We start from the raw sequence: 72,089 nt of genomic DNA on the forward strand, positions 1-72,089 counted from the left end.
ATTAAGTGATTGTGTGACTCTGAGGCGGTGTCTTACAGACACTGTTTCTAAAATATTACTATTATTATTACATGGCAGCTAAGACTCTCTAAAATTACTTTCGACAACTTTTAATACCAGGACTTAGAATCTGGCCAGTGATTGATGTTGACCATGATTAGAAAGAAATAGCCACACTGTGCTTAGAGCAGCATTGAAACAAGCTGTGTGTGCTGAAGAATCTACCAGCACTGCAATCAACACTATAGGCTCATTTTTCTCCAGAATGGCACTTGCTCTTGGAAATTATCAAATTCCTTTCACCTGTGTCCATAAATAATAATTTAACCCAGTGGGCATTTTTATAAAAGGGATATCTAAAATTCAGGGACCTGAATTAATATAAAACTTAGTGGCTCTGGAGGCTGAGGCAAGAGAATCGAGAGTTCAAAGCCAGCCTCAGGTCCTAAGCAACTTAGCAAGACCCTGTCTCTAAATTTAAAATATAGATATATGAAGGGCTGGGATGGGCTGGGATGTGGCTCAGTGGTTAAGTACCCCTGAATTTAATCCTCTGTACCTAATAGTAATCATCATAATAATATAAAGCCATAAAATAAGAAAGAGACAGAATATAAGCAATAGATGTGAACTTAGAAAAAAAATAGTTTTGATGTGGAACAGAGATTAGCAGTTTGCCTCAATTCCTTAAAATCACCCGTTTCCCCAAGCCATAGTGGCCAGGTGACAAAAGTCGGAGACCTTTAAAACTGCTTTAGTTCATTTCATTTGGCTACTGTAACAAACCACCACAAAATTGGTGGATTAAAAGAAAGGAAATTAATTTTGTCACAGTTTTGAAGGCCAAGACTTAATCAAGTGTCCCTTAACTAAAATCCAGGTATCAGCAACACCATTGCTAGTAGCATTTTTTTTTTCTCAGTTCTTCTTCCTTGGGTTAACCAGTGGATTTTTGAGTATTATTTTTCATTGAAATTGTTCCATATTTGAGGCATTATCAAATTTTATCAAACACCAAAGCTCTAGGGAGAATGCATTTCTTGTTTTCCAGTTTCAGGTAGCTGCTGGAATTCCATGACTTACTCCAAATCACTCCAATTTCTGCCGCCATTTCAACCTTTTTCTCTTCTGCTTGCATGAACCCTCCTTTGGCCTCTGTCTTATAAAGATGTGGGATAGCATGTAGTCTCCAAGCTGACCAAGCAGTATACAAACCAAACACTACATATTATATGATTAAATGCAATTCTGATATGACAAACTTATTTTCAAAGCAAACTACTGGGAAAGCCGACATAGAGAAAGAGTTGCCTCATATATCTTGCTTTTTTTTTTTCCCAATCTTTTTTTTTTTTTTTTTTAAGTAGTGGATTGGTTGGTTTGCCCTTTTGTGGGGGAGCAGCTGTGTGTTTCAGACTGGTATAATTATGAAGATAAGGTTTTGCACCTTTGAATTTATTGAAACTTGCCTGGTCCCAATTCCTGAATCTTTCATCAGAGGTTTGAGTCAAAGTTCATGAGTGGTCAAGTACAGCTTTTCATAGTGTCCAAACTGAAAATGCATTGTTCATTCATGTAGCAAGAGTTCAATTCATGCATAAGCACATTAAACACTGCTAGGCGTTGTTGTTGATGCCATTGGACATGCCATTGTTGATGCATGTCCAATTTTGGGAGGGTAAAAATTATTCATATTGTGTTATATGTCAGAGTAAATTTATTTTAGATGCTAAAAGAATTATGCATCTCAATGAGTGCACAGGGGATTAGTCCTTATTAAACTATTTCAGACTAGAAGGAGCTCTGGCACCTTGGAAATTTTTCTAAGTTTCCAGGTGCACTCCTTGACAAGAAAAAACCAAACAGGGGTCATGAAAATTGGTCATGTGAGAACAAGGAGGATGTGTAGTATATCCAAGATACAACTAAAGTTTGCTTTCTAGAGAATTTTAAGAAATTAAGCAGGGTGAACTTGTGTACCTGCTCAAACCTGTCATTAATAAAATGTCAGGAAACTTCACTGAATCTCTACTCTTCATTCAAAGTTCCAAGAAATCAGAACAGTTCAGAATAAACAGAGAGCATCTACACCCTGCATGCATGTTAGCATCCTCTTTGAAGCTTCTAAGATTGCCAATGCAGGGACCCTGAATAAATCCAGTTACAGTGGATCTCTGGGTAGACAGTGCACAGGCATCAGGAGCTGCTCAGATCCCCCAGGCAATTCTAGTGTATTCTAGGGTACATTGGACTGAGAGCCAGTCCAGTAAAATTTAAACGCCCACAAATCTTAACCTCATTGTAAGAGAGGCTGCTTGAATAGAAAATATATATAGGATCTTGGCTGACACTAATTAAACCTGAGCAAATCTTGATTTAAAAATAAAAGGTAAAATTACAAAAGCAAAAAGGAAAACCCCCAAAGAACACACAAAACCTAGACAAAAATGCTCTGGGAGAGCTTATACCTTGAGGAGTGAACTTCAAAATATTTGTATCTAATCTCTCAAGTGTGAGTGTGTGTGTGTGTGTATGTGTGTGTGTTTCTTGATACAGTTAGGTGAAGTAGATAAAGGCATGTTTCTGATTGACTTTGAAATGAAGAAGAAAAGTCTATTAGATCTCAAGTCGTTCAACCAAGAAAAGAACCTGGGCAAGGAAAAGGGACAATATACAATTTTCAATCTTAAGGATTAGAGCACATTCCTCAGGTATTCTGTAGGTTAAATACTGATGACTCTGACATCATTGTGTTCCTAAATGTAAAATTATAGTTCAATGAGGAAGATAATAAAAGCACTTCAAATACTGGATGCCAGGACTCGCCAAGCCATTATAAGGTCTAAGAAAATGAAGTCCCAAGTTCTTCAAGATGATTAGCATTAAAGCAGAAGGATAGGAGATTTATGCTGACATTAAATTTAAGCAAAATGAGAATTCTAAGTAGTTTTACAAACCTTTACAAGTATGACTGTTTGATTCTATGCATTTACCACACTGTTTTAATCCAGAAATTTCTTGGTTTATATAGTCTTTTCTTGAAGAAATAAATATCATTGAATGAACAGTTTACAGAGGTGCTAAATGAACCTACATTCTCAAAAGCTGATCATACATGAGAACAGAATATATATATATATATATATATATATATATATATATATATATATATATATATATATATCTTAGTTTATAACCATCCTTTTAAGATACATTAAATTGGTTTATTATGATCTGTATTTCAAATTCATTAGCTGCATAATTTCCAGAATACACTCAGTGAGGGATGTGGTAGAGTATATTAGCAAATTTTCTAGTATTAGTTTCTTTTCTTTAAATACAACCTTAGAGAGTGTGTTTGGCCAAGAAAGAACTGCTAATTATCTATAAACTCACAATAATCTTTAAACTTCCAAAGTAAACAGTTCTCAGGGGAACACTCACCCTTCTAGCTCCAGATGCTCTAAAACCTGTAACAAACTGAAAGGAGTTGGGTGACAACTCAGTATGTTGAGGTTAATATCCATTTAGGGTAGATCTTCTGGGAACGTCTGTTCTCATCTCTAGTTGATGCCACAGTCTGGCTGGGCAAACTAACCAGGGGGTGACGAGCAACTTGTGAAGATTGATACAGCAGGAGCCGCTTTATTACGGGACAGAGAGGTATATATACTTAACTAATTACACGCAGCTTAACTTAATTAACATAAACTAGATACAGCAGTCAACCAATAAGGAATCCTCATCATTTTAATGATTACACACAGCTTAACTTAATTGACATAATCTAGACACAGCAGTCAGTCATTAAGGAATCTCTATCATCTTTTTTTTTGTTTGTTCAAAACATTACAAAGCTCTTGACATATCATATTTCATACATTAGATTCAAGTTGGTTATGAACTCCCAATTTTACCCCAAATACAGATTGCAGAATCACATCGGTTACACATCCACATTTTTACATAATGCCCTATTAGTAACTGTTGTATTCTGCTACCTTTCCTATCCTCTACTATCCCCCCTCCCCTCCCCTCCCATCTTCTCTCTCTACCCCATCTACTGTAATTCATTTCTCTCCTTGATTATTTTCCCATTCCCCTCACAACCTCTTTGGCTCGCTGGCATTACTTCACAAACCACTCCTCTTGGCAAAGTGCCAGGCGCCATCTTGACTTGTCTGTGGCTCTCAACAGGCTCTCAACAAGTTGATGCAGATTATACTAAGAAATTATGAAATACCTAGAAAAATAAAATACCTCTTCTCTGTTCTTGGGAAGGTTAAACTGTAATCTGTCTTCTCATGAATATGCTAAGCCCATTGCCAACTACAAATGCAGTATAAAATTATTGATAAATGTTTATTATTTTAAAAAAATGGATGAAAACATAATATATTGTCCAAGAACCTTAGTCTAAGCTCTATAGTTGTCATGATTTAGATGTGGAACGTCCTCAAAGTAGCAATGTTCAGAGGTGGGACTTTTGGGAAAAATTGGATCCTGAGGGCTTTGAACTGATGAGCGAACTAATCTGTGGATAACTTAATGGACTATGGGGAGTCAGTGGTAGTAGGTCAGGGCGGGAGGAAGCAGGTCACTAGACTAGGAGTGAGCTCTGGAAAGGTATTCTGCCACAGTCCGGCTGCAGCAAAATAACTGGGGGGTGAGGAAGAACTTGTGTAGATGGATACAGCAGGAGTGGGAGCCGTTTATTGTAGGACAACAGAGGTATTTATACATTCCACACAGCTTATCTAATTAACATAAACTTGATACAGCAGTCAACCAATAAGGAATCTCCACACTTAATGGCTCGCTGGCGTTACTTCACAAACCACTCCCTCTGGCAAAACGCCAGGTGCCATCCTGACTTGTTTACAGACTTTAACAGTATTCCTTGTCTTTGGACCCTCCTCCCCCATCTCTCTCTCTCTCTCTCTTTTTCCACCTTTCTTCTCTCCTCTCTTCCTCAGTTTGTTGGATGCAATAAGCTAAGCACCTTTCCTCCACCACTTCCCACCATGATATTCTGCCTCATCTCATGCTCAAAGCAATGGAGCCAGCCAACTATGAACAAGGATCTCTGAAATCATGAGCCCAGATAATAATTCCTCCTCCAAGTTCTTCTTCTAGATATTTATCACAGAAACAAAAAGCTAACCAACACAATAGTTTAGCAATAAGCAGTTGTAAAATACCTAGTGTATATTAAGCACTGCATTAGGTTCGAGGGCACAGAGTTGAATAAGAAGTTTTAGAACAGAAACTACATGTCATAATTATAATATTTCATAATGACTTATAATAAATGAATATTTCACATGTGCCTACTTTCAATGGAAGTTCATTTTTTTTTTTTTTTTTGCCTATCTCTACAAAGCACAATTGAGAAAATGTTGAAGGGATAGTAAATGCCAGTGTCAGTATAAGTGCTGGTTAAGAGGAAGACTGAGTTCAGATTCTGAATCTTTACTAGTATGGTTTCAATGTCGTTTTGATTTTCTTAACATTTCTAAACCACAATTTCCTATTCTATAAAGTGGGAAAATAATGGTAGTTGAGTTTTATAGGGTCATAGTAACATGTGATAATCTGCATCTGGAACAGATTAAAACTTAAAGCTACTGCTATTATATTCGATGGTAGGGCCTCATTTCAAAACACGAAAGCTCAAGGATGATAATTTCTTTGTAGGCAGTTGAAACCAATTTCAGATCCTGTTTGCTGAGCAATTTATATGAAATTGAGAAAATGTCAGTGTTCATGGGAACATTCTTTGGGAATGATCACATCATATAAAGGAGAGAAAAACCAATGCAGCTTGTGGGGCACTTAAAGCTCCACCAGGTCTCTCAACTGCTGTCACTATTATTATGAATCACTTATTGTTACCATTTCATGGGGAGAAAAGAAAATAGCAAATGCTAAAACTCTGCTAGTTACAAATTTCCAATTTTTTAGAATCATGGAAAGAAAAGTGATGAACATCACAGTGACTCCCCCAGCACTCTGGACTTATTTAAATGAAAATTCTAATGGCTATGAGAAACCTCAGTAGCACATCTCACTGCCACCACTTAATTAATTTATTCATTTACTCACCTCTTCAATATCTCACCTTTTGATACTGTTATAATGGCAATTATGTTTTAAGGGGTTTTAGATGATACATTCAATCAACATGTGTATGTATTTATACATATACAGGATAAACTTATCTTGTCAACATTACCTTGCCACTGCTTTCTGAGCCCTATTATTCAAACTGTGAATTGCTAGGTTTGCCACCATCACCAAGTGGTACACCCTGATTTCCCCAAACATTTTAAATATACTCAACTCTTCTAGGGACACGTCTGCACTATGGGATCCCTGTTTTGAAGTGACAAGTTCTGAGCATGATTGGAGCAGCATTTGTAAACCTCTGCATTCTCCTGTGACCATTTTTCCCTATTGCCTGTGCATCTTGTTAGTGTTATGCGTGAATCCACACCATTAGAGCAGTAACACAGCTGCTGTCATTCTCGGTTATCTAGGACTCCTGCTCAGACAGATCAGCTCAGAAAGAATGCCTCTGCCCTCCACTTTATCACCCAGAGACAAAAACTTAAAAAGAACCTACAACTAATTATTTGAAATCTTCCCAGGTCTCACAGGACAGGGCCAATTGCCTCTGCAGACTCAGAAAAAGAGCTGAACTAAGGAAGATAGGACAGGTCAGTTTTGATCAAAACCAACATATAGACAGGAAGACCCAATTAGGATGACAGCAGAAAGGGAGTGCAGGATGCCAGAGAAGCAGGTATCTTAGATTATCTTTTGTTTTCAATTTGAGCCTGACAAAATTATAGGTCAAAAATCCCATTGTAATCCACAGTTCTATCAATTTTTGTTTATAATTTTAAACATTTTTCCCCTGTATCATTTCAGGAAACAAAATAGAGATTATGCCAATACGTATGCAATGAATTAAAGTGTGATAAAACATTTTATTTTAACAAGAAAAATAAAGAAATATCTTTCATTGCTTCAAAAAAAAAACGTTTGATTATAAGAAGCTTTAGAAGTTTTAATTGGGAGCTAACTCATTTAATACATGCATCTTGAGATTGGCTAAAGATCATTTCAGTGCTTTGATTTGGGTAAGGAATGAAGGAATGTCCACAAGTGAAGCCCTCTACAGGCAACAGATGAACCCTAGTTTTCATACATGTCCTCACTTGGGAATCAGTGGGGACTTCTAAAACAGCTAGCTCAGGGTCTGCTCCAAATATTCCTACCAACATGATAGGGGAGCAGCCTGGCTGTATGGACTTTTAAAAATTTTTTAAATGGGGCTGGGGCTGGGGCTCAGCTGTAGAGCACTTGTGTAGCATGTGCGAGGATCTGGGTTTGATTCTCAACATCACATAAAAATAAATAAATAAAATAAAGGTATAAAAAATTACAACAATCTTTAAAAAATTTAAATTAAATATATTTTAACTGATACATAAGAACATAAAAATTACACCTATTTATTGGGTACCTCATGATTTTTCAATGCATATAGGTACTGTGTAATATTTAATGAATTTTAACATATCTGTCTCCTTAGTTACCATTTCTTTAAGTTGAAAACATTAAAACCTTTTCTTAAACTTGTCAGATGATTCTACTATGCAATAAAATTCAAGAACACCTGCTCAAAATATGTGTGTTTATTTATATATTTCAAATAATACCAATTAAAATCAATCAGATGATGTGAATTGGAGTGGTTTGTGACCTGAAAGAAAAAGAGTTTTTGAACACAGGATTATTTGCCACAAAGAAATAAAAAAACCTATTTTGTAACAGAAATCTATTAGCAATTAACTATACCAAAAGGCCTTACAATATTGAGTATTGAAATGAAAAGAACCTACTATGCTTAGAAGTTGAAATGTTGTAAAACAATCATTGTAAAATATATCTATTAAATTTCACAGGAATTGACATGTTAAAGATTGTAAGATGCTTCATCATGTTATGCCACAATAAAATAAAAACCCCTTTCAATTAAATTGTCATTCATTCTCAATCATGAGAAACATAAAAAGCAACAATGAAGCCTAGAACTGATCACTGTAATGTTGGCTGTAGAGGTTAGTAGCCAGGGGAAGCAATCAAACTTTTCCTCATACTGGGAGAATGGATGCAGGAATAGTGAACATAAAGTACAATTTTGAGGAATTGTACTTCTCTCTCCAGTGGTGAAGTTCCAAAAGACAGTAGGTGACTAGCAAAAGTTAATGGGGCCTGTGTGACAATACAGAAATAGTTGTCATGCAAGCATTGAGAATATGATTATTTATCTTTTGAGAAAGGATTTAAGTGATAATTTTTTTTAAAATATAAATAAATGATTTTAACTCTATATCCTAGTACATTAGTAAATTTTGTGGGGCAATTTTATACCCAAATAAAATATCAGGGACAAAAAAATATCAAGGATTCATTTTTTTGTTGTTTGCTTCAGAAGAACATATGACATTGACAGCTTTCCATGACAGATTTACTGTTGGCACATGTCTTTTTCATCACCAAATCCTCCCATCTGTTGACATGGTATTTCTTCCTGAAACACATCATTTATATTGTGCAAAAACAATAAAGAAGCTGTTAAGTGTAAACTCCCAAGATAAATTTTTACTTGTATACTGAGATGTGCATATAAATAATCAATTCTTTACCCAAACCCATTTAAAAATGAAAATTTGAAGGAGATATAAGATTTATTTTTACATTTATGTGAGCTTTGAGTTAAAATGTTCACAAGTAGAAATTTAAGCATTCATTTATTATGTAATTATTATGCACCAGGTATCATTGTATGCACTAACAGCAAGGAAGAAAAAAATGAATTTCCTATTGTCAAGTTTTCTTAATTTTACATATTATATAGTTGATAAAAGTGTCACTGTTTTCATCCACTAGTAATAGAACACTCCAGTCATACTGGTTTAAATGTAAAAGAGACAATGTACAAAGTTCCCTTTTACGCATCCTGCTGTTCCAGCTTGAGTTGACTCTGGTTCTGTCCTCTTCCACATGTGGCTGCAACAACTGTGGCTCTCAGATCAATAACAAGAAAAGTCTAAAAAGAAAGAGAAAGTGGCTTCTGAAAGTATTCCCAAAGGGTGTCCAAGAACTTTCCCAGAAAATTCCCTTAACCTCATGTTCCCAGCACTTGCATCTGTCTGTTCCCTATTGGCATTACCAGTCTTCACAGCATTGTTACTATTTTAATTCAATTACAAGATGAATGGTTTCTTAGCCAATTGCCAGGAAAATGGTGTAGGAGAAAGAAATCTATTTTTCCAATCTTAGGTTCTTGGCTGAGGACCTGCAAGTAAAGAGAGAGTACCAAGAGAAAAACATTCAAAGGCTACACATTTTAGGAGAGTTCATAAGGGAATGATCCAAAGAAACAGGTAAATCTGTGTATTTTTTATGCCAGTTTTGACAGAAGTGGATAGTTGTGGAGAAGTGTGATAAAGGAAGTGGATACATCTAATGGCAATAAATCAGAGGGAACTTAGCCAGTCTGCCTGATCAGATTCTTCTTTTCTCTCTGAGTCTTTACAGAGGAGGATATTCCTTTTTCCTAGTTATAGGGAAAGCAACCATTTGAATGACAGTCTTGGACTGTGAGAGGAGAAGTGAGGGAAGGAGCCAGGGAATGGCCTTCCTAGGTCTTGTGACCTGCCTCAGGCACAGAAAAGAGAGGAAGGTGAGTAGGACCTTCCTCCTACTGCTGTTTTTTTCTAATATCAAGGTGCCATATTTTGGGGTAGTATGTCCTCAAAGTGTGGGTAAGACTAGGTGTGGACTAATCATATCAACTTCTGGCCATGAGTATAGTTTCTTCTACCTGGGACACACGGGTCTTCCAAGAAATGGGTAGATACCTGAACAAGTTTGTGATACCCTTAGGAAAGAAGATATGGAATGAATATGTAGTGTGTAAAAAACAATGTTCATTAAATTATCTTGGCTCCATGGTTTTTAATACTTAAAAATTGCAAACAAATTATATGCTCATCAGAGGAAAAATTATCAAAGTATCTGATATCCATATGGGTAAATTAATTTAATAGTGATTGAATTAATTTAATAGTAATTGAATTAAGTTAATAATCATTATGATAACAATTTGTATAAAATGATACCATTAATAAATTTAAAATAACAGAACAATAATGTCACTGCTGATATGAATGTTACAAAAGCAGATAACTTTAGAAAGAACACAACCCTTCTTTAAAGTCAATAAACCTATTCTAATTATTTAACTGACAAGTTTGAAAAATAGATCTTAGATATAATAATTTTATTTTGTTGAAACCTTTTATGTTTACATAAATTTTTTTATTAAACAAATTAACTCTCATAAACTGTATTTAATATCCAGTTATTGCAATTTAGGATATAAAATTTTGTTCTTTAAAAAGTTCTGCTTGAAAAATTTTCATATCTTTTGACATTCTATAGTAATGATACTTAGATTTTACCTTGGTTTTAGCTAAATATTTACGTTAAAACTTCACCATCTCATTTTGGATGAAATTGTCCTTTATAAGATCTTTATTGAATATGTATGCATACCAATACTTGTGCATATGTGTGTCTACATTTATATATATTTACAAGTATTTATGTTTGTATGCATACATGTGTATATAGTGAGAGAGAGAGGAAGAAAGAGAGAGAGAAGAAATTCTAGAAAGCTTTTTAATAGTAAATATCCCTGCAATATCATTAGTGGAGAATTTATTTCTAACATTTCTATTTCAATAATTTTATTTTTAACATTTATTATATCTCTAATGGGGAAAATTCAGTGATGAGACAGCATGGTAGATTTTGGTTTGGGAAGGTAAAGGCTAAATTCTTCTTGAGGATCTATTAGCATATGTTCACACTACAGCAATCATCGAATTAACTGAGAGTGAAGGTGAAAATCCCATTAGGTCAGTTACTCAGTTAATTGCTCTGATGTGAGCATAGCTTTAGTTTAAGAAACCTATAACATCAGCCTCATTATAAAGGGCAAGTAGGTCAGGGCATTTCCTCAGCAAACCAATTTAGAAGACTTAAGTGGGCTGTTCCATAAGTCAAGAAAAATGATCAGTTTTTGAAAAATTATCACTTAAAGGTAGAGTATGCTTAATTACTACTGGACATGAACCTCAGAACACAGACATATCAATCACCACAGAGGAAGGGCAAGTGGAGCATACTTTCCTCTATACTGAGGAAGGCTGAGCACCTACTCCATTACACTGAGTAAACATTTATTGACTGTCCAGTAGTGGTGACTTTAGTTTTAGTCACCAATAAACACTTTAACCTGCTCATCAGACATGAAGGAAGCGTCAGAGATGCCAAAGATGGAATGGGCACTTCCTACAGCAATGTGGACTTTAAGGATCCCAAAAGACATTTGGGCCCATGGTTTCACACCAGAATTGAGTAATGGCCCCAGATCCCTTCCTTTATTCTAAGGACTTCTGTTTTTACTGTTTCTGTCTTTTCAGCTATGAAGTGGGAGCTTTTTGATGCCTACCTCTGCTAAGTCATGAAGTGCTCCAAACTGAGTTATAAATTCAAGCTCCAGGAGCTCTTGCCTTGTCTCTAATGATGTTAAAATTTAATGAAATCCAAAGATACTAATGTTGTGTTGTGTTCGTCTTCCTCCCTTCTCTCCCACCCTTGTAAGTTTGGCATTACATTTGCAAAGAAAGCGGATGTGGGCTTTTATTTTTTTTTTTCTTTGCATTTTCTGCATCACTGAAAATTGCATAGAATGAAATGGATCTATTTCCCATAAGAGAAAAAAATCAGAACTTTTTTTTTTTTTCTTGTAGTTCTGTAGCACAAGTTTCCTATTGACTGCATACTCCATGTTAAAATACACTTTGGATATATTTCAACTTCTTAGGATATGGCAGGAGGAGAAATGTGTGTTAATCAAACCTCTGGATTAATTTCAACCTCTTGGGATAAGAACAAGAGGAAAACCATGTGTTTTTTGTTTGTTTGTTTGTTTTTAACTAAACAACATGGGCCAACTTACTTAAGGGCGATTCATTTTTTAACCACTGTAAATCAATGTTTTTAGATAGGAATTAAGTTTATCTCCAAAATTATAGGATCCAATTTATAAGAATACAACTTTGTAATAGCACTTAATTTTAAATTTATTGTTTTTAGCCAGAAATACTGTTACATTATAATTTTATCATTATTTTACCTATTAAAAACTGATGGCAGTTGACATTAAATATTACCTGGGATTCTAAAGAAAGAACTTTGTTAATGAATAGGCAAGCTCTGTATTGATCTACTTAGCTCCATGACTCTGAATCCCATGGAGTAGTTCATATGTCCCAGGATTTTGGACCTGCCCCAAGTTCTGGAAGCAATCCTGCTCCTAGATATGAAGAATTGTAAGTCTGAATTGCTTTTTCCTTTCTGATATTTGAATTCCATTCTAATAAATGATTTGTTACTTAATTCACTTGCGTTGAAGGGAACTACTAAAATGTGATTTCCAATAGGGTTTTGTCTTTTTTGTCTCCCTTTATTTGAGAACATCACATATGCAATTGTTCCATGCAATTTTCATTATGTACATGATTTCAAAAGTAGCATTACTCTTATGTATATGTGAGGTATATATATATAATTTTTTCCTTTCATGTAAGTGCTGTGTGTATTATCCTCTACATTATGTATACCATATACAGCTTAATATATAGGTCCATATAAGCCAGGATGTCATAAAAGATATTATCAAGTCCATGTTGACCAAATGAATTTTGCCTTGTGTTCTGAATTTAGAACCGAAACTATGTCTTCTGTGTTAGTTTTCTATGGTTGCTGTAACAAGTTAATTACAAAATTAATGAATTTTAAAAAGGCAATATCTGTCTTGAAATTCTGTTTGGCAGAATTCTGACATGGTTCTCATAAGTAAAACTATTGGCAAGACTACTTTCCTTTCCTATGCTCTTTCCAGCTTCTGGAGGTTGCCCACATTCCATGGCTTGTTGCTCCTTTAGCAACTTCAAAGTCAGCCAAGCAGTTTGAGTCTTTTACAGCTATTATCTCTCTGATTTTTTTCTGTACCTTTTTTCTACTTTTAAGAACCATTGTAATTATATTGGGTTCACATGGATAATCAACAGTCACCTTCCCATGTCAAGGTCTTTACTCTTAATCACATTTACATAGTCACCTTGCCACATAAATTGACATATTCACAGATTCTGGGAATGAAGACATGGATCCCTTCAGGACCCATTATTCTGACTACCAACACTTCCATCATATGCTTCTGGCAAAACAAAATAGTTGCTGTGGAATTTGTGTCCTGTCTTGCCTCTCTAGAGCTGTATTGGTGTCTTTCAACTAAACACAGGTTTTCACAACTGTCTCCTCTACCTACTGATGAATTTTTTCTCCTCACTCTCCTTCTATGCAAGATCTGCTGCTTAGAACTCTTCATATCACCTTCTCAGAGTGGAAATAGGACTTTACCTTCCTAGTATGGTAACCAACCCCTGCTGAACTCCTGATTCCCTCAACACTTCTATAATGAGCATCATCCAACAAGTTTTCCCATTATCCACAGTGCCTCCTCCAAACCTTCTGCACCAAGCTCCAGTTTCTATTCTCTTCTCCTCTGTCATGATTATTGTGATATGGCACCCAGATCCCTCCTCAGTGAAGGAATTGTGGCCCAGCAGTGGGGAGAGTGGTCAACAGATGACATTTACGTACCAATCCCTGGTTCAGGCATGGCTGTATTGGAGTGACACACATTTGAATGACTAATGTGGGAGATGTGAAGGCCTGGTTAGCTCAGCCCATCTCAGAACATTCCTGAAAGTCCCTTGTAGTTCCAGACCTCCCCATAGAAGAGCCCTCCACCATGCTAAGACTTCTCCCTCTACCCTATTCTGTTCCCTTGCACTGCTTCCATGGGGCTTGATACTAACAGCACTCTTTAATAAATGTTCTTCAAGCTTGTCTTTGTTAGAGACTCTGCTTTACAGCAAAGCCAACCTTCAACTTCCTCTTAGGAAATGATTTACCTTTTATACTCGCTGAAATATATATATTTGTCCTTGTAAGTTTCAACCTAAATATTCCTTTCTCTTTAAGGTCTTTGACAACCCATAAGGCAAACTGAGTTATTCCTCCCATGTTCTCTCATATCATACAATATAAGACCTGAAACTAAGACCCCTGTCATCTATTTATGAAATATCATAACTCCGTGAGACATTATGTACTAAACTAGTAGACTGTATTATTCTCCTTTATTTACCAGAACATATGTTCCCTATGAGCAGGCAACATGTTGTTTTCTTGTTAGCAGTCTAACATCTAAGGTAGATTTTGTCATAAAGATACCTAACAAATATTCTTAAATAATTTTAGGAGTAGATGGTCTGCCGTCATTTCACCCCAAAGTTTTCTTGCATTGTCTCACACATGAGCTTTTGGGGGAACAACACATTTCCAAATCATAACATGGTACCACACATCAAGTCTAGTTTACACAAATATGGGTTCCACTCATTTCCTGGCTCCCATCCAATTGAATTTTCCTACAAGATTTAGGAACAATAAAGAGTCTACATGCCTCTAAAGTAGATTGTATTTTTATCATTTAAAATGATTTTGCAGCTGGGCACAATTGTGCACATCTGTAATTCCAGTAGCTCAGGAGACTGAGGCTGGAGGATCACAATTTCAAAGCCATCCTCAGCAACTCAGTGAGGCCCTAAGCACCTCAGTGAGCCCTAAGCAACTCAGTGAGGCCCTTAGCAACTTAGTGAGACCCTTAGCAACTTAGTGAGACCCTGTCTCAAAATAAAAAATAAAAAGGACTGGGTAAGTGTCTCAGTGGTTAACACCTTAGGCTCAATCCCTTGTACCCGCCCCTCCCCCCAAAAAAAGATTTTACAGTTATTTTTACCCAAATGTTTCTTATAGATTGATCCCTAGAACTCAGTCACTTTTTCATTCCTCCCTATTATCTAGATAGGTTAGACCTGGTGCTGACTTATCATAAAATTGTAAAAATCAGTAATACAAAGCCATAATTTTTAAAATGATAGTATCACCCACCTATTATTAGAGGTAGAAATTTTTATATTAATGAAACTGATTCCTTGGAAAGTAACTGTACTCAATCAGAAAAAGTAGAATGCCATCTTGCCTTCTTAAAAAGTTCCAAACCTACATTTAATTATAACTCTTTTATTTCAATTGCTAAACAATTTGATTTTCCCTCTATTACATTATATAGCAGTAAACAATACACACAGAACCACCATGGAGAAAGGCCTTGAGCTTAATTGTTATGATAAAATTCTTTTCTTTCTTATCACATTTATGTCTACCCTTTCTACCCCAATGCATTCCTTACCTCCTTTTCTTTGGTGTGTATATGCTTTCATTGTTCCAGGGTTGGAGCCTTCTGGAAAACTGAAGCAGCCTAAAGACTTCCCTCCAAATCTCAATTCTTACAGATTTTATGGTTAGGAGAAATTATCCTTGTCTTCCTGAGTTTTGGAACTTGCTCTGGGAAAAGGGTCACAAAAGATTTCCCCTTCATAGTAACTTGGATTCCTATTGTTGAGATCATTTGGGGCCTGCCTTTCTCATGCAGACAACCTGTAGTTTACTGAGAAATGTGACATATCCGGTCCATTTAAACCAGGAGTGGCTGCAGGTACATTGCTTCTTGGGATCAGCACAGTCAACCCATTTTATAGAATTATTCCATAACCTTATGTTCCCAGCACTTGCACCTGTCTGTCCCTTATCAGCATTACCAGCCTTTTGCAGCATTGCTACTATTTTAATGTGATTACCTGTTAATTTGTAATCTTTAGGAGGTAATTCTGCTTGGGTCTAGGAGGTACCTGAGCAGTTTTCAATCTCCCAGTGATTCATATTTCTAAAATCCTGATATTTGCTCTAAATTTCTTTATTCATTATTCCAGGTTATTACCTCTCTTGGTAGGACTATGACCATGTCTCTGCTCCATTTTATATTTTATTCAGACCATCTAAAAGAGGTACATACAAGACTTGGAAACACACCTGAAAAGCATAAGTGTCCTGGGTTCTGACATCAATAGGTAGTGGTCCAGCTGCTATCATGTTATCCACCTGTTTTTCTAGAACCTGGAGACAAACTTCACTCCCAGAAAAAGTAATGGCATTTTTCTTTGTTATCCCCAAAGCTAAAGAATATTGTTCATGATGCTATCTGGACATGGGCAAATTTTAAAATGTGAAATATCAAAACAAATCATAGAAAGAGGTAGAAAATATGTGTTTAAGTCAAACAGCATGGAAAATAAAAATAATGATCTTATTATATGAAGAAGAAATAATAATTCTTAAAATAGGAAGAAATGCCTTATTTCTAAAAAAAAAAAAAAAAAAACATTTATTTAATTGAGAGGTTACTATGTAAAGTCATATTTAATGTTAAAGATAGAAGGAGATAAATAAGTATAAAACAGACTTCATAATGATGGAATTGATTTAGACAGAAATGACAATCAGAACTAATGTACACGATTGAGAATCCTTCCAGTTGGGCTTGATACTATTGCTGGAACATTCCTAGAGTATTTAGACTAAAACATATCTGCAGTTGAATGAGATGGAGATGATGATGAGGCTGCAATGAGCCACATGGAGAAATCATATTTTTTCCTAATTAAGGATGGTGCTACAGCTGGTATTACTTACTTATAAATGTAAGAAAGATGGCTGAAAATAAGAATGGGTGACCTAAGGTTTGTTCCATACTGAGTACAAATTTTACTGATTCAGGCTGCTCATAAAAACCTGCTGTTGATAGCTATCTCTTTTTGGCTCAGAATCTGGTGATGCCTCTCCAAAGCAAACACTTTGTGAATTGTGTTTCTCAGAGTTGTTCACTTATAGCTTTTCCTGAATCATCGCTTCAAGGATATTCAAGGATGTCCTCCTAACTATCGTGAAAGAATTTCATAAAAATCTTAAACAAAATTTGTTAAAAGGAATAATATAGCCTCATATTTAGTTTGGAATTCTTAATATTATTTAAATGTTAATATTTCAGTTGAATTCAACATGCATGATCATATTAGAAGCCATCAAACAGTTAATTTGTTAATGAAATAAATTAACTCAACCAACTTATTTGGTAACATTCTAGTTCACTGTCTTAATCATTCAGGAAAAACCATCTTGGGAAACAGTATTTAACAGTGAAAACATAAAATCAAATAATACATGAGATTTTGGCATAGAATTGATGCAAAAAAGTGAGGTGTTTTTTTTTTCTCCTTAGAATCCAGAAAGGTAATTTTTGAAATTGGGAGATACAGTTTCGGTCATACTTACAAGGTTCATAACATACATAGATCATTATAAGTTAATTGCCAAGTCTCAGCCAGAATCAAGATATGAAATTGCTCTAATAGATTAGGTAAAAGGAAGAAGACAAAGCTCACAGCCCAGTGTAGCACTGAGACAATAGCTAAAGAGCCACAGATGACAGTCATTTGGATAAAGAGGAAAGTTTCTACATACAGATTCTTTGAGCAAATGCTCTAGAATTTTTCAAGAAATAATCCATTCAGAAAAACCATTGCTTCAAATTATAGTAGACAGTCTTCAAAAAAGAAAGATTATACAGAACGTAAGTGTAGGCTATTCTCATTCTAAAAGCTCTAAAGATAACAAAAGACTTACATTTTTGTTATTGTTTTGCAATTTATTATAGAGCATTACCTAAATCAGTCTTTTCAAATTCATCTCTTGCTTCCTTTATTTTGAATCAAATTTTATTATCAAATAAAGCTATTTCTCACAAGTTCTTAAACATTTCTTACCCATGTGAAGTTTCAGAGAAAGCTGTGTCTATTTAGTTGTATTCTGTTTTAATAAAACTATTAAAAACAATTTGGAGCTAATATCTCCCAGTTGTCCTCTTCACTTTCATTCAGTGATTTTATCTTAAGTACTAGCCCAATTCCACATATGCTTATGATACATACAAAATTGGAAATGAGCAAGGTCTTTCCAGTCGAGCAGTTTCAAATATGTAGTAGGATTATTGATTCCTGTCATTGGATGGTATAGTTACTAGAAATATACTTTCTTAAACAGCAAACAAAAAAAAAATATTTGGTAAAATATTTTATTTTAAAAATGCATCTGAAAGTTTTAATCTCTTTGATTTCACACATTAAAGAAGTTTAGCCATAATGATTCTGAGTACTTTACTTATGTCTATTATTCATTATAATGATATCATGAGGTTGTCATTATTATCCTCAATTATGGGATTTAAAAATCTGAGGGCTGGGGTGTGTAGTTCAGTGGTAAAGTGAGTGCTCAATGTGTGTGACACTCCTGATTTAATCCCTAACACCAAAACACTAAAAATGTTTGATCTGAGAGCTTGGCAATGTATCCCAGGTTATACTGAGAATAAGAAGTATAGCTGGCACAAGGGAAGCCCATGCTCTTTCTTTGTGAAGCTTCTGCTAGTGTATACTCGGAAAACATCAGTGCACTTGGGAATATCACTGTTTAGACACTTTGTCATTCTGTTGTGCAATTCTCATTCTCACCTGATTCCTATGCAGAAGGTCCTTAATGGATAATTATTAGGCTTAGGATCTTAAAGCGTTTTCTAAACAACAAAACATCTCCAGTCAGACTCAGAGGTATAGGGTATTAACACGAATAAGATTTGGGGTGAGGTAAAACAGATGTAGTGTATACAAACCATAACATCATAAGTGCCAAAATAAAATTAAGACTAATCCATTTCATAATTTTAATTGAAAATCCTAAGGAGATTATCCTATCCCAAATTACTAAGCAATAGAGTGAAAAAATAATGAAATGCAGGAGTGAGTGAATAGGAGTTAGCAGTTTGCCTGTTCAGGCAGCTAGAGACACTCCTGAGATGTTACCAATTGATGTACTTGTATTCTACTGTGCAACATTATTTCATAATAATTATTAGAGTTATTTTGTAATGCAGTATTTATTAAAAATATTAAATATTATATTGTCTTGAGCAACTAATAAAAAAAGAAAAGAAAACACAACAATAACAAAAATATTAAATACGTGTATTTTGTTATTTATATTAGGACATGTGAAGGCATTGTATTTAAGTTTCTTGCTTTTGTTGAGTCTTAGTACAATTTTAGAGATTGAAGAGATGATCTGGTAAAACCCCCACTTTAAGATGATAGCTCATTGTGCTCATAAATTACTTTGGTAATATATCTTATTGATATTCTCATTCAATACTTACCAATATTTACTATAAGAAAGGTTATATCTGGTAGTATAGTCATTATCCTAAAAAAAGTGTCATGAATCTACCCTTAGAAAAAGACGACAGCAATGCAGATAGAAGTTATGACCACATGGCTGCAAGAGTTAAAAAAATAGGTACTCACAATGCTTCATGGTACTTAAAAGATGTGTATAATTTTAATACATAAAGATCAAGACTATGTCTAACAGAGGATACAGCATAAAACAAAGCATCAAACTTGTTCAGGGAAAACCAAGTAATATAATTTTGGTACAGAATACATTAAATGGATCCTTAAATATCATAACAAATTAATATAAAATTTTCAAGAGCTTGAATAAATTTAGCTAGCATTTACTATAAAACAAGAAATCACTGAACATTTATAAAGGGAATTGGGTATGTAATTAGGATGGTAATTTAGAAAGATATATGTAGTAATTTCTTTTTTTTTTTAATTTTTGGCGGGGGGAGGAGTACCAGGGATTGAACTCAGGGCCACTCAACCACTGCACCACATCCCCAGCCCTATTTTGTATTTTATTTAGAGACAGGGTATCACTGAGTTGCTTAGGGCCTAGCTAAATTGCTGAAGCTGGCTTCAGACTCAAGATCCTCCTGTCTCAGCCTCTTGAGCCGCTGGGATTACAGGCATGCACCACTTCACTTGGCATATGTAGTAATTTCTTGAAGGTTTGACTAATCCGTAGAATGGACAGAAGATAAGGGGACACTTGTTGGGAAAAGGGAGAGTAAACTAGAGTGATGACAAAAGGAATCCCAAGTCAGGTGGATGCAAAGCATAGAAGTAGGTATGGCATGTACATTTAAAAAAATAAACCATGTAGCCAGATTGAAAACTCACTGGATTTAAGATTTAAATCAATGAATGAAGGAATAGTTCACAAATCATTTGAGCTTTCAGAAGCAATAATGTCAGATGTCAAGGAGTCACTTTGCAACTGAAATCCAAACAGCAGTACTCCATATCCAATAGACAGTTTGGAGCACAACGTGCCTTGAGCTTGGGAAAAAGCTTGTTAAAGAAGATGCTGATTTAGAAATTTAAAAATAAATGTTAACTAAACTAACCCAGGGGCAATTACATCAACCAAATGCCCACGGAGTAAGAAAACAACCTCAGTAGAGGTAAGAAAGAGTAGCTTGGCAGGTTAGAAGAAGACAAAGAAATCAGAGGTGTAAAAAGAACCCAGCTATTCTGGTGCTGGTTAAAAAATAAAAATGGTGCTTTCAAGGGCAACCTAGTGTCTACTGTGAACTATTGCAAAGATTAGGAAGTGTGCAGCTTGAGCAAAGGCAACAGTTCAGCACTTTCTCTGCTGGTGAACTCCCTGCCTTGCCCCAGGAAGCTGTGTTCTCTCTAAGCCAAATTCACTGTCTTTTCCTGCAAGTATTTTTCTTGTTCCTGTCTCTTCTCTAGCTTTCATCCCCTGAACACCAACATTCCAGAGATGATGATACCAGGTTTTTAAACCAGGCAAGAGAGTCTAAGTATACATATTTTTCTCTGAATGTGGGTATATTCCAAATACTTTAAAGGAATAATTTCCAATTTCTTATCCAAGTGGTCTATGCTGGCTTTCTTAATCCAGAGCTGTTATTATATTGTCAGATCAACACAGACTCGTATGCTAAATAATGGAATATATGATGAAGGATTAATTGGCAATTCAAAGAAAAATATTCAAGGTAGGAAAAGATAGAAATAGATTTTACAATAGCTGTAAACCTTAGAATCTTATTTTTTATTTTTTTATTTTTTTGTATTTTTTTTTTAATTTTTTTTTATTGGTTGTTAAAAACATTATAAAGCTCTTGACATATCATATTTCATACATTGGATTCAAGTTGGTTATGAACTCCCAATTTTACCCCAAATAGGAAAGGTAGCAGAATACAACAGTTACTAATAGGGCATTATGTAAAAATGTGGATGTGTAACCGATGTGATTCAGAATCTTATTTTTTAAATTTTTCATTTGTTCTTTTAAACTTAGCTATATAGTCAAATTCATAATGAACAACAGTAGTAGACATTGAAAGTACTTTAGTACTTTTAAGCATTTAAGTGTGCTTCTTCCTTCCTTCCATCCTTCCTTCCATCTTCCCTCCCTCCCTCCTTTTCTCCTTTCTTTCTTTATTTTTATTTCTTTTCTTCCTGCCTAAATCTCAGGGTTACTTTTTATTGGTATACAGTGCTGATTGTGTGCAGGTGTATGCTTGCAAAAATGTGTGTGTGTGTGTGTGTGTGTGTGTGTGTGAGAGAGAGAGAGAGAGAGAGAGAGAGAGAGAGAGAGAGAGAAAGGAGTAGTTCATAGTAATATTATCTCCATTGCTTATTTCAAAATGGCATACATAGCTCTGACAATTAGACCCGTGATAAAAAGTATTCTCATCTTTACTAAGTTTATTGCATTAAACAATAAAGAAAAACTACCAGGGGCTATTTGCTTTAATATTCTCAGAGGGAAGACTATTCATTTTCTGTCATTTCTTTCCTTCACCACACTTTGTAATAAAATAAGGCAAAGGAGGTGGATGGTCTGGGCACTTAATTTGCCCTCCTGGGTGCTTTTTTTCTGGCCTGATTATCATTTCAGACTCCTGCTCTGAGCCACTCTCCCTCCTCCCCATGGTTCCCTGGCCCTCTCTGAGCAGAATCAGTAGTCAGACAGTCAATCATAGTTCTTCTTTCTTTTGAAAAGATCATTTATTCATTCATCTAATCACCACTTTTGTAAGTTACATAATTGGATAACAAACAAAAGTCTGGAAAAGCAACTTCAACTGGACTTGTGAATGTAATTATTTATGATTTCTTGATTAAGGCTATTTTTCTGTGTCTGTGTCTCTTCTTTTATATTAGCCTGACACACAAAAGAAATTAAATTACATCTCAGATAATTGATACCTCTACTTATCTTGGCAAAGGAAGGAGGACATTTTATTTATCTCATTACAATGTGAAAAAAATGTAGTATGATTGAGGATATGGAAACTCTCTCATCCCAGCTCCCTGTAACCATTCTGATGATCTGAAAGCCTCTTATTAAGAGTATGCACTCTTTCAACACACACACCCACACACATACACTCATTATTTCAACAATTTTATATCCCATAAAATCTACCTGGTCATCATATATACAGAAAGCCAAAACACTTAGTGTAATCCAATTTCTAATGGAAAAGCTAAGACCTCAATGTGAGATGAAATAATCCATTGTGGTACTTATGGGGTAGATATTGGGGCAATATGAAGTAGTAATCCTAGAATAAGATATCAATGCTAGCAAGGAAGGTACCCTGTTAACGTTGAATGTCTTCCCTAAACTAACAGTAGAACATTAGGTACCTATTTATACATCAATGTTAAATATTTTCTGATTATACCCAAACTTATATGAAGGAAGCATTGGATAGTTAATGAGTGTTTTTAATTGCAGATATTTTAAGCCAGGCATGACAGCATATGCTGGTAATCAAAGCAGGTCAGGAGACTGAGTCAGAAGGATCGATAGTTCAAGGCCAGCCTCAGTAAATGCAAGATGCTAAGACACTCAGTGAGACCCTGACTCTAAATTTTAAAATATACCAAAAAATTGCAGATATTTTAAAATTACAAATATAAAACTAGTTCCTAAAAGTCTTACCATTTCAGATCATTTAATTAGCACTAGAGCTTTCTATCTTTTTCTTTAAATACAGAGTGAAAGTTATGCTAGATGAAATAAGGCAGCCACAGAGAGACAAATATTGCATGATCTCCTTCATATGTGGAAAATAAACAAATTAGTCAAATATATCAGTGCTTACCAAGAGTGGGAGACAGAGAAGAATGTGGCAACATATAGGTCAAGGACATAAAGCAGCAGATATGTAGGATGATCAACTTTTAAATCTAATGTTTAACATGAAAACTATAGTTAATAAGATTGTACTGTATTTTGGATTTGTCAGATAGGTAGATCTTTAGTTGCCTTTGCCATAATAAAAGAAAAAAAATGTTTTAGTCAGCATTTTTACTGCTGTGATTAAAAGACCTGACAAAAAGACTTTTAAGGGAATAAAATTTTATTTAGAAGTCTCACAGTTTCAGAGGTCTCAGTCCATAGAAAGCCAATTCCATTCCTCTGGGCTCAAAGAGAGGTAGAACATCATGGCAGAAGAGTGTGGCAGTGGGAAGCAGCTCATATGATGATCAGAAAGCAGAGAGAGAGACTCCACTGGCCAGCTATAAAATATATACCCCAAGGCCATGCCCTCAGTTCCCCCCCTCCTTTAGCCATACCTTACCTGCCTTCAGTTACCACTCAGCTAATCCCTATCAGGGAATCAATGCAATGATTGGGTTAAGCCTTTTACAATCCAATCAATTCTCTTTTGAACCTTCTTGCATTGTCTCACACGTGAGCTTTTGTGGGATACCTCACATCCAAACCATATCAACAACTGTGTAAGTGATAGATATGTTCACCATAGTTACCATATATAAATATCTGTTTTGCCCTCATCCCAGTTGCACTAGGGCAGGAGTATCACTTGCTGGAAGACCAAAGAAAACACAGAGACAGCATTAGAGACATAAGGTTTATTGAAAATGCTTGGCAACAGAAATGGACATACAACACTTCCATGCCTCCTGGTGTTTTGCCAAGAAACACCTCATCCCACATGATGTTACTCCAGAAAAGAGTGTCTATATTACTCTAAAGCTTGCTCCAGTCATGACCTGCTAGGTGCATGGCCCTAATCATCTCCACAGTGCCTTCAATTCACACCAACTACCACAGGGAGAGGGGCTTATAAGTTAGGTAACAGCAGCAGTGACATTGTTAGTTGGTTTAATCTACTTTTTTTCCTTGTATGACCAGCATTCCAAGGAGCATTTGTCCTGGTGTGTGCAAGAAAGTTCATGCAATTAGTCTGTCCTATTGCAATGTACATGGGAAACAGAGTCAATGTTCATCAAGGTAGTATTTATTTGGATATTCTGGTCTGAGCCCTTCTTATTGTTCCCTTTACTTGGTTAGGTCTACCCAACAACAGAAAGGGGCATTTCAGGGACATGGTAGTACACTGTCTTCCATTTTATTAAGTATTACACAGTATTATATAGCATCATGTTTTATTGAAAATAAATATGCAAAAAATTGTTAATATGAGCTTTCTTCATGTAATACAATCTATTTTTTAAAATAGTAAATGAATAAATATAGATTCAGAGGCAAGCAAAAAGTAGCAGATTGGGACAGAGAAAAGTTGCTTGAAGTTTCATCTTTTCTGAGCAGCTTACTATATGTCTTTTCCCAAGCCACAGAGACCATCATTCTTATAAATGCCATATGTCTTTTGAACACAGGATATTTTGTTGATTTTTCATTTTAAGAGTTTCACTTCACCAAGGTAGAAGGCATACTTGTTTCTCCAGCCTTGCTTAGAGATACAATACACACACATAGACATTGATCCCTTTCTAGGATGACTTAGAAGAAAATAGTATGAGAGTGGGGGCATGGGGCATAACCGGAGGGTAGAGGAAAGCTGTAGAGAAACGGAGGTCTTTCAGGTAACAGTGGCAGAAGCCACCTGACCCACACAAGGCGTCATGACAAGGTATCCACTATTAATCTCTAGCAGAGAGCAACAAACCCATGGTTAGCACACAGTTGACTTGAGTGTTCTCAACTAGGTGGCTTCCAAGCCAGTTTCTCTGTTCCTCCTAGAGCTTCCGTAAACTATCAATTATCCTTTAACAAATTTCTTTCTCATCTAAGTTTGCTATACTATGTTGCCATATTTACATATAAGAATTGTAACTAAAATATAGAAAAAAGAACTTGCAGCTTCACATGCTGGTAGGCTAGTATTCAAATTCCAAATGTCAGTGAACAGCAGATCTTTAAGCAAAGTGAGGCTGGTATAGCCCATTTATGACCCTAGGGCATATGATGATGAGGCTTAAAGAGGACAGCTATGGTCAGCGCTACATCTGGTCATTGCAAATCCACTTGCCCAGGGAGAGTGGGTTTTCTAATTTACAAAAGAATTGATATCCATTCTATTGCTTAAAATCACACAACTTTATAAGTACTGGCAATTAATAAACATGTCTAAAATCATGATGACATCAGAGAAAACCTGTCTATATTCTGTCTTGGACCAGTGGGCTTCCAGTTTACGTACTTAATATGATCTCTCATGCTGCTCATTTTCTCTGGGATGTTCAGCTGTAATAACCTCTTCTCCAAGAAGGATTTTCTGCCACCACCCTATCTATGAGCAGCAGGCAGTGAATAGGGGAAAAGGGGACAAAGGATAGTAAAAAATCAGACACAATTAGGGGGTTGGAGAAGGATAAGCTTCATGTTAGAAGACAAACTGAAATTTTTATGCAGATCAATCTGGATATTTTTAGACAAGAAAATGACATATCTGGATCATACCAAATTTTTTAAAATGTGAAAATATAAAAGTGACAAGAATATAAATCCCGAGAAGTTTCCCTTTTTCTCTCTGAGAGATTGGAAAATGGAAATACACACACACATACACATACACATATATTCACATACTCACAATATATGTATAGGTATATGTTATATATAAAATATAAGGAGATCTAGAATATATAGACATGTGTATTCTATGTATATATTACATATTTCAAAAAACTTATAATGTATATAATGTTATATATACACTATTAAAGTATAATGTCATATCTATATTATTTTATAAAAATACACTGTGTATCTACATACGGCTTTAGAGATATATACACACACACATACACACACACCCACATATACACCATCATAAGTATAATATACATGGAGAAACTGGGAAATGGAAAATATATAGATATATACATTCTATGTGTATTTGTTACATAATATATAAAATATGTATATGATATATGTTATATATAACGTACAATTAATGTATAATATATCTATAGTAATATTTTATATATATGTACTATCTGAGTACACACACATACACCAAGGAAAGAAAATAGAATAATTCTTCTCCATCTTCTGGGGATAATGATGGAGTTTACAGATAAAATAAATTTGCTGTTGGTTTATGCAACAAATAGTTTGCTTCAATAAATAAAAAGAGTACATATTTCTTATTTCCTACTGCATTGCTGGTGTAGAAACTAAATATTTGCTAGATCAATTACCATGCATATAGATGAATATGCAATTTGAAATAAAATGTGCACAATCTATTGGAAGAGCTATTTGCTTCAATTATTAAATAACAGTAATTCATAACCAGATAAAATTTTAGACACTATAAGGAACTGTTTTATCAGTTTACCTATAAAAAAGGAAGGGCTTAATGCAGTAAATCAATTTCTGGAGGTAAGACAATGACTACAGGACAGGGCTGGAGTTTGTAATATATTCTCTAAGAAGTAAGTTTTTTTGCATGAGTACATATTTAAGTTTTGAATCTAGTGGCTTCTACAAATTCAGACACTACATATGTGCATATACATTGACACATGCACATATATAACCATATATCTTATGTGTGATTTACCTCCATATAATAGAGTGTTTCTACTTTTCTTCTAAACATGAGTTCTCCATATCAATTTGGAATTTTTTTAGACAGAAAATATGTGGTTCATAAGAACATTTACAAGATTTTCTGGAATATGCATTAGTTATATTTCCATGTCAGCAATTTCATAGGGTTCTCATGTGCTCTTCTGTTGATTGCTTCTCTCCAGATGATGGGAAGCAATTTGCAGCTATGCATTTATAGGATGCCAATATACCCAGTCAAGGACCTATGACTGCTATATAAGTTATTTTATTATACAAGTATTCCCAAAGTCTTTCTAGGGACCTTACATCATCCTCTACACCTATTATTTTAAAATAAATTTTATAATTTCATTAAAAAGTATATAATTTGTATGTCTTCCCATTTCCTATAAAGTAGAAAAGTGGCTTAATTTAAAAATTAAAAAAGATCAGTTATTTGAGATGTGTTTAAAACAAATCACACTTTATGATTATTTAGTGCTATCCCTAAAGAGGAAGTAATATGAGCCATAGAATGGACATAAAATTTACAGTTAAAACTGGTTTCAAACACTAATGACTGTAACTTTCAACAAATTAATTAATTCAGCCTAATAAGCTTCACTATTCTCATTTTCAGAATGTTGATAATGATACCAGTTTTTCCAGACTCTGGTAAGATGAAAAATTGATTAGGTTTAAAATGTTTAAGGACTACTATCATATTTTTATTCTTTTGTCTTTGTTTAATATCTGCTATGACAACTGAATTCCTATATTGACAAGTTTTCTTCTGAAACCATGGTTGCAGTCTCTCTAGCCTCCATTAGACTGTCCCTGTTACACAGCAGCCTTGAGTTGTAGGGATATTGATCTGTCATGAGCTCCTGGGATTCCTACTTCATCCCACCCTGACACAGTAGACTAGTTCAGGAAGAAACAAGTTGAATTGTTCTGATTAAAGGTCTTGACTTTCATTTGACAATTAAAGGATTAAAGAACCTGTATACTTCTAGATGTTGTTATCATGAGCCAAACCTGAATATAAAGCAAAATCAGTGCAAGAGAAGCATAGAAAATAATTTTAACAAATTATTGGTAAACACTTCAAACCAGTGCATAAGATTGAATTGAGGCAATATGTCATAAGTCATTTAATCATTTCTACGTTATACAGCATTTGCACTATTACTAAATTATTCTGTATAAAATGATTCTAAAATGGGTATTTTGTCTTCATTTTCTTTGTAATAATTGCTTTCTTGAGACTGTGTCCCAGGAGTAGAATTATTGGGCTAAGCAATGAGTGTTTACAGTATTGTGACACATTTCCACAGTGCTTTCCAACACTGCTGTGACCATTCATTTTCTTTCTCCTTATTAATTTGTGAGAAAGTTTGTTTCTCTGCATTTTTCCCAGAGTCAGGAAATGTCCTTAGCAACTACTTTTCTACATTGATAAGCAAGTAATGTTCCCAAATCATGCATTAGTTTATTGTTCTTGAATGGTGATTATTGGAAATTATTTTTAATGTCCTTAACAATCATGAGACTTTCTTATGAAGGGTCTAGATTTTAGGACAGCATTTTTATATAGTTACAATCAAATGTATATGCCATATGATTGCAATTGTGTAAAAAACAGCTAATCCTAGAAAAATTCTAAAATAAAAAAATAGTATTTTATTTTTCCCATAAAATTCTCTATATTAAACTTCTTTTAATTAATCAAATTATATTTATATAAAGTTTTCAACTAAACAAAATTAAGTGAAAATAAAGAGTAAATATTAATTAATGTTGCATTTTACATTCTGCACATGGCAAAATGTAAACTTTTTTGTAAACCACAATGTACACAATTAATGATAGTTTTTCCATCACTATCACTATATATAATAATATTAACAAATTATTTTGGTGCTGTTACAACAACTAAACAACATGACTAATAGAATACCTCAGACTGAAAACTTTCAGACTATCAGAGAACTCGTACAATGGTAAGAAAAAGTAGTATCTCTTGAAGATTGAGTGAAGATGAATTCTACCATTATATAAATCTACAAATAAACTAAGAGAAAATCATAGCAGAAAATCACTTAGTCTAATATTAAACATACTTTAAGACACTTAGAGTAGCCAAAGAGTAAATTTCAACATACTTGAAAACATTTAAATTCTCTCTGAAAGTTTTCACGCTGATCAGATATTCATATTTAATCTTCCCTATAAAATTTCATATTTTATCACAGAATGTCCACATTTTTTGGTTTGCAACAAAAGGGAAGAGAAGACATTTTCTAAATTTCTAAATTTTGTATAGGTTTAATTCTAACCTTGATATTTCTAGATTTTATGAAGTAGTTTCTCTCTCTCTCTCTCTCTCTCTCTCTCTCTCTCTCTCTCTCCTCTCACTACCCCCACCTCTCTTTCTCTCTACCCCTACATTTGTTTATAGGGGAATTTAAGTTCTTTGAACTCATATCTACCAGAATCCACACATCTGAGGAATGGGGCACTTTGGCAGAACAGAGTAGATATTCTAAGAAAGAAGGATAAGGAGGTGCACTTGTGTTAGTGTTAGCAGTGTGTATGCACTATCGCTCCCACAACTGGAAAAAAACATAATTGTTTTAAGTACACCTGTGTAGAAATAGTTTGAAGATGAGAACAGATCTAGCTGCTAATAGTATTCTTATAATCATGTAATCACTTTGAAACCTTAGTTTTTTTTAGTTATTTATTCCATTATGCATAAAAAGTCCATATGTTCTGATAAGAATACAATGAAAGTGAAAAAGAAGACTCAAATTTTCCATATTCTGCACCCAAATTTATTCTAAAGACAGTGTTTCCCCTGAGCAAGTTTATGAACTTGAAATGATCAGGATAAAACCAGTACAATTCTAATTAACAACATAAACCTTCATTAACTTTTTCTTTAACACATTGTTAATATTATTTTACATGGTACTTTTGCTAGGTAACACTAAAGAAAAACCCATAAAATATAAACTTGCTTTTTATTTTGGTTTAGGTAATTTATTGAAGTTAATAAATATGTTTCTTAGATTAAAAACAGTTTCTCATTAACCATGTTAAATTCACAATATGATGAGTAACGGGCAGGAGTTCAAAATCATGGATATAGTTACATAAAAAATGAAACAGTTCTGAGGAGGCTTTTCTTTTGCATGGATAGTGTAAGATTTAAGTATATATGTATCATGTCATCAGAACAAATGTATGTCATCATGTATGGAGGAAAAACATTACTTAGAACAAAAAGCTAACAGGAAAAAACAAACATCAAGAATGATAAAACCAATCCAATTTGCCGGGCTATAGCAAATGACCAGTTGTGAGTGAACATAGATATAAAAGGTTTTAGGGAAAGAAATAATATTCAAATTGTACTCTGAAGTGAAATAAAATGATTTGCTTTCTAAAATTTGTATTAAATTCACTCAAAATGAATGAAAACCTGCACATGCATAATTCAGTATATAGGCAGTTACATTTGCATTTGTCACCCCAAGCATCTCCCATGTTTAACATTGACACTTTTGAAACACACTTTGCCAGTGCAAAATAAAAATACTTTCAAGTCTGTGATAATATCTTTTGCATATATATATATATATATATATATATATATATATATATATATATATATATCCTAACAAAACAAATAAAAAGAATTGTTATATGATTGCAATTGCTCAACTGAATAATCATGCCTTTGTAAATTTTTATCCATTTATTTATTCTTTCAGTTATTTTCTTCTACTTGAGCTCCTTAATTGCAGCACTCAAAACTTTGTTTTGCATAAAATTGCAATGAGTTAACAATGTTCTAAAGATGTTCCTTAGAAGAAATTCTTGAGTTTTAAGTGTATTATTTGAAATAAAAATTTCCATATTACTTCATTATTAAAGATAAAAATTTCCTAGATTTAATGTCTTATTTATAGGTAACCTTATTTCTTTGTCAGAGTAATAGCAGAAAAACTTATTTTTATATTTTATTCAATATAAACATAACCCAAATAGAATATATATTAGTTATCATAGTTTAATATCCTGAATATCAAAATTGAATGTACCTTGTCGACCTAGGAAATTTGAAATGAATTCATGACTTTTGTGAACAGAGAAATAACATGACATTAAATTCAATAATTCTGTAAATATTATTATTTTTAGCTATATCAATCTTCCATTTTAAATCAATTTACTTAATAAATAAATCTATGTGGATATATTCACTATTCAGAAAAATTATTACAACTTTTTCTGTTGTAATTATGAAGGAATTATTTAAAATTTTCTTACATAATTTACATATGGATCATAATCTCTTAAAAAGAGAAGAGATGGCTCTTAAAACTTTAAATTTTTTTTTAGTTGTAGATGGACACAATATTTTTATATATTTTTATGTGGTGCTGAGGATCAAACCCAGTGCCTCACAGTGTGAGGCAAGTGCTCTACACCAGCCCCATGGAGATGGCTTCTTATTCTATCTTGGGATATATGTTTCTTAGATTAAAAACAGTTTCTCATTAACCATGTTAAATTCACAATATGATGAGTAATATATATGTTTATGCATATATGTAGCATTTTATACAAACCTGTATATGATTCACTTAACAGAGTAAATACTTATAAAAGTCAAGAGGTTTAGCTGTCAGCAACATAAATTATCATCTTTAGTTAGTAATGAATGTGTGCACACTCCCAAACTATATCCATACGCACACACTTGCACATTGGTGTGAAATTCAGAATACATTTCTGAACCTAGAATTTCAGGACTTCAAAGGTGAGTTTAAAAATAGTTGATCCTGATGGCAGTACAAAAGAAAAAAATATGTGTGATATTCCAAATCGGTGATTATTAAATTAAATAAAAAGAACTCAGTGAAATACTCACCATAATTAGCAACAGTATAAAATAATAAAAATTAACATGGATAGACATACATGCACATAATACCACTGAAGCATAATACTTTCACATACAAGTTATACCAAATCTTTCTGGGTAGTACTCTTTTGGCTTAGCCTATAATGTTACTAAAAGATTAGCTTCTAACACCAAGAAGCTGGCCTGGCTCTCGGAGCTAGACTTTGAAGACCTCCTGGTGAAACAGAAATGACTCTACAAACCATCAACATTAGACAAAGTCAGTCTATGACCACAGTAGATCAAGATGGTGTTAGTCAGTTTTGTTTTGTTTTTTTAATCATTGTGACCAAAATACCACAGAGGAACAAATTAGAGTATGAAAGATTTATTTTGGCTTATGGTTTTCAGAGGATTTAGTCCATGGTCAGCCAACTTTACTGCAGAGACTTCATGGTGAAAGGATACATAAGAGGAAATCTGTTTGGATTATGGATCTCAGGAAGCAGAAAAAGAGAAAGGAAGGGTCCAGAAAGAGCGAAATGCAGTCCCTGAGGGCATGTCCCCAGTGATATACCTCTTCCAGCTGTGTCCTATCTGCCTACAGTTACCACCCCTTAGTTCATTCAGCTATCAAATCCCAGTAATCCATCAAATGACTTAATCACCTGATGAGGTCAGAGCCCTAATCTTGCTTAAAAGCCCATCTTTGAATCTTGCTTTATTAGGAAACAAGTTTTCAACAGATGAGTTTTTGGAGGGGACATTAGAGATCCAAACCATAGCAAAAAGAATTTAGAAATTATGTCTGAACATACACACACACACACACACACACACACACACACACCTTATTCCAACACACACACAGCCTATGCAGCGATCATCCCACTAAAAAGACCAAATATTCTCCTTTCATGACAAATTTGAGTAATAATTTCAGCTTCTTTTTTTAGAAACACGTCTTAACTTTTAAGTTTATCTCTATTATATATATTTATGGGGTACAGCATGATTTTTTATATGTACATGATAGAACAAATGTAAATCAAACATTAGCATGTCTTTTATCAGAAGGTAAAAATACCATGTTTTGTCAAGAATATGGAGAAAACAGAAGACTTGCATGCATTTGGTGGGAATGTAAATTAGTGTAGCCATAATAGGAAAGTAATGGTGGTTCCTCAGGATTGAGTTACATTACAATCTAGTGATTTCACTTCTGTGTTGCTACCGAAAAGAAATAAAAGAGATGTCTGTATCCCCACGTCCTCTGCAGCACCATTTACAACAGGAAAATTGTGGACTCATCCTGGGTTTCTAAATGGATGAATGAATGAATAAAGATTTTGCTTCTTTGTGGCTGGAGTAGGTGGGTCACTGGGGGCATGACCTAAAAGGTCATAGTTTTAACAATAACAGCTTTAACATCACTCTAGTGTTTCCTCCCCTGAATAGTATTTATAAAGTAAGTCACAGATTTATGCAATCTTTCAGGTAATATTTATTTTGGAGCAAAGGTTCACTTTCTTAAATCTTCCCTGAAATCATTAACATAGGCCAAAATTCTATGATTCCTCTTTTGTATCCTCTTATAGAGACACCTATTTCACCTTAGAATTCTTCCTCCTAGTGATTAATAAGCACAAACTTGCTTAATTGGTAATCTTTAGCTAGAAAACATTAACAGAATAATATCACCAAAGAGACATTTTCATATATCAATGTACTGTCATCAAATTGATTATTTAATGATATTCTTGTTATCTTCTTATAATATTTTTGAGGATGCTAAGATTATAAAAGTATCCATTGTACAGTTTACCAATTTTGGTTGAGAATTGTCTGCATTACTTTTATATAGATTTGTTGAGCTGGATACCTGACACAGTAAAACGTGTTCAACCAAAAATCTTACTTAGAATTAGAAAAAAAAATCTTCTTATTATTATGTATTATATATATATAACCAAAATATATTCATAAAATTTGCTAAACAAATATGTAAGAATTCTAAAAATTCAGTAAAATTTTTGGGATTTTTAGAACTAACAAAATAATTCAAAGGATTAACCGAGTAAAAAGCCAATATTCAAAAATCAATATTCTAAACACAAAGGAGATAAAAAATTAGTACTGGGCTGGGGATGTGGCTCAAGCGATAGCACGCTCGCCTGGCATGTGTGGGACTCTGGGTTCAATCCTCAGCACCACATAAAAATTAAAATAAAGATGTTGTGTCCACCAAAAACTAAAAAATAAATATTTAATTTTTTTTCTCTCTCTCTCAAAAAAAATCAGTACTATATTCTCATATGCAGTGTTTTAATCAGCTTTCACATTGCTGTCAGCAGAACACCCAACAAGAACAACTTAGAGGAGGAAAAGTTTATTTGGGTCTCAGGGTTTCAGAGATCTCTGTCCACAGACAGACACCTCCATTGCTTTGGGTCCAACAGGATGCAGTCCACTGTGGAAAAGTGAAAGTTGCTCAGCTCAAGGCAGGGTCAGAAAGCAGAGAGCAAGAGAAGAGGGAAGGGGCCACAGGAAAGAACAACCTTTCCAGGTCATGCCCCCAGTGACCATCTCTAGTCACTCCTCATCTGCCTATAGTAACACAATCAGTCCATTCAAACTAGGATGGATTGATTACGTTCTAGCACTCAACATTCAATCATTTTACTTCTGAATCTTCCTGCATTAACTTAGGAGCTTTGGGGAGACACCTGATACTCAAACCATAGTGTGCAACAACAGCAATGATAACAAGAAGAACAAAACAAATAACTGGCATAAACTCAAAGAATTACAAGGAAAATAGTTCATGGAAATTTAAAATTTTGTTGCCACGATCTTATAAATATTGACTGTATATGGAATATTAATTCTTGGTCTAATTTGTATAATATGTGAATTCAAATGAAATATTTAAATACTGTTTCCTGAATATAATCATTAGTTGTAAGGTGCCTTCTAAAGTAAATAAGCACAGAGAATGTTTTGAAATACTAAAGCTACTAGGAAACACTAAGTCTATTAGAAATTATTAAGTAAATTATCAAAATTAAGAGTACCATAACAGAAATAGGCACGATAAGCAATAGAATAGAATGAAAGCTTCAATGATAGATCATATCCTGCAGAAAGTTTATCAATGCCTCTGCTCCCCAAAATGTGTATGACCTCATCCCTGGAGGGAACATATTAGTTCATTCTCACATCACCAAAGAGATTTTGTAGATATAATTAACATTAGGAAACCTGAGATGGGAAAATCATCCTGGATTATCCAAATGGGCCCAGTCATCACATGAGTCCTTAGAAGCAGAGAATCTTTTCTGGCTCTGTAGATCAAGAGATGCAAAGATAGAAGGATATGATCAATGCAAATTGAGAAGGGCTTGACCCACCGCTGCTGATCTGGAAGATGAAGGAAGGCAGCCACTGTCAGAAACTGGAAAAGGACAGGAAACTGATCATGCCCCAGAGAATTCAGAAATGCACGCAACTTGGCAGATACTTTGATGTTAGCCCAATGAGAACCATGTTGGACTTTGCGAATAGAATAATAAGGTAATAAATGTGTGCTGATTCAATCCACTAAATTTGTGGTAATTTACTATGGCAGCAATAGAAAATGAATGCACAGGAAACACTGAAGCTTCATAAATTGTGTGGCAAACGTGTTGATAAAAGTTGTTGGGATCACATGTTAAATTATTCCTATCTCATACCTTACGATGACTAAATCCAGATCAAATACAAGACAGAACAAAAAGTAAAACAAACTAAACAGAAAATAATATAGAGGACTATTTATTTACTCTTACATATGTACACTAAAGGACAACAGCAATTAAAGAAGAAATAAAAGAACAGAACAATAGCCCATGGCAGTTATAATAGCAAGGCATTTTAAAACACTATGAGTGAAACTACAAAGCAAAAATTAAAACTAGATTGACAATAACTTTGAATATGCATTGAATGAAATAAAGGGGTGTCTTTCTTAAGAGGCAAAGAATGTTTATGAATGAACAATTTCCACTCTAACATGGTATTAGTCTGCTAACACTGCCATAATGAAGTACCAGAGACTGGGGACTCCAACAACAGAAATTTATTTCTCATAACCCAAGAGACTAGAAGACCATGTTGAAGGTGTTGACAGAATGAATTTCTCTAGAGCCCTCTCTAGAGATTGCAGAGGATCCCTTCATTATGTCCTCACATGCATAGACTTTGTTCTGCATTCATTAAAAGAGAGAGAGACAGAGACAGAGAGAAAGATTGAGTTCCTCACTGCATCTCTTCCTTTTGTAAGAACCTATATCAGATTAGGACCCCATCTTAATGACCTCACCTATACATAATTACCTCATGAAATGTGCTGTCTTACACAGTTGGGATTAGGATTTTGAATTTGAATTTTAGGGGACACAATTCAGTTCTCTAAGATTAGATAGAGCTATATATTCAGTAATATCTAACTTTGTTTTCAAGAACATACAGGCTACATAAATATGCTTTGTGCATATATTTTTAATAATCTAAAAAAGAAATATCACAAAAATGATTCTTTAAAAATTAGTGGTGTTTATGGGTGGTTAAAATAACTATGTAGCATTCCATATTCTTCTTTCTAAATGTCTGTATTTCCTAAATTTTCTTCAATAAGCATATCATTTAAAGAACATTGTTCCGTAAGATTTATTGAATTCTTAATATGCTTAGGAAGCTGCTGTCAAACATCAAATGTCAAGATTTTGTAAACTCCTGTGGCACTTTTTGAGGGAGACACCACCTGTTGCCATCACAAATTGTCATCCAATTCCTAGAGCTAAAAAGTACATGAAATGATATCAGAGCTTTTTTCCCCATGCTTAAGCATCAAGATTATAATCCTTGTCTATGGATTATAATTATTAATTGCTGTTTTCACCTACCTTCCTATTTCCAACTTTGTGAGTCACTTTGATTTAAGCTTTTCTTTGTGATCACCTTTAAATATAGCTTTATTTTCTTCGACCGATAAGTTAAGCACCTGCCTTCATTAATATTATTAGTAACTTTTTTGTTGTTATTTGTTGCATTTTTGTTGTCATTGTTTTGCTTGTGGCTGGCAGAATCCATACTGATAAAGAACTATATTTGGGCTATACCAGGATTAAGTCCCTTGTTTGCCTTTGTAAAATCATCTGGGCCTTTAAACCTTAATTATTCCAAGAATGGCAAGATGATTTGCTGAGATGTTGTTTGGTATGTTACTCTCACTACTGTAGAATAAAGGAATAGATATCTTTCAAAAAAAAAAAAAAAGCTATCTTTTCATAGTAAATGGAACTTAGTGGCAGGCTAGACTACTTTGTTGGAGAAAGTGGTCTTCAGACAGGCAGGGCTGTTGGTTTCTGTGAAGAACACACCTCCTCTTTGAATTTTTGTAGCATTTTTATTGCTAGATTTAAGCAAAAATGTTTACAGTGTTATTATGCAGAATCTCGGAAAGTGATAGGATCTATTTGAATTGTGCATCCGAACACCCATGATGTAAATGTGCCTATTTGTATTTTCATGTTGTATTTTCATGATAAGCTGTAGCCTTATCACACCACGGTTAATGGATCTTTCTTTGCTCTTCATGGCCTTGTCTCTAGCCCAAATGTGGCTTCTTGCTCAGAGTTTATGCTGAGGCAGGGCCTCATGTCATGTGGCTCCATGGGATAGGAAATTCTCACAAGTCCTCCTACACAGGGAATAGAAACAGTTTGTGGCAACACAAATCTCTCTCCATGGTGGAGAAACCTTTACTTATCCACTGTGTTCTACTCAGTGTAGAGTGATGACAGATATAATACAATTAAACCAGTCAAGCATGCTGGGTCTGGTTAAGTGTTAAATGTGGAACCTACTCAACAGCATCGTTTCTGGGGTGGGGGGGGAACATATTTATTCCTTAAAGCCAAACCTCTCCTTCATTGGAGAAAGTGGTCTTCGGACAGGCAGTGCTATTTTGGTGTACATAAACCATCAAGACATATTTATCCCATTATGACTTCCACCATCCCCTAAACTCTCTCATGGACCCTCTGTTGCTGCACTTGGGACCTAGAAAGGCTCATAGCAAGACCTTTTCTCGCAGACAGGGTGTGGGTCCCCTGTGACCAGGGTGTGGCCGTAGGACAATGCCCCTGGTCTAACAAGGAGTGTGTTGCATTGTCTATGGTCCAGGTCTCAGCACCTCATCACTGGTACAGAACCTTCTCAGGTGTGAGCATGACAGCCTTCACATGCTGGTTGTGCTCTGATGTCACTGTTTGCCATTAAAACCTAGTGTGTATTATGGCGAGAGGATTGTTTAATTGTGCAAATGACTGGTTCATTTAAGTTATAATCACATCCCTTTTTTGCTCCACCAGCCTGAACTATTCTATGGAAATTATCATTAAAAGTCTGTTCTCTTTCAAAAGAAAATATTTTGTTTCATATAAAGGTTCAAATACAGTGGAAATGTTGTATTTTTGTCTGAGTTGTTGCTTTAATGAAATATTCTGAGACATTTCTCTTTAATTACTCTTTTTTTTGGACTAATATGCAAACTATTATTGACTTATTCTTTTTCTGCCCTTCCCTCTCCTTCATGTCTAATTTAATCAATAGTATCATTTTTTCTCATTTACTTTTGTGCTTATGTCTCTACAGTTTGTTTTATCAACTGTCACATAAGAAACAGTCAATGAGATTATTCCACTGATCATCCTTTTCCTCCTGTTCCTTGCCTCAAATCTCATTCTTACTATTTTGGCTGTTTCTACACTTGCCCACATCTATAGTATTCAATTTAGTTACCCTTACCTTTACCACCATTTTTTCTTCAATTTATAGTTAAATATACTTAGGCATTCTGTGTAGATTTCCCTCAGTGGTTTTTTTGCTTGGCTGAGGTTTATCACCTAGTTGTTTCTTAAAGAAGGGCCAATGGGAACAATAGGTAATGAGTCCTTACATGTTAAAAATTCTTTGGTTGTCACTTTCATGCTGTAAACACTATTTGACATGAAACATGGGGCTCATTTTCTTTCCTTGCATAATCACAGGTGTTCTATTTGATTGTTTATTGGAAGCATAAGAAAGAGATTCTTATCTAGGATTGCCTACAGGATCATCCTAAGTTCTGTATAAAAAAATTATTCTCAAATTACAAGAAACCATCTCTAATAGGAATGTCACCAAAAAAAAAAAAAAAAAAAAAAAACCCACATGCTTCTGATGAGAAAATTGCCCAAAGGTCTATTATTCTCTTTAGAAATTGCTTTATACCTGCTAATAAACACTGCACAATGCAAGTGTTCAGAGGATGTAAACTAAAATCAGGTTTGATCTCCTTCTATCTAGATATTTAGCATGAAATCACATTATAAAAACAATCTTATTTATTACATTTTGCCCATAAAATACAAATGCTGGCACTATTGTGATATGAAAGGTCTTTAAATAAAATTCAGCTGTCACAAATAGTTCTTCTTCAGCAAATACATTATTTTTGTGGCATCACACATTCCAATTAAAAATTAAAGATTTCTGTTAGGAACATCTGTTCACGTAGAAAAATCGACAAGCCAATTGACATCTACCCAAGAGTTTGAAAGAACTCAAGGGTAAAATTAGAAAACCACTGGCTAAAATGCACAAACTGTCATTATAAACAAATTTGGGGAAACTAGATGATTTTTTAAATCAGATTTTCCTACACAACAAAGATAAAAAATCACCCTTAAAGTATTGTAACGTCTGGGTACAGGTACGCATGCCTGTAACCCCAGCAATTTGTGAAGCTGACTCAGGAGGATCACAATTTTGATAACAGTCTCAGCAACTCAGCAAGGTCCCAAGCAACTTAGTGAAATCCAGTCTCAAAATAAAAAGGCTGGGGATATGGCTCAGTGGTGAAACTCACCTGGGTTCAATCCCTTCTACCAAATAAAACAATAAAAAAAAAATTCTTACTAGTTTCTTCTTCTTCTAATTGATGTTACTATGACTCAGCCCATACACAAATACAGAAGTTATATTTCTAAAATGTCACTTTGCATAGCAATCCCTGCTCAGAAATTACTTGCTTAACACAAGGCAGACTTCCAGTATTTAAACATTCTGCTCAATATGAAGCTAATCAATTCTTTCAAGTACATCTTGCAGCACTTTTCTTTTAGTTTAGATTATACATCCTGAAAACCTTTAATCCTTACTCTACTCCCAGGACATATAAAACACAATTCTAGTTTACTTACATATTTTCCTATTTCCTGAATCACCTTTTAGACTGTCATGCCACATTCTCCCCATCTGTTTGGGAATATCCATCATTTTGTTGAACAGACAGTAGAAACCCCACATCTTCTGAGACTTTGTCTAAGTCGATTCACTCTTTCTTGAAGATTTACAAGTTGAGTTGAAGTGGAAACAGATACTAGATTTGGAAGAGAATACTAAGAGTAGGGGGTACCTAATCACAGCTGGCATTTACACATTGTATATTTAACTTTTAGAGAAAAAGAAATGTGTAACAAAAATTCCAAAGCTTTACACTTGTAATGTAGCATTATATTAATCTATAATCACCAAGTAGGGTTTACTTTAAGAATCCAGTGATGCCTAAATTAAGAAATTCACAATTGTATTTCATCACATCAGTCAAAGGATTAATTAGTTATATCCAGAGATATGAAAATAGTCAATACACATCCAGAACAATTTCTATCAGCTCCTGATAAACTAAAAATAGAAGGGTATTGCATCAGAATTTATCTCCAAGTGACTGTAAACAAAGTCACTGGTGCTTTTTTCTGATGGCATTTACAATAGATGATGAACAAGATAAAAATGTTAATACCACTTTCAAAACACATTTTTTTTTCTGGAAAAACCGAGAAATGATATTAAAAAAAAAAAAAAAACAAGAAACTAATATTCACTGAAGGAGTTGATAAATTTACAACTATTTGCAGGTAATGGAATTTTCTGCTCAGAAATCCCAAGAATATTAATAAAAATATAATACATATTAAAAAGGAAAATATAGCATATAATAGTTGCCATTTTATTAGTGAAAAGAGATGCAAATGTAGTTTAAAATTATAAATATAATTTAATGCACCTGAAATAAAAATCTGTAAGGAAACAATAAATGACAAAATAAAAAACAGACATACTCAAACAAGTCAGCTTCATCAAAGAAATACTATTATTTAGTTTTGAGAATAAAAACAAAAATAATTATACACAGTGGAAATAAACAAAGACCACACAAATAAGAACAAGCAAAGGCTACTTGTTTCGAGTTTGCAACAGCAGAGGAGTCAGTAACCTTCTCTTGCTTTTGGCCAAAACTCAAGGACAATTTGGGGCATGGAAATTTTTATTGTGGACAAAGGGAAGAATCAAGTATACCACGATTGGAGGATGTTGTCAGGGGAAGGGCATTATAGGTGGGTTTAACTAGAAGCAGGGTTTCTTATATGGTACATAGTTAGCTTTATTTGTCTCAAATAGGGTCAAAAATTACAGAGGCTCTTGATTATTTAGCAAGTCTAGGCTAAGAGCTTTTGTTGGGTTTACTGGATTGGTTGCTAGAAATAGTGGTCTGACCTGGTACCTGTCTAAATTACAGATGGGAGGTTGGTTTCCAGGCTGGTTGCTGCAATTCATTGGAGATTTAGATATAGATGGATATATATATATATATATATATATATATATATATATATATATATAATGTCTTTACACAGTATATATTATTTGTTTCATTAGTTGCAGAGTGAAACACAGTTGGTCATGAGGTCACGAATAGGACACACATACATAATCATCCAGTGCACAGATCAATAACATTGCAGGAAGACAATTTGGCATTTTACATTGAAAGTCTTTAAAACATGCATACATTTTGATGTGGTAATTTCACATCATATATTACACTAACAAAATTAGGAATGATGCACATATAGAAATATTTATTGCAATCATGTTTAAAGTAATTACATTCAAGTAAAAATTGCCAATGGAGACTAGAATATTGTTGATTTGGTTAATCTGTAATTAAAATGTTAGTTGTTTACTAAAAATCATGTGAAATAATTTATTGGCAAGAGGATTCTTAAAGAATATATATTAGTTTTATAAACAATCTATAAAACAAGATATGGTACATCTTCATAAACAAAAGATAAAAAGAAAGCATAAGGGAGAGAGGGAGGAAGAAAGATTAAAATGAACTCTAGAAGCAAAATTATGGTCTTTGGGTCCTAATGGTTAAAATAGAGTTTTACTATTTAGCACTCCTCTCAGCATTTTTGCTGTATCTGCTTATTTAATTTTCATTTTAACCTTATAAGGATTGTTCTGATTTTACAGATGAGGAATCTCTGGCCTAGAGGATTTGAAAACTTGCCAGAATTATAAAACAAGTACATGGTTGAGTTGGGATTTGAATTTTTGTTGTCTGACTCTAGATCCCAGCACTTAACTGTCTCCTTTATGTTTCTCAATGTTGACTGACTGTTCTGCAGCTGTTTGTTAGTGTCATCCTTCTCTAGAGGACAATTTTTGACTGAACATAAAAATCTTCTCTCATTTCAAATATATAGTGCTGATGCTCATTCCCTGTGTATTTCCTGTGAATTAGTGTCTCTCTAGAAACATATTTTTAGATTGCTATACTGCCTATAACATAAATAATTTCAGTAAAAACTAGAAAATTTATGGAAGTTATATTCGATAATTATGTATTAAAGGACATCATTCCAGTACACAGTAAGTACTAAAATTGTGGCAAACAATAAATAATGATTAAATAATAAATGATGATATTGTTATATCTATTAATCAATAAAATAGTTAACGAACAGAGAAATGCATATGGGCTAACTTTCACATTAAAATATAGCATATAATTGCTATTTGCATCTTCTAGGTGATTTTTAAAATACAAATTATTATACTATGCACATATATAAAAGTCTATGCTTATTAAATATCTAAAAACAATAGCCACTTATCCTTCATTTGTACTTTTGTGCTGATACATTAAAAAACAAGGGTTGAATAGTAATGTTATTTTTTCTGCATGCTAATTTTATTTCAGCATAGATATTCTAGGCAATGGTCTCAATATACAAAAGTATCTTATTTTTTTCATTTTGCCATTAATATAAAAAAAATAACATTCTAAAGAAATATTACTGAGTTCTCTGGGGATGTGAAAAGGTTAGAAAATATATGATAAAATAATCATCTTCAAAAGAATGATAACCGTATTGTTTTAGTCAGCTTTTTTGCCACTGTGGACAAAAGACCTGCCAAGAACAATTTTGGAGGAGGAAAAGTTATTTAGAGCACCTGGTCTTAGAGGTATCAGTCCATAGATGGTCAAGTCCACTGCTCTGCTGCCCAAAGTGAGACAGAAGAATATGGTGGAAAGGTGTGGAAGAGGAAAGCAGGTCAGACAAGACAATCAGAAAGCAGTGAGAGACTTCTCACCAGAGACAAAATATAAACCCCAAAGACGCAACCCCAGTGACCCATTTCCTCCAGCCACACCTCACCTACCTACAGCTACCACCCAGTTAATCCTATCAGTGGTTTAATATGCTGATTAGGTGAAGGCTTTCATAGCTCAACTATTTCACCTCTGAATGTTCAAGATTTCTCACACATGAACCTTGGTGACACCTCGTATCTAAACCATAACACATGCATTTTGGGAAGAAAGGAAAGCACATATTCTCAAATATTTTTATTATCATAGTTTAAGTTTTATGATTTCAACAGTCTAGGTTAACTTACTAATTTTAATAGAATATTAATGCTTTATGAACTGGTATACATTCCCTTAATTTGAAGCATATTTTTCTTATATTACCTAAAGAAGTTCCAGGGAATAAAATACCTAATTACAAGAGGGTTTATACTATAGATATTACTTAATTGTAAAAGTGGAGTAATCTAATTCAAAATTTGTAAGAGTTCTAGTAGAAAACAATATTAAGAAACATTTAGTGAATTTGAGCAGTTTAAATATAAATAAGAATTAACACTTCAGAGTGTTATCTTACCTGCAAAGATTTTATCTTACCTGCAAAGGATTTCAGGGGGAAAAAGGACATGAGTTGAATTTTTAAATTAATTTAAAAATAAACAAGCCAGTGATGATACAAATGGAAAACAACTTACTTCAACTCATATAAAATTGACTAGAGTGGGTATTGTGGATCTCATTCATAAACCTATTTGAAAGTCTAGCTCCCATCATCTTCAGATGGAAATTTCATCTCTAACTTGTAAGTGTGCTATAGTTATGAGGATCACATGGGGTTCTAGAAAATAGAGACAAACAATATAACCATTTTCAAATGTTTTGACCAAAAGTGAAACAAATTTTTTTATGAAGCAATACATGTTTCACTGGAGTTGTTAGAATCTATTAATACTGTAGATTTTCTAGTATTAAGAATTACAATAAACTTAAGCAGTATAATGCTAGTGAGTATTTGCACAGGTGCTAGAGCCAGGCTGCCTGTGATATACTTAATATTTGTGTAACCTTTAATTCACAAAATCCTCTGAGTATTGGGTTTCCTCACCTAAAAATATGTTTCTTTCCTTTCGGGATAATTGTATGAATTGAATGAGTTAATACATCTAAACATCTTAGAAATATTACCAGCTTAGCAACTAATAACCCAAGTGTGTGTTAGCATCATCATTATGGAAATCAACTTTTGTAGAAGTTGTTTAAATAACTGTCATATTTGGGCTCTGAAATGTCTCTCAAAGGTTCATTTGTTGAAGGCTTGGTCCCCAGCTGATTATGATATTGAGAATTGGTAGAGAATTTAGGAGGTGAGACCGAAGTGGAAGAAGTTGGGTCATTGGAGGTATGGCTTTAAAGGTCTATTTTTTTTTTCTTGCCCCTAGTCAGAGACCCTGACCACTGTCTCTCGGTCTTCCTCTATCTCCCAGCCACCTTATAGAACACAACTCGGTTATGTCATATGCTCTCTACCATGATTTTCTGCTTCTACAAATACCCAAACAATAGGTTCTGATGAAACTTCTAAAACTGTGATCAAAAATGAATCTTTCCTCCTTTAAGTTGATTTTCCCAGGTATTTGTCTTAGTGATAATATAAAGTAATAATGTAAATAATGTAAGTATGTTAAAGCTATAAAGTTTTATAATTTTATTAAATATTTTATTTTATTAAATAAAAATTCAACCTATGATCCATATATGCAATGCAAATGGCCTACTAAAAGTTTATGACCCATAGTTCTGAAATCATGACTCTGATATAGAGTTTTATTTTTCCCCACTCTAACCCACGGTGACACCTTGTCATCCTTTGGCAGTGTGCTTCCTTTGGATAAAGGAATATTTATTGAGGAAACCCTAGGACTTCATGTTCAAATCAACTGAAATACAGCATATAATCATGAAACCTGATTTCCTCACTGCCTAATTCCTCTGAAATATAATAAAATAATGTTGTATCTCATTGCCCTCACCTCCAGGGAAAGAGCCATTTATTTTTCTTCCTACTTCACATAATTGCCACCTACCACGTGTTTACAAGGACTGTATTAAATTCTGTCTTCTTGGGATTTGGCTTTCATGAAACGTAGACCTTTTTAGCTCTGTGCAAAGTTATTGAGGCAAGTAATTATAAAGTGGTCAAACTTACAGAAGAGAGGTTATAAGAAAACACCGACAGTAGTTGTAAAATAACCTTCTCAAAAAATATCCTCCATATTACACTTTATAAATGAATCTGTTGAACCCTGATAGGCAGAGTCTTGGAATCTGAGTCATGGCCAAAGCCAGGCACCATGCCAGGAAGAAGATGCAGTTATACAAGAATATAGTTAGCATCATTATCAAAATCCCAAGGTGGGTGAGAGCAGGGTGAAGACTCAAACTGCCAGTTAATAGCAACCGTGTGAACTAAAAATTCTGAAAGATTATTTGCTAGAATAAATGAATTAATATTTTAAAAGTGAGTTGATCCTATATAAAATCCTCATGTTAAGGGATTTCTGGGCTCAGACGAAGGCTAAAATAAATTATGGAGACAGTTCACCCTTAGAATCCATCCTCTGAAAATCTGGACAGAAGTGTGAATCACTATTTGTCAAATTGCAGTTTGAAGGAACTATATTCACATAACTGTCTCCTGGGGAGAAAGAGCCTGATTACATGATAAAGTAAGTTGGAAAACACTGCATTTTATCACCTTTGGAAATTACAACACATTGGAGAATGCAATAATGTCTCTGAGAAGTTTTTCTATGAAGAACTCCTGCCATATTTATCCCTATAACATTACAAAAAATGACCTTAGACATATTTTAAATTTATAACCTTTGATATCTTTTCAATCAACTGTTAGATAAAGGTACCTAATTTTCACTCAATAAGCTATTAGTAAAATAAATCATAAGCATGCATGTGAGAACCATGAAAACTTTAAAACATGGAAGTACTAAAAAAGCTTTATAATTATAATAAATATTTATTATAAATATAATAAATGTTTATTATAAATATAATAAATATTTGTTTATATATTGATATTGTAAACTGATAAAATCAGTTATTTTTGAGAGATAGGATTTGTGGTGATTTTGATTTTTAGATATTTGATTTTTAAATATTTCTTTCAGCAAGCTTGCTTTTCTACAGTGAGTAAATATTTCTGAAATAAAAAGTAAAAAAAAAAAACAACATGAATTTAATGTAATTTATCTGACATTGCTATTAGCATAATAACACAGAATAAAAATGTCCATCTTAAGCTGGACACACTCATGAAGAATTAGTACCACTATAAAACTTAAACCAATTCTACTCAGTACTGAAATTACAGAACATCTAAAATTCTCCTGTGCAAAAATACGAGGAAGGAGGAAATCATTCAATACAACATAATTCAAGACTTAGCCCATTAAAATTTTACTTAATTACTCTTTATTTTAATTAGAATTTTTGTTTTATTTATCTTTAATAGAAAGTAAACACAGCTGGTTATTTTCCCCTGAAAAAGAACATTTATAGAAATGTTGTGTGGCTTAAACATCAAAGTAACAAAACATTATCACAAGAATTATTTAAATATAACCTACATATAGCTCAGTAAATAAAATATGAAAAATGGATCATGTTGCCAATGATTGATAGAATTTCTCTCTATTCTCAGTTAACAAAATTTATGGAGTAACCAAATTTTTTGCCGTAGTCAGAAGTGTGATGAACAATAGGGATGTCCATATTTATTTTTTTGGAATTCCTTCACATCTTCTTTCTCTTAGGCATGTAACCTTAGGAAGGAGATGAGATTTTTCGGTTATTCAATTCATACTCTCTCTCTCTCTCAATAATTCCAAGAACACAAAAAGCAATGAAGTTTCAAATACCTAATGCTAAATTTTGTTTCTCCCACACAGGTATAAAAAATTACTTTGCAAATATTTTAAGTCCACAGATGCATAGAAATTCTTTTTTTTATTCTTTCTTTTAAGTTATATATGATAGTAGAATGTATTTTGGCAAATTATACATACATCGAATATACTGTATTCTATTTAGGATCCACTCTTGTGGTTGTACATGATTCAGATTTATCATGCTCATGTATTCAAATACAAGGCTAGGAAAGTTATGTCTGATTAATTCTACATTGTTCCTATTCCCCTGCCTCTCCCATTCCTTCGTTTCCCTTTGTCTAACCCAATGAATTTCTATTATTCTCTCCCTAACTTCCTTTGTTTTGGGTTAGCATCCACAAACCAGGGAAGACATTTGGCCTTTGGTTTTTTTAGGATTGGCTTATTTCACTTAGCATGGTATTTTCCAGTTCCAGATATTTACGGGCAAAAGTCATTATTTAATTTTTTATGGCTGAGTATTTTCTTTATTCATCCATCCCTTGAAGGACAGCTGGGTAGTTTCTGTAGCTTGGTTATTGTGAGTTGAGCTGCTATAGATATTGATGTGGCTGCATCCCTGTAGTGTGAAATAAAGTTATCTCATACTAGACAAAGGTGTCATTAACATACATTGGAGAAAAGATAGCCTTTTCAACAAATGGTGCTGGGAAAACTGGAAATTCATCCCATTTATTGATTATTGATTTTACTTCTTTGGCTTTAGAAGTCTTATTGAGAAAGTCTGTACCTGAGCCAATACAATGGAGACTGCTCTGTGCATACTAGAAGAAGACATAGGCCCAATAAATGGGATGACATCAAACTAAAAAGCTTCTTTACAGCAAAGGAAATAATCAAGATCATGAACAGATAGCCTACAGAATGGGAGAAAATCTTTACCACCTGCACTTCAGATTAATCTATGGAATATACAGAGAACTCAAAAAACTTAACACCAAAAAATACCAAATAACCCAATCAACAAATGGGCAAAGGTACTGAACATGCACATGTATTTCATAAAAGAAATATGAAAGGTCAAAAAATATATGAAAAAATGTTTAACATCGCTAGCAATTAGAGAAATGCAAATTAGAACTACATGAGATTCCATCTCATTCCAGTCAGAATGAAAATTATCAAGAATATAAATAATAATAAATGTTGGATGAAGATGTGGGGAAAAGGTTCACTCATACGTTGCTGCTTCATCTGGAATTTGATGTAATCACTCTAGAAAGCAGTATGGAGAGTTCTTAGAAAATTTGAAATGGAACAACTATTTGACCCAGTTATACAACTTCTCTGATAATTTTTAAATTGCCATTAATATGGAAGGATACCAGAGAAAGCTGTCTTCCACTACTCCTCTTTCTTCCATTAAAAATGTGTGTGTGTGTGTGTGTGTGTGTGTGTGTATTCCCTTCAGTGATAGAAGTCAGAATTCATCTTTTCTACAATAATTAGAATCAATCTTCCTGCTAAGAATTTAACTTTGAACTAAAGTATAAATCAATATTGATCAAAAATAATTGAAATCCAAGAGATGAAGAAGTTTTGTAAGATCATTTCCTTGGAACTTAAGTTTCACTGACAAAAGAAATTTATTCCAGGGAATTTTGGTGTACACAGATAAAGAGACATCACAAACATTCACAAGAATAGACAGAGAAACAAAATTTTAATTTTTAAAACCAAATAATTAAAAGATGAATTTTGAAAACAACATATCAACAAGATTTGGCATTAAGATGTCATGAGTACTTCAAAACAGTGTCCATAAAGACCAAAGAATAAATTCATTAGGAACAAGTAACTTCAGAAGAGGTATAGTATTACTTTACTATGGGGGAAGTAGTTCTAGATTAATACATAAAAATAGTATATTCCAATTTTAGCAAAGAATTTCATATGATTCTTTCAATAAGGTACAGGATTGGGTTGATTAATCATTTTCAAAGAAGTGGGTTATTAAGATGATTTATTTACAAAAGGCACCTTTCAGCATTTTATAAGGGCCCAGTTCTCAGTCATGCTGCTTATTCATTGTTAAGCAAAGAGTTATCAGAAGATTGCTATATGTCAATCAAAATATAAATATCTAGGGAAAAAAGGATTTGTCATCAACTGTAGGAAATTGCATTTATAAGTGGAGGGTGGGCATGATATGGTAGATCAGTTTGCTAGAACTTTTTTTATCTTACACTGTGCCTTTTAAACATTAACTCCTCCTTTTTCTCTTGTCCCAGACCCAAGCAATCACCGTTCCACTCTCTGTCTCTGTGAGAGTGACTTTCTTAGACACACCTCATATAACTAGAATCATATCATATTTGTCTTTCTGTAAGTGGTGTATTCACTTAGCATAATCACAAGGCTAAGCCACATTGTCACATATAATAGAATTTCCTTCCTTTTGAATCCTGAATAGTATTCAATTGCATGCATATGCCATTTTTTTAATCCATTTATCTCTCCATGGACATTTAGGTTGTTTCCATACTATGGTTATTGTAAATAGTGCAGCAAAGAGCATGCAGATATCTCATCAAAACCCTGCTCCCATTTTTTTAATATATATCCATAAGTGGGATTGCTGGGTCATATGGCAGCTCTATTTTTAATTCTCTGAGGAATCTTCATATTGTTTTTCATCACAACTACACCATTTCACATTCCCATCAACTGTGTATTAGAGTTCCAATTTCCCCACACCCTTGCCAACACAATTTGATTTTGTTTTTTGTAGTGCTCATTCTAATAGGTGTGAGAAAAATACCTCATTGGGGTTTTAATTTGTATTACCCAGATGATCAGTGATTTTGCACATATTTTCAAATATCTGTGATCATTTGTATGTTTCCATTGAAAAATTTGCTATTGAAGCACTCTGTCCATTGTATAATCAGGTGTCAGTATTTTTGCTATTGAATTATATAAATTTCTTACAAATTTTGAATACTAACCTTTAATCAGATATATTGCACGTTTTCTTCAGTTCAACAGATTGATATTTTATTCCATTGATTCTTTACAAACATTGAAGAAAGAAATTTAAAAAGACACAAATAAATGTCAAGATATCCTCTGTCCATGAATAAAAGGAGTTTCATATTGTTAAAATGTTCATATACTAAAAGTTATCTATAGATCCAAGGAAATCTCCATTAAAATGCCAATGATAAATCTCACAGAAATTGAGGAAAAATAATCAAATAATTCATATGATACTACAAAAAATACTCCCCAATAGCCAAAGTAATTCTGTGATCAAATAATAAAAGTATACATAAATATATTAAAATATGTCATAAAACTATAGTAATTAAACAGTATGGGGCTGCCTTTGTGGCTCAGTGGTAGAGTCCTTATCTAGCATAAGCTAGGCTCTGAGTTTGATCTCCAGAACTTCATACAAACAAAAATATGGCTCCTCTTCTGGTCCAGTGGTTTTTGAATTTTTGCCTCCATTCTCCACAAATGTCTCCCAATGACTGACCCTGCCCAGAAGCAGAAGTGAGCTGGTAAAAGAAACAGGGAAAGGAATATATAGGATTATCTTTCTACATACCCAAGGCAGAAATTTGAATTTTTCTCTAAAGAGCTTGACCTTTATCTACAGATGTTTGAGAATGTATTAATTTTCCTAAGATACTAAATGGAAGGTTAAGATTTGTTTTAAGTAGATCACAGCCCAACTGGAGTATGAATAATGAAACTGAAGGAAGTAAGACTGGAAACAGAGAAGCCATCTAGGAGACTTCTGCTGTGTATGGAAAAGAGAGGGGGCTCAGGTACTGCAGTGATACCACTAACGTGGTTAGGAGCACAATAGGTGGAGGGGGGAAGGTCATGGGTTTGAAAATTACCACATTTAATGGGTTCCCATGTGGACTTGCATTGTAGAGAGTCTGTAGCTGAAAAATAATAGAAAGAAATATCTATTTTTGAAAGCAATTGGTGAATATTGAATATCTGAAGTCATCAGTGTGGCTGGGACAGTTTAGAGTGAGAAGAAAAATATAATGTCAAGATGTTCCCAGAATTATAGCCTCAATCCTAACTTGTGAAAAAAAATCAAGTAATAAACTTCTGTATAACATTTTGTAAAAACACACCCCATATGGATCAATGGGCACCGAGCAATGGAGGAGAACTAAGTGGTCTGTGAATTGCCCTCTTTTGTCCATTTAGTGCCACTAATGTGCAGTGAGCTAAGTAAAATCAGGAAGCTCAAAAAAGTGAATAAAGTCTCAAACCTTTTTAAACAGACAGGTTAGCCATCAAATATGAAGGGTGTGAAACATCCATCTTAAAAATTGATTCCCCTCTGAATCATGTTTTAACACAATTCACCATGAATGTCTGTAGAAATTAATAAAAGAAGGCTGAGCTTTCTCTGAAGGTACTATAGCTGTTCTGTTGATACTGAGACTCCCGCCCACATCCTGCACAGGTGATGGGAATGGGGTTCTTGGTGGAATACGCTGGCTGCAAATTTAAGGCTAAGAAATGTTGAGCTGCCGGGGGAAAAACACAGAACACAGGAAATATTTTTAGACAGCAGGAGGAGGACAGACTGGCCAATCTTAGGGATCGAGCTTGCACACTGAAAAGAGCAATATGGAGCCCATGCTTGCTTATTTATATCAGGGAATATCAAAGGTTTTCCATGGAATGTTCTTTGCCAAATAAGGTAGGAGGTGGGCTGTCCAGTTCCCAGTGGGTTATACCCAACTCCAGAGCTACGAAAGGGTCTTCCTAGTAGAGCAGAGATAGAGGTCATGTGCTTTGGGCAATCTAATGAGAGGGGTAAGAGTTCCCAAGGAGAAACCTAAATCTCCATGGTTCCATACTGAGTGAAGACCCTCAAGTGATCCACGGGTGGCTTCCCTCATGAGACATTTTAACCCATACCTTAAATCGTATGCTACCGCAAAGTCAAGAATTTTACCCAATAAAAAGATTTATATATAAATATATTTTCTTCATGTATATTTACATTGTTAATATATCTTCACATGGCTAGACACCACTAAAGAATAATAATAACTACCTAGAACAGTAAAAGTACTAATTTGAAATGCCCTGCAATAATGTGAATCAAATACATGATATATGCAGAAAGTTATAAAGGGAACATTTCTTTATTCTAAAACATTTTTAAATATTACATACAGGTAACATCTGGAAATTATTTTTTTAAAAACATCAAAAGCTCTACATTTACATGGTGAAAACCCAGAATTTATCTTATTACTTGATGAATCACAGAACATTTAAAAAATAAAGAGAAATTGCTGGTCAAAGAAAATACCCTTCATATCAAAGCAATTTAAAAATACGCTCTATGCAAGTTATTTATACACACTCACCCATATATATATATATTTTAAGAACGATGCAATATCTTCAAAGCAATCACAAAATCAGTCTTTAGCTTAGTCCTCATCTGCATTTTAATGATTTCAAAATATAGAGACATTACAGGGCTTGGGGTTGCATATTGCTACATTACTAGTTTCATAGCATTGTGGCTTTCCATCTTGGTCGCAATAAATTCTAGTAAACAGAGCCATTAAGAGCACTTTTATAGGGTCAAATGGAGCTATGGCACTAGAAGTGTGGTGCTAAGTAAAATTTGAAGGATACTATGTTACACTCAACTATTTATTAAGGCATTAAAATCAGGTCATCCCAGGGATGTTTTGATGTTTGTTCATGATCTTTTCTCCCCTTAACAGTTCTAGCTTTTATGTGGCAGTTTGAAAGAAAATGATTACTAAAGGTCTCAGAAATTTTGAAGTTCTTTTTAAAATATAAGCTTTATTTTTAAAAAAAATGCTACACTTACTAAAAATAATTAAAACTGCCCATGATCATACCTGGAAGGATATATATTTACATTTAAATACAAGGAATAACAATTTAAAATATGCATAACATAAGGAATATCTTTAAATTAATAAAATTAAACAAAATTAATCAAATCAAACAAAATAAATAGATTTTCCTCAGTCTCCAAGAATGTGTCAAATATAGTTTTATCTTCATAAAATATAACATCTATGGTATATTATACTGTAAGTCATTTTTTAGTTCTGAAATTTGCTCTTTACTCATCTAGTCATCTTTTGAGGTTGTAAAAGCATATTGCAATAAATTTTATCACATTCATGTAATTCCAATCCATAAGCATAAAATGGAATAACTGTGTAAACTTAAATTCTCTGTTTTGCCTCATATTGAGTATATAAAAAGAACTTATTCTTTGAAATAATAAAATCCATAATTACATCCTAAAAATCCTACAATGTCATTTAGATTTTAACATAACTTGAAAAGATGCTAGTGTTGAAAATAAATCCTGTATTGTACTGTCAGTGATGTACCACTAAGTCATAGGGGAGGTTACTTTAATTTCTTACAGACAAGCATTTTATACAACCAAAATGTATTGATTTTAATTTAAATAGAAATAAATAAGTACACATGATTTCACAGCTATTACTAATGAAGATGAAAAGCAAAGTCAGAATTTACCTTTTAGAACTTGATTTGATTTGGAAGTAATGCCACTAATATGTGTATAGATGCACACTCTTGCACATGTAAAAACAAAAGGAGGGGCATACTGTCTTCAACCACCCATGTAGCTTTTAGTTATGGGAGGGTGCTCATTTTATCAAGTCGCAATAAAATTGCTCCTGAATTAACTCTCATACTAAACATTTTAATAAAGCAAATGTTTTTAAAATCTGATTTCCATCCTTTTGCCTACATTATTTTGGTAGCTTTGCATTCCATCCCATACATAAACATGTCAAAGACAGTCAACCTGAATATAATTTACATGCATTTACTCTTTAAATGTACTACTTGAGTGTAATGATTGTGGTTGTACTTATACTGACGTCTCTCCAAAACAAATGTAAGACAAAAAATTCAATAGGTGCTTGACAGCACTTGTCCTGCATATTCTGTAAAAGTTTCTGCATGGATCCTAGAAAAAAAATCTTTATAAGATAATTTTAAAAGCATTTTGTTCCTTGCATTTTCTTCTAGAGGGTTTATGATGAGTTATGCTTTCATTAAGATGTCTCTGAGGATGTTCTAGCCTTTTATGTAACCATAAATTTGGATAATTCATCCCTAAATAGTAGAACTTAGTAGTTTTTTAATGTAAATAAAATGCTCTTTTAAAAAAAATCACAAAAGAAGAAACTTTTTATCAGTACTATTTTATGTGTTTACAAAGTTTGTCCCAAGATCTTTTGTTCCTCATTGTCAGGAAAATAATTCTTATCTTAATAAGTTATGTTTACAAGTGTCAAGAATATAATGGAAATCTAGTCTAATTTACAATTTTTCAAATGTTCAAAATGCAACTATGTAAGTCATTTATTAGGAAACCCTACTCTGATTTTCTTCTTCTTCAGACCATTTTACATATGACATTTCCAAAGCAATGAAGAAGAAATTAAATACAACTTGATCATATTATTTATTTACTAATTAACAGCAGTAAACTGATTGTTCCAAAACTAAAATGAAAGATGTTGATACAAAATTTTCATATGTGGGTTATTTACAGCCTCTTTTAGGATGATGAAAATTAAAATTGTAATGTAATTAATGAAAACCACAAAGAGATACCAACCTATTAGGATGGCTTTAAACAAAAATAAAATGGCCATATCAAGTGCTGGTGAAGATTCAGAGCAACTATAACTCTTATACATCTTTGATAGAAATGCAAAGTTGAGAAGCCATTTAGAAACAGGTGTTTCTTACAAAAGCCAAACATTTACTTATCATGTCACCTCTAAATCTTATTCCAATATGTTTTACAGATTTTAAAGTTTCTCCACAAAAGCAAATTATGTAGATGGTTATAGCATTGTAACTCAAGTTAGTCAGGGATAAATACATTTATAAACACTGAATGATGAAATACTAACCAGCAATGACAAGGAATACATTCATAGTATACCACCAATAAGAATGAAAATCAAATGGACCATGCTCAGTGAAACATATCAGCTGTAAGCGCTATATGCTCCATGGTTTCAATTATATGATAGCCACAAAGGCAAAAGTGTAGGGATAGAAAATTAAGGACAAGGGGACATTTAGGGGCATGAGGAAATGTTAACAAAGGCACTGAAAACAGTACTCTTTTTGTATGTCAAAAGTTGCAGAACAGCACATTGAAAAAGGTGAATTCTACTGTACATAAATTATACTATGATAAAAATAGAAACATTTACCTATAGCAATCTGGGAAGTGATACAGCAGAATAAGAAGTTTGAAATCAGAATTTCTTTTTTTGGCATTTATTTTTTGATAGTAGTATGGTCTCAGAAATTGCTTTAACTACTTGGGTCTTCTTTTTCTATTTCATATAAGAATAGATTTTAGTAATTTTAACATACAGGTTTATTATACAATGAAAATAATATTACAGACATGAAAGTGCCTATCATTCTGCCTAAAATCAAGCAGATACTCAATTGGATCTCCCAGACAAGATCAGTGTGATAGAGCTTTACCATTGCCTGGATTCATCAAATATGAAGAACTCCAGTGTCTCAAAAAAATAATAATGGTTTTTAAAGTACATGGTAACTAATAAATTTGTGTGTGTATATGTGTGCTTGTGTGTGTATATAATCATCTACATTTTATTCAATAGCACCAACTACATGAACTCTAAGTAGAACACACATAGGGAAAGCAAAGTGGCATTTTATTTTAGACTAAAACTAACTTAAGAGGATTTGAATTTTTATTGCAGACGGTCATGCTCTGTGCTCCCACAGGATCTGACACATAATATTTTAGAACATTTAGCATCCTGAGCTCTAATAATTCACTTCAAAAAAAAGCACTTAGTATTCTTACCTGCTACATGGAAATTTTCACAATATACTAAGTGAGATGTCATTAAATAAATTAGTTGGACATCAATTTAATTTTTCAACCTCACTAAATAGTGGCCATGTTTATATCAGTGCCTTCATTTGTGAGGAAATTGATTCAGTCCTGTCATGCTTTAAGATGAAACTATATATAGCTGAGCCTTAATTTATTATTATGAACTTGATACAACCAAACATTGTTGTGGCTATTCTGAAGAAGAGAGTGCATTGCACAATATATTCTGTAGTCTTCTACAAAGTGATTCTTACATTGTTAAATTTAACAGCTGAAATGTCCAAAGAGATAATGTAGCCAGGGTAAGATCCAGATTTCCTGGATTTTTTTTTCTGATTTTAAATCTCAGAATAAGATACCTTTACAATTATAAGAATTTTCATTATTATTTATAACTATAATAAGGAAAACAAAAACTCATTTCTTTTTACTTTAATGCCACATTCCTCATACATTGATTATTATAATTTTTGTATATTATTTGAATATCACCTTTATAGTGAGATTTTATCAACACAATGATATTATGAAAACAATATCATATGACAATAGACAAAGTTAAACCAGGCTCATTTCTGTTACAAATTCTATTTTCTAAGCTGTGTGGTAGGCATAATATGTGTGGTCTCTCTAATATGCACAATTTCCTTTACACATCCCACTTAGAGCTCTAATAGCATTTCAAACTTTGCATGTTTAAGACTTAACTGCTGCTTTACTTCCCCAAAACACCTCCACCCCCAGGCCCTGCACCTGAATTTAAAAATATGTACCTTTGACTTTGAACTCTATTGTCCTACATCCAATCCATCAATAAATCCTTTCAAACTTACCTTCAAAATGTATCCCAAATCTCACAAAATCCACTTTAAGTTTTAAATCCAAGGTGTCACCATCTCTCACCTGCATACTGCAAGAATAACCTTACCCTCACTCTCAGATGTCTGTTTTGGGAAATTCCCCACACACAGTCCACAGTCCTAATTTTCAAATATATATATATTTTTATTGGTTGTTCAAAACATTATAAAGCTCTTGACATATCATATTTCATACATTGGATTCAAGTTGGTTATGAACTCCCAATTTTACCCCAAATGCAGATTGCAGAATCACATCGGTTACACATCCACATTTTTACATAATGCCCTATTAGTAACTGTTGTATTCTGCTACCTTTCCTATCCTCTACCATCCCCCCTCCCTCCCCTCCCATCTTCTCTCTCTACCCCATCCACTGTAATTCATATCTCTCCTTGTTTATTTTCCCATTCCCCTCACAACCTCTTATATGTAATTTTGTATAACAATGAGGGTCTCCCTCCATTACCATGCAATTTCCCTTTTCTCTCCCTTTCCATCCCACCTCATGTATCTGTTTAATGTTACTCTTTTCTTCCTGCTCTTCCTCCCTGCTCTGTTCTTAGTTGCTCTCATTATATCAAAGAAGACATTTGGTATTTGTTTTTTAGGGATTGGATAGCTTCACTAAGCATAATCTGCTCTAGTGCCATCCATTTCCCTGCAAATTCTATGATTTTGTCATTTTTTAGTGCTGCGTAATACTCCATGGTGTATAAATGCCACATTTTTTTTTTATCCATTCATCTATCGAAGGGCATCTGGGTTGGCTCCACAGTCTAGCAATTGTGAATTGTGCTGCTATGAACATCGATGTAGTAGTATCCCTGTAGTACGCTCTTTTAAGGTCTTTAGGGAATAGTCCGAGAAGGGCAATAGCTGGGTCAAATGGTGGTTCCATTCCCAGCTTTCCCAGGAATCTCCATACTGCTTTCCAGATTGGCCGCACCAGTTTGCAGTCCCACCAGCAATGTACAAGAGTACCCTTTTCCCCACATCCTCTCCAGCACTTGTTGTTGTTTGACTTCATAATGGCTGCCAATCTTACTGGAGTGAGATGGTATCTTAGGGTGGTTTTGATTTGCATTTCTCTGACTGCTAGAGATGGTGAGCATTTTTCCATGTACTTGTTGATTGATTGTATGTCCTCCTCTGAGAAGTGTCTGTTCAGGTCTTTGGCCCATTTGTTGATTGGGTTATTTGTTTTCTTATTGTTTAATTTTTTGAGTTCTTTGTATACTCTGGATATTAGGGCTCTATCTGAAGTGTGAGGAGTAAAAATTTGTTCCCATGATGTAGGCTCCCTATTTACCTCTTTTATTGTTTCTCTTGCTGAGAGAAAACTTTTCAGTTTAAGTAAGTCCCATTTGTTGATTTTTGTTATCAACTTTTGTGCTATGGGTGTCCTATTAAGGAATTTGGAGCCCGACCCTACAATATGTAGATCGGAGCCAACTTTTTCTTCTATCAGACGCAGAGTCTCTGATTTGATATCTAACTCCTTGATCCACTTTGAGTTAACTTTTGTGAATGGCGAGAGGAGGGGATTCAGTTTCATTTTGTTGCATATGGATTTCCAGTTTTCCCAGCACCATTTGTTGAAGATGCTATCCTCCCTCCATTGCATGCTTTTAGCTCCTTTATCAAATATAAGATAGTTGTAGCTTTGTGGTTTAGTCTCTGTGTCCTCTATTCTGTACCATTGGTCTACCCTCCTGTTTTGGTACCAGTACCATGCTGTTTTTGTTACTATTGCTCTGTAATATAGTTTTAAGTCTGGTATCGCTATACCGCCTGATTCGCACTTCCTGCTTAGAATTGCTTTTGCTATTCTGGGTCTTTTATTTTTCCATATGAATTTCATGATTGCTTTATCCATTTCTACAAGAAATGCTGTTGGGATTTTGATTGGCATTGCATTAAACCTATAGAGAACTTTTGGTAATATCGCCATTTTGATGATGTTAGTTCTGCCTATCCATGAACAGGGTATATTTTTCCATCTTCTAAGATCTTCTTCTACTTCTCTTTTTAGGGTTTTGTAGTTTTCATTATATAAATATTTCACCTCTTTTGTTAGGTTGATTCCCAAGTATTTTATTTTTTTGAGGATATTGTGAATGGAGTGTGTTTCCTCATTTCCGTTTCAGAAGTTTTGTCGCTGATATACAGAAATGCCTTTGATTTATGCATGTTGATTTTATATCCTGCCACTTTGCTGAATTCATTTATTAGTTCTAGTAGTTTTTTTGTAGACCCTTTTGGGTCTTCTAGGTATAGAATCATGTCATCTGCAAATAGTGATAATTTAAGTTCTTCCTTTCCTATTTGTATGCCTTTAATTTCTTTCATCTGTCTAATTGCTCTGGCCAGTGTTTCGAGAACTATATTGAATAGAAGTGGTGATAGAGGGCATCCCTGTCTTGTTCCAGATTTTAGGGGGAATGCCTTCAATTTTTCTCCATTGAGAATGATGCTAGCCTGAGGCTTAGCATAGATAGCTTTTACAATGTCGAGGTAAGTTCCTGTTATCCCTAGTTTTTCTAATGTTTTGAACATAAAGGGATGCTGTACTTTGTCGAATGCTTTTTCTGCATCTATTGAGATGATCATATGGTTCTTATTTTTAAGTCTATTGATGTGGTGAATAACATTTATTGATTTCTGTATATTGAACCATCCTTGCATCCCAGGGATGAATCCTACTTGATCATAGAATGCTGCATTTAGTATCTTCCAAAATAGTTCCATGTGAGTCATCCAGGGAAACAGACTGTCCAATCTCCAATGGCAGAGAGTATCACTGACTGCCAATGGCCCCTGCTACCTCCTCTGAAATCCATCACCTTAATAGTGCTTTAAAGTGTTATACTTTCCTTAGTCTACTACCAGCCAAATACTCAGCATCACAGAGCTACTCAGATAGACTCCTTCCCCTTCCTGGCTCTACAACAGTCTACAGGTGGCCTCATAATCACTGGTAAGGACTAAAGGTTTTCCCTGAAGATCAGGAAACAAAGAAAGGATATTTAATTTACTCTCACCAGCTCTTCAACATTGCATTGAAATTCTCAGCTCTGTAAATAATGTGAGGAAAAGACATAAAAGGCATTCCTAACTGGAAAGGTATAGGTAGCAGTCTTACAGACTACATGAAGGTCTCTATAAAAAATTCTGAGTCACCTACAAAATTTTATAAGATCTCAACCACAAATTGAACAATTGTACAGAATTCGGGTTCATCAATTATATTCTATTCTATCAATAAAAAATAACTGAAGGTACTGGGGAAGGAAATCAACCAACTAATGTTATATGCACATATGAATATATCACAATGAATTACACTCTCTCGTACAATGAATCACACTATTAAGTACAATCAGAATGAACCAATTAAAACATTTTAAAATTAAGTGGCATTAAAAAGAATATTTTAGGGATTATTTTAACAAAATATGGTTAAATCATTGCAGTAAAAATACAAAATATTTTTGAGAAAAAATTTAAGGACATAAATAAATGTGAAGATAAAATAAACCTGGATCAAAGATACAATACTATCAAGGTAATAGTGCCTCCCAAAATAAACTATAGATTCAACATTTACCAGTTCAAACTGCTCCTTGTAGAAACTTGCAAAATAATTAATATTTAAAGTATAAATGCAATGAATTCACAATATAAAAAATAATTCTGAGAAACATCAATAGAGTTGAATGATTTATACTATATGACTTTTAAACTTACTTTAAAGCTATGGTAATCAAGACAATGTGGGCTGAAGTAAAGAAAACATAGATCAATAGAACATAAAAAAAATAAACAGCCAACAATAAAAAATTTAAAAAAAAAGAACATAAAAAAATAGTCACCATATGTCCCAGAAATTTCACTCCTAGGGTTTAAACTCCCCCCCCCAAAATAAATTTTTATACAAAAATATGAAAATAAGTGCTCAGAAAAACATAATTCTTATATTAAAAAAAAGTATAACAAAGCCAAATGCCTGTCAACGGACACATGTGTAAAACAAGTTGTAATGTAGCTAAACAACACGACACGTTCCTAAGGAAAATGAACAAACTACTGACAACTGAAAGAAAACAGATAGGTATTCAAAGTACATAGGTATTCAAAGTAAATAAGTATTCAAAGTAAAAGGAGCCAAATACAAAGACTGGAAATATAGATTCCATGTAACTGAAATCCTGGAAAAGGCAAAGTTCTAGGGATACAAAACAGATTCCTGTTTGCTAGGATGGATCTGGGAGGAACTTTTCAGGTGACAGAATGTTCTATGTCATGACTGTGGGTGATGATTACATAACAGTATGCATTGGCAAAATCATTGCATTTAATGCTTAAAATTGGTAAATTTTAGATTTATAAGTTATATCGTAATAAAAAAACAAAAATTATTGGGGACCTAAAATGTCTTTTGGTTTTATGGGTTATATCAATTTATACTTGATATGTATAAATCAATACTATAAGAATTAATATATGTGTTGCTTCATTCATTAAAGAATAAATTCTTCAGATAATTTAAAATTGCTCTAAAGTCAATTTATGCTATATAGTGTATTCATAATATGTAGTATGAAAGAAATGTACATACATATATGTGTGTATATATGTGTATATTATATATATGATAGAGGCATAAATAAATAAAAACTTCTGCTATCTTTTACTAAAAAAGTTCTACTTAGACATACTATATATTTTATGACAAAACTATTGCTTTCAAAACTAATTAATTCACTAGAGAATAACATTGCTTTATATTTTTTTCAACTCTTAATGCCTGACTTAATAGGAGATGACTGGATCTTATCTATTTCTGTATTTAATGTGTTTTGTTTATGAGGAAAATTTAGATAATTCTTATATAATATCTACAGGGACAAATATTTTGTGGCCTTTTCAACTGGTAGTTTCTTAAGAGTGAATTGGAATACAAAAGTCAGCTTTTTGTACTCTTACATTTTACTCTGAATGATTCTATTACCCATGCATGAAATATCAAACTTTGGCCAATATTGATAAACATTGCTGGTGGGAGAAAAAACTGAAACACACAATGGAAACAACTTGATGTTATCTTTAACAGATGCACATGTCTATACCTTAGGGGAATTTCCATCCCTATGGATCAACACACAGATATAAATGTTTTAATAGCAGTATTGTTTGTAATTACAAGAATTTGATTGTAACTGTTTGTACTTACAAACCTTCAAATAAGAATCTGATTGTAACTGTTTGTAATTACAAACCTTCCAATATCCATCAGAAAATAATGCATAAATAAATAGTAGCTTATTCAGTCACACAATGGAACATAGATATACAATGCTTACAAAGATTAAATGAAATCTGCAAATAACATGTCTAGTTTTTCAGAAACTAATGCTGACTGAGCAAAAATTATTTGCTGAAGAAAATACATTATATAATATAATATTTTTAAAGGGCTAAAAATAGGCAAACATGAGTTTGGGGATATAGGTAAGAAGATTCGAGTAATAACTACAGCCCATAAATGATAAGGAAATAATTCAAAATCATGTTTATCTCTGAGGGGAAGGGGCATGGAGATGGAATTGTGGAAGAAAGCATTGTACCTTCAACAAAGAATATTGTTTTAAATCTAATGTTGGTATTTGTTTTACTATTAGTTATGATTTTGATTCATAATTAATATATAACATTTGTGCATATTATGTGGGTTATCTATGTATGTTATAGAATTAACAATAGAATTATGTAATACTGAGTTAGGCCTGATATACTGAGTTGTCTGCTTCCAGGATCTATTTCCAAAGATTTTTTAAAAATATTTTTATTTGTAGATGAAAACGATATCTTTATTTTATTTATTTATTTTTATATTGTGCTCAGGATCAAACCCAGCCCTGAGTTATGGCCCCAGCCTTGATCCAAAGATTTTTGAGAATAGGACTCTTCATTTGCCTAATGATCTGATGAGACCATATGGTCACACTATTGACAGTGTGTGTGGGGATAACAAACAATAATCTCATACATGATGATATTTTCCTAATAGTCTGTTCAGATAAAGACACATAGATCCATCCAGTATCTTTTGTCAAAAATCATCACGATATGCACACATGTTGGCACACAGCACACAATTAATTGAAGCTGAGTAGGGAACACATGCTTTCTTTCTCAACACTCTTTCTTCTTTTGTTTCATTAACTTCAGTTCTAAGCAAACACTAACAGTGCAGTACATGAAAAATGTTCAGAACCTGGACCACAAACATATTATTGTGAAAACAAATAAAAATCAAAAGCCAACTAAATTAGATTTCTCAATTCATTTATTGTATGTCTCTCATTTTGGCTTCTAAGTGGTTCATTTTAGATCCACGCAGATCCATTTAAACGCTAGTGATGCAAGACAGCATTTATTTTCACAACTGATCTATCAAATTTAACAATCAGGCAGTAACAAGAGGCTATATATTTTCATGGCATTCTTTCAGGAAATTGAAATATAATAACTTTGAATTCCAACTTTATTTTCAAGGTCAGATATACAGTTCATGAAAACATTATATTTATGGTTGTGTAATAGAATAGCTGATGTTATGCAGAAATATTCTCTGTAGGATTTTATAAGAAACAATCACAGACTTATTGTGTTTAGGAAGATTGATGGTTGAGTGATTTAAAGAATTGCCTATATCATTTTCTGCACAGCCTCGGTGAAATGGTCGCCATCACTATTTGGGCAATAGTAGTCATGTTTTCTTTTTCCTATCTTCTATTTTTTTTATTAATTTTATTTAGCATTTGATTAAATGTATGGCAAACTTAAGATGTCTTTGTGTAAGAGTAAACACATTCTATCATTGCTATATGCCTTTACAACTCATCCATTTTGACTATAATAACTAGGTTGTGTTAATTATCATTGAAAAATTAATATCTTTTGTAATCCAATTAAGAACCATAAGTTATGAATAAATGTAGATTTAATATAACCACTTGTGTTCACAAGTTAGATAAATAATTGTGCAGTGTTTACTTATTGAGTCTCAACAATGAAAATTAGAGACTGTGAACTTTTTATTCTAAAAGACTTTCTTTTTTATGTGTCATCAATGAAATAAACTATTATAATGTATATAGACATTACATTTTTATAATCCACATAAACAAGGCATATATGAAACATTAGTTTTACTGTCAAAACACAATATTTCACTAAGAAAAATATCATACTTGGTTATAGGATAGACACAAAATGTGTTTGGTTTTTCATGGGTGTAGATAATAATGACAAATAATAAACTACCGTTGTCATCCATATTCTAAATAGTCATTTAAATATATAAAATATTTCTATTGAGAGTTATTAAACTTGCAACCTTTTTGGATATAAAAACCATGGACCATAATCTAGAAGTCTGAGAGACTCTCAAGTTTAAGGATTGTAAAAGCCTGATTCACAGAGAAATGTTATTTTAAAAGAACCCCATCTACATATATTGCAGTTACTGCAAATAAAGTAAGATAAGCACAAGTACACAGATGCTAAAAATCCTAAAATAAAAAAAAATAATGTGTCTTTTTCTTGCAATAAACTCAGTATGTCCAAGATAGTTGCACTTGAAGTGTGTTCTCCAGTATCCTTGAAGATGTCTCCACAATTCTTCAGAAAAAATTATTTGTCATTCATTAGTCTGTGGAATGCTGAACTTCCCCCAACCATTTGTCTTCAACAGTCAGATAAATGATAATTTGAAAATTAAACTGCTTAAAATATATCCCAAATTTTTATAAACTGTAAATACATTAGAGAAATATGGAGAAGAAAATGACACTATCAGAAGTTTCAATCTTATGTTAGTTGCAACTACTTTATTCTAGATCCATGTGGGAAAAAAAAATGGTGTTTTCCTCAATTAGTATATATACCAGTCTTGGAGATCCGGAACTGGTCCTTGTTCCCCAGTGTTGAAGGTTAAACACCCCAAAAAATGCCTAGGCAAGCATAGAAAGCAAGTTTTATTTAAGAAAGGGACAGACACAGACTTCTCTGAAGAGAAATGGAGCCTCAGAGCCCAGAGCCTGTGGGAGGGCGTGAGTCTTGCTCTTTTATATATGCCAGAACTCCTTTCTTTAATTATTGGCTTCTTTCTCTTTCCCATGTAGAAAGGGCATGTAGAGGTTAATTGTTAGCAACCCAGAGTGCCCAGGAGCATGCTCACAGAAGTTAATAACCCATTGTTTTGTCTTTGATAACCGTCATCATCCTCTTTGGAACCTCATCATTCATTACCTATACTGACTGCCAGACCTTTGCCCCTGCCTTAGTCTGCTGAAAAACGTGACATATCCTCCCTTTTAGGCCAGGAGGGGCTACAAGCAGATTGTTTTGGGGCAAAGAAAGCATGTTGGAGGGTCAGCACAGTAGGCCCACTTTATAGAATTTTTTTGATGTTTTATTTTATTTTATTGATTTTATTTTTTAAATACACAACAGCAGAATGTATTACAATTCATATTACACATATAGAGCACAATTTTTCATATCTTTGTATAAAGTATGTTCATGCCAATCCATGTCTTTATACATGTACTTGTTTTTTTTTTTTTTTTGCATTACAATTCTTATTACACATATATACCACCATTTTTTATATCTCTCTTTGTATATAAAGTAGGTTGACACCCAAATCGTGTCTTCAAACATGTACTTTGAATAATGATGTCCATCACATTCCACCATCCTTGCTAATCCCCTGCCTCTTCCCTATCCCTCCCTCCCCTCTTCCCTATCTAGAATTCATGTATTCCCCATGTTCACCCTCCCTACCCCACTATGAGTCAGCCTCCTTATATTAGAGAAAACATTCGGCATTTGTTTTTTTGGGATTGGCTAACTTCACTTAGCATTCTCTTCTCCAATGACATCCATTTACCTGCAAATGTCATGATTTTATTCTCCTTTATTGCTGAGTAAAATTCCATTGACACAGCCAATATGGAAAGCAGTATGGAGATTCCTTGGAAATCTTGGAATGAAACCACCATTTGACCCAGCTATCCCTCTCCTCGGACTATACCCAATGGACTTAAAAACAGCATATTACAGGAACACAGCCACATCAATGTTTATAGCAGCACAATTCACAATAGCTAAACTGTGGAGCCACTTTATAGAATTATCCTCTTAACCTCATGTTCCCATCATTCTCATCTATTTGTCCCCTTAAAATATCACAAAAATATTACCTATAACAAGCTTCACCTAATAACAAATATGCACACAATTAAAATGCATAATTTAAGTGTGTTCTCCTAACTGGTATTTCTAATATGAATAAAGTAATTATGCATATAATGTCAAGAACAAAGGTTTTATCTGATGACAAATGAAAATTTAAAAAAAAAAGGTTTTTAGGATAAAATTAACTAGACATTCTTTTCTGGACTTTAAACCTCCCTCTTAATCATATTCCCCTCTCTAACCTAATCTTCCATATTTCTCAGGTAACAAGACAACTATCAGTTTCAAGATTTTCCCACAAGTATCTAATTGGACATAGCAATAGCATAAGACTGGAGAAGGAACTACCAACTTTGGTTTGAAATGGTTCTCTCTGGCTAAGTAAAACACAACATCAAGCACATTGCTCCAGTAGATACAGACATTTATTTTTTAAAGTAATTCAGACTTAATCCTAAATAACTTTCAAAGGTTTGACTTCCGTAGGATAGAACTTTGTGAAAGACAATATAGAGTCCCTCAGTGATAGGGCATGGGATGGGGAGGAAAGAAAAATACATGTCTAATTCCTCTCTTATTTGTGATTTTCTGTTTCTTTTTTCTTTGATTTTGTAATTGACAGACAAACTTGTGTGTCCTTACAGTATGTACCAGTTGTTCAGAAGTATGTCTACACTGTAGAGTGGCTAAAGCTTGCTGATTAATAAAAGTATTATGATAACTTTGTATCCACTCTCTACCAAGTTTTACAAATATACATTATTAACTCTAGTCACCATGTTGTTCAATAGTTCTCTTTGTTCTTATTTCTCCAAACTGAAATTTTATAGTCTTTGATCAATATCTCCTCAACCCTTCCCATTCCCAATTTCCAGTAACCACCTTTCTACTCTCTACTACTGTTTTAGTCAGCTGCTACCCTGCTGTGACCCAAAAGACCTAACAAGAACAACTAAAGGAGAAAAAGTTTATTTGGGGGCTCACAGTTTTAGAGGTCTCAGTACATAAACATCTGGCTCCATTGTTCTGTGCCTGAGTGAGGCAGAGCATTACAGCAGAAGACTGTGGAAGAGGAAAACAGCTAAAAACCAGAAAATCAGGAAGCAGAAAAAGACAAAGTTCAGCTCACCAGGGACAAAATATGTGCCTCAAAGGCATGCTCCCAATGACCCACCTCCCCCAGCCACACCCTACCTGCCTACAGTTACCCTCCAATTAATCCTTACCAGGGGATTAATACACTGATTAGGTAAAGGCTCTCATAATGCAATCTTTTCACCTCTAAATTTTCTTGCATTGTCTCACATATGAGTTTTGGGGAGATACCTAATATTAAAACCAGAGCAACTACTATGAATTCAACTTTTTGATATTCCATGTATGAGTAAGATCGTGTGGCATTTGTCTTTCTGTGTCTGGCAAATTTCATTTATGACAATTTGCTATTTAAAAAATAATTGCATTTAAAAAGGATACCTAACATAAAAAGATGAATTGAATTTTTAAATAATGTCAGAAAGTACCTATTTTGTTAGTATTTTCCTAAATTTGTAAACACGTATGTTGCTAACTCATTTGCCCGTCTTTGTGCATTTTGGAGTATAGACTTGAAAGAGACTTATTTTCATAAAATACATTCAGATTTTATAGTAAATATATACATAATTATGAATAAAAGAGAAAAGTTACAGGATAAATAACTACATATCCAAAAGCCCAGTTGGAAAAGTTTGGACAATTATTAATTTTAAAAAATAAAATCTGCATATGCTTGCCTTTTGCACATGAATTCATCAAGTCCATCAAATGTACTCTTGTAAGTTTTTCTGTGGAGTATATATCAAATTTGGCACAGAGAGATTTTCTTTGTCTCAAGACACATTAAAATCAAGTTTAATACATCAGTGGAAGAGATTATCCATTGTACTTAGTATATCTCCCTTAAGATACTGACCATTTTGGTAGCTTAAATCCGAAAAGCTGGGATGAGATCCAGGATGGGAGGATATGGGAAGGCAAGATGTAGGACAAATGTCTTTGTAGGTTAGCATCCTGCAAAAATCTTGCTGAACCGTCTCATGGGTGTTTTACTGCATCAGAGCCAGTTCTTCTGAAGCTGACAGACATCTCTGTAACTCTAATTGTTACATAATTGTAGAGGAATAATATCTCCCTGCCTTGATTTAGCAAATGGATTTTTTTTTTCTGGAAAACTCTATGATACAGTTGAAACAGCTGCACAGCTCTTGCATGAACCAAACAAAGGCAGACCTTTAAAGCAAGCATCCTAAGCTCCTTTGAAACAGAAAAGAAGCACTTTCTTCCCAATGTGAATAATATGATGTCCTCTCAAGGTCATTTTTCAATAGAACAGGGAAATTTTTCCTCTGATTTTCTCTTCTGATGATAAGAATATATGACTAAAAGTGAGCTGAAAATAGTCATCTCTAGTGTTTAAGAAACAGCCATTCTGACCACAGGGTCTCTTGTATTATAAATTTATAAAACTCTAGGTCATGCAGTACAGATCCTGGTAGAGGGGGGCCCCTTAGTAAACATGCACTTACTGATATAATAGGATAGAAAAGTCAAGAATTATTTTAAAATTGCAACACTTCTATTTGTAACAGTATTAAACAATTCCTGATATTAAAAAATGGGGAAAAATTAGCACTAATATACCCAATTTAATGTCCCCAAATGCCTTGATTTTTTAATATTAAAATTATGTCTCAAGTGAAAACTCAATTAAGCTACAAGTTATATACTTTTCAGAGAAGGAGGAGGAGGAAGAGGAGGAGGAGGAGGAGGAGGAGGAGGAAAGTACAGCCCAAAAGATCATACCCAATGTAGAATCAGCACTTTATGCCAATCACAGAACAAGTAGATTAAAATATAAGGCAGCAAAGGCTAACTTAGTTAGTGCAGGGCTGATCTACAAATGAAATGTGTGAGATTTTATAATAAGAGATACACAGAGTACCATACTGTGATGTCAATAGAACCACATAACCTTAATTATTTATATGAAGTAGGACGGTGTTATTATTTATTTCTACTCTTCTTGAAGACTTACATTCTAAATTCAGAGTTCCCATCTTTCCCTAGAATTTTTAAAAGAAAAACAAATTGAAAGAACCCATGAGCTAAAAAAGCAGGGTTCAACTGCACATCTTTGGATGTGGAACATGGCTCCTTGCTAGGGGTTCTTTGTATGCTGAAAGGGCCACCTAGGAAGAAAGCATTTCTCATCTATGGGACTGGGAGAGACAGGAAGTTAGAGGAAATAATACAATGGATAATTCTGTATTTATGTAAAGAAACAGAAAGGATTTAATGCACCAAGGGAAGCACAGCCAGGGAGCCTGGGTGGGGGCAGGATGCCTACTGAATGGTAGCTGCTGTCTCTAGATGAACATCAAAAGTTTCCATAAAAAGTGACCTTGTTCAAAAGACTGTGTGAGAATGCTCAAAAATACTTGTGAAACTTTTCTGGTGGCTAAACTCCTAGAAGGATGGGAGAATGAATCAAAAAAGGAAATGGTATTAGTGTAAATGTAACCTCATAGTTACCTGCAAGCTAGTGGTAGCTGGGAAAATTTATGTTACATTAGAGAAAAATCAGGTAAAAGTCTTTTCTTTTATCAATTTACCCAGGGACTTAATTAAGAGAGTTAAAAAATTCAGTTGCTTAAAAAGTTATTTGAATACCAAAGGGATCCCAAGTACTCTCTTTTCACTAACCCAGGGAGTCGCCAAGAGAACACTTTTCAGAAATAAATATATGTGGAGGTATCACTCAAGGAAATAATAAAATACTTTGGAAAGTAAATTTTAACCTTTTTGGCAAAAGGTGTACAACAAATGACCTTCTATAATTCCTTGAATTGATGAGTCTAGACTTTGCAGCTGAAAGTACAATATTCTTTCATCTGTCTTAAATTAGGCCTTAGATACAACAAATATCATTTTTTCATAGTACAGATTTCTTTGGGTATTTTGTTAAAATGGACTTCACAATCACAAAGAGTATTACACAAATTAGATGACTGGAAAGATTTTTATATTACTCAAGACACATTTTTTTTTTTTTTTTGCTAGTGGTTAGAAGGCACAAAATTAAAAGACTTATAGAAATCAAATTATAATGCAAATAGAGAAGGCGAAATTAAGAAAAATTATATTTCTAATCAGAACTTTGTTGTCATCCTCAAAACTGGAGCCATACCCAATGTAGAATCAGCACTTTATGCCAATCACATAAAAAGAGAGGCATAGAAATATTTGCAAGGAACCCAAGGTCATGTCTGAGGATCCTGAAATTTGATCATCTCCTTGATTGGATGACTTTGCAAAAAAAATGCTTAAAGCAATTCAGGTAGTTATTCAAAATCTTTCTTCTTCCTCTCCACCATGGCAGCCTGAGGGTGCCTTTTAACTCTTCCGAAGGGGCTGCTGGGACTACTAGAGCTAACATGGCTGCCAGAAAAACCATTCACAAAATTGTTCAATCTTAACAGCTGAAAGGTATTGATGTTACAGTATCCAAAAAAGGTGTTGCTTGTGGAAAAATATGAGAAAGTCTAGATACATGCTATTCTCACTCATTCCTTTGCAGTAAGACTAAAGATATTTTTAGAAAGAAATGGCAATATATGAAAACTTTAAAAGAAAGAAGTAAATAAGCATAAATATTTTCCTACAAAAGGAAGACAGAGGTCTTATACATGTCATTTTTTATGTAAGATAGAAGAGGCAGAACTAAAATGTTTTCATACCTCTGGTATTAAAGATTCATTAATATCTCCTCTACTCATCTACATTAATTTATTCTTGTCATGAAAGGAAACTCAAGCATGATTTCCTTACAGACATTATGACTTCAGAACACTTTTGAAGAATAAAAAGAATATTTTACTAAAAATACAATTTATTGGGGGTTATTGTGTTGTTTCTGTTGTCAACCACTCCTCTAAGGAAGAAGGATCAGTCCTCATTTAAGACAATTAGAAACCATACCTGACAAAACATTATAATGCTTTTAGTAGCAAAGTTACAAAGGGAAAATCCTCTAGTGTAGTAAAAATCTAATAAGGTTCAGTGCAATATGCCTGTAGGAAAAATAAAACCTGTCCCTCTTCCACTCTCCCTTGAGGATTTTCATGAGATTATTTTGTTGAATTTTAACAAGAGAATTTGTGCAGATGGGAGATGAAACTAACACTTGTCTTTGTATACTTACTAAAGTGCAATTGATGACAATTTTTGAAATAATTTGAATGGTGCAGAGGTAATTAAAAAGGAGGAAGAAGGATTGCTTCTATGAAATTTGGGAGATGTTGTCAAGGCAAGCTTCACTTTTACTCAAGGATGAATGCTTTGAGTAAGATTATTGGAGCTGTAGTATGCACTGCTGGTTAAAACATATAGCTAGAAAATCCTGAATGAGGCTCCTTCTGAATGAGATGCATGGAAAAAAGAAAAAAGAAAAGAAAAAATGGAGTAAGTGACATTGTATCACAGAAGGAGGTAATTATTCATCGATCTCAGTAAATCTTTTAAAATGGTCCTGTGAGTGAACTAAAATCAGAGTCACTTGCTGTTTCAGAAAGAGAAATAATATGCATATGCAACAGAGATTATCATTTTCTTCCTCCTCTTTCTTCTCCTCCT

The sequence above is a fragment of the Marmota flaviventris genome, chromosome 1, assembly GCF_047511675.1.
Source record: "Marmota flaviventris isolate mMarFla1 chromosome 1, mMarFla1.hap1, whole genome shotgun sequence".
In the NCBI taxonomy this organism is placed as follows: Eukaryota; Metazoa; Chordata; class Mammalia; order Rodentia; family Sciuridae; genus Marmota; species Marmota flaviventris.